Here is a 72,089-nt window from a genome sequence, read left to right as displayed (position 1 = left end):
CCTGTTTTTTCAGGGTAATTTTTAAGTAAACAGAGGGCTGATGAGGCATTATTAAAAGACACAGGTGAATCCGTTTTGTGAGTATTAATAAGAAAGTGCTTACGCTTTGACTGTGTGGATCACAATAAAATGTGGAAAATTCTTAAAGAGATGGGAATACCAGACCACCTAATCTGCCTCTTGAGAAATTTGTATGCAGGTCAGGAAGCAACAGTTAGAACTGGACATGGAACAACAGACTGGTTCTAAATAGGAAAAGGAGTTCGTCAAGGCTGTATATTGTCACCCTGTTTATTTAACTTATATGCAGAGTACATCATGAGAAACGCTGGACTGGAAGAAACACAAGCTGGAATCAAGATTGCTGGGAGAAATCTCAATCACCTCAGATATGCAGATGACACCACCCTTATGGCAGAAAGTGAAGAGGAACTAAAAGCCTCTTGATGAAGGTGAAAGTGGAGAGTGAAAAAGTTGGCTTAAAGCTCAACATTCAGAAAACTAAGATCATGTCATCCGGTCCCATCACTTCATGGGAAGTAGATGGGGATACAGGGAAACAGTGTCAAACTCTATTTTTCTGGGCTCCAAAATCACTACAGATGGTGACTGAAGCCATGAAATTAAAAGACGCTTACTCCTTGGAAGGAAAGTTATGACCAACCTAGATAGAATATTCAAAAGCAGAGACATTACTTTGCCAACAAAGGTTCGTCTAGTCAAGGCTATGGTTTTTCCTGTGGTCATGTATGGATGTGAGAGTTGGACTATGAAGAAGGCTGAGCGCCAAAGAATTGATGCTTTTGAACTGTAGTGTTGGAGAAGATTCTTTTTTTTTTTTAAGTTTTCTGTTTTGTTTTTGTTTTTTTTTTTTTAATTTTATTTTATTTTTAAACTTTACAATATTGTATTCCTTTTGCTTGGACTGCAAGGAGATCCAACCAGTCCATTCTGAAGGAGATCCGCCCTGGGATTTCTTTGGAAGGAATGATGCTAAAGCTGAAACTCCAGTACTTTGGCCACCTCATGCGAAGAGTTGACTCTTTGGAAAAGACTCTGATGTTGGGAGGGATTGAGGGCAAGAGAAGAAGGGGACAACAGAGGATGAGATGGCTGGATGGCATCAGCAACTAAGACAGTTCACCACAAAATCTGAGCCTATGCTCTAGAGCCCAGGAATTGCAATTACTGAGTCAACATGTTGCAAGTATTGAAGCCCTTACCACCTACAGCCCGTGCTCCACATGAAGAGAAGCCACTGAAATGAGAAGCTCATACACCATAGTAGAGAGTAGCCCCCACCTGTCTCATCTAGAAAAAGCATGTGCAGCCAAAAATAAATAAGTAAAATTATTTTTAAAAAGAAAGTGTCCAGTTTTTTAAGGAATCTCCACACTGTTCTCCATAGAGTGATGGTATGGGGAGGGAGGTGGGAAGGGAGTTCAGGATGGGGAACACATGTACACCCGTGGTGGATGCACGTTGAGGTATGACAAAACCAATACAATATTGTAAAGTAAAAAATAAAAAAAGAAAGTGTCAAAAACCAAAATGACTGAGCTAAATGAGGTAAATTCATAAAAAAACACATCATATTGAGGGTGCAAAAATTTGATTTAGATTTAGAAATTGAAAAAATCAACAAATCAGCCCCTCAACTTCACCTCTGAGAGGCAGTTGTTAAACATTTACTATTCTCTCATTTAGAACATCTGTCGTTCATGTGGTAGATACTCAATAAATATTTCTGAATGAATAAATATTTGAAAAATTTTTGGTGTATAATCAATCTCCAGTACTCAATAAAATCTTAAAAACTGATTGTTAAAGAATTTGAGAAACAAAATATGAAAAGAATCACTATTTGGTTAAAAAAACGTTAGTTACTCAGTCGTGTCCGACTCTTTGCGACCCCATGGACTGTAGACCATCAGGTTCCTCTGTCCATGGAATTCTCCAAGCAAAAATCCTGAAGTGGGTTGCAGTTCCCTTCAAATATAAAGGCAAAGTCTCTTACCGGGGCAGATTTCAAGAACCTGTGCACAATTGGGTCCCCTGATGTGGTCCAGACAGACTCCAGCACACCATTGCTGGGAGTGAACCAGTTCATCTACAAAGTGGACAATGATCCCTGCTTTCATGGGGTGAGGGATGGGAGAGAATGTAGACAATATGCATGAATGTAATAATAGTAAGTGTTTTGGAAAGGAAGAGAAAACTGAAATGCCTTGAAAGTGGGGAGCTGGTATAATTTTAAATAGTGTCAGTGGAGTAGATTTTATTGAGGTGATATTTGGACAGAGATCCGAAGGAGGGATGGGTGCTAACCATGTGATTATCTGGGAGAGGGATACTTTCCAGCTTAAGAAACATTTAGTGTAAATATAGTAATATACTAGAAGGAAAATCATGCTGATTGCAAAGAATTATTTTTGGTTTATTTTGTTTTCTCATTTCTGATATTTTTCAATTTTTGTTAAACTAGTTTCCTGGATAAAATCTCCAGCAGAGTATTGAATAAAGCAGTTATAGTGGTTCTTCACATCTTAAAATTGATTTTACCAAAAACACAGCTACTATTTAACATTAAAAATGATATGTGCTGTAAACTTTAAATTATGAATATTTTAAAGTATACACTAGGATAGAGAACTGGAGAAATAGTTTCAAGTACAGATCAAGCAGATTCAATAGATATAAAGGCTATTTTATATTGCTTTACCTGTTTTTTGAAAAGCTTTGAAACATTTTGTTGTATTTTATTTTTTTATATTTGTTGTCATTTGAAATAGCTAATTAATTTTAGTGTTTCTTTTTTATGATTAAAATTTTTTTAATTTATTTTATTTTTAAACTTTACAAATTTTATTAGTTTTGCCAAATATCAAAATGAATCCGTGACAGGTATACGTATGTTCCCCATCCTGAACCCTCCTCCCTCCTCCCTCCTCCCTCCCCATACCATCCCTCTGGATGCTTGGGACTAGTGCATTTTGTTGTATTTTAAACTAGATCTTATATAGCAAACTTTTTCTTACCTATATATTTTCAGTATGAATTCCTAAAAAAATATGTATATATTTTTGCTTAATCCTGATGCAGTTTCCAAGCTAGCTAAATTAGCAAAATGTCTTTGGTATCATTTATCACCTTGCATGCACTTGCACATGTTCATGCTTACTTGCTCGGGTGTGTCTGATTCTTTGTGACCCCACGGACTCTAGCCCACCAGGCTCCTCTGCTTATGGGATGTCCCAAGCAAGAACACAGGAGGAGGTTGCTATTTCCTCCTCTAGGAGATCTTCTGGACCCAGGGACTGAACCCATATCTCCTGAGTCTTCTGCCTTGGCAGGAGGATTCTTTGCTACTGAGTCACGGGGAACATACCCCTAATACCCAATTGTCTCAAAACATCATTTTTTGTTAACTTGTTCAAATTGGAGCCAGACAAGGAGCAGGTAGCATATCTAGTTGTGATGATCTAGTCAGGTTACTTATGCTACTGAAATAATGTTCTATTCTGTTTTACTAAGAGACTTTAAAAAGTCATGAATTGTCACTGCATTTTATCATCGCATATATGATTTTAATTTCAACTTTTGTTTTTCATTTTTAGTCTTTTGATGAGGCAAATTCCACAAGTAAATTCTCTAAAGATAATTTTCTTTGGGATAAGGCCACATGTAACGTGAAATTCTAGTTTTGATCATTTCTTTTAGTACATTATCTCCTTATTTATGAGTCAAATTGCTGGTGACTTTCTCACTTAATCTTTTGATATCAAAACCAATATAAATGTCCAAAAATGAGTTCGAAATGTTTGCCTCATCTTTTCTTCTATAAATATTTTATAGGTTGTCCTCATTCACCTTCTTAAAAAGGAATAAATGACATTTGCTCTTAAATTTGAAAATCATATCTTTTATTAAATTTTCAAATTTCAGTCAAATTAACTTATATTAAATAGGAAATAATATACTAGCCAAAGTTTATGGAAAAACTGTTGTCCATTTGTCATTTTGGCCCACCACATCTTTGTGTTAAAAGTTTATTCGGGCACACCTGAGCCCTTTCATTAACATATGATTTATAGCTCCATTTGTATGACAGAGGGGGAGAACTGAGTAATTTCATCAGGGACACTATAGTCTGCAAATTCTAAATTATTAATATAGTGCCCTTTAGGCAAAAACTGTGTTGACTTCCAATACTTATAATTAAAATGTTTACACTGATTGAAAACTTTATAATAACCACTAAAGAGTTTATGTAGAGTTAGACAGCCACATTATTTGATATCAACATAAACCCCTTCATAACTTTTGTAATAAAATTTACCATTTCTTTAATTCTTGGAACTATAATTTGCTAGTTTATGGTATATTTTTATTCAGGTATCAAGAACCCACATCATCAATCAATTCTAAATTTCACTATTTTAAAATATTTCCAATTAACTGTAGAAAGTATTAATTCAACAAGAAGGTAGGAGATAGTAGCTCCATGACTCTTTCCAAACTGGAAAACTCTTTAGTAATGTTTAATGTTGTTTTCTTTGTTTTTCAGCAATTATGGATCTAAACTTTCAACTGAGTACAGTGTATGCATATCAGGAATAATTTGGCTCAATGAATTAGGATTACAGTCATAATAGAAAATAGGTTAGAAAATGTAAGTTGAGTTATTTAAAATTTTGGCTTCATGGAAAAGCAAAAAAACAAAAACAAAAAACAACTTAGTGCCAGAGTTGCATGATCTTGTATAATCATCTTCTAAATTCTAATCATTATAATGCTTAAAGCAGAGTGAACATACAAATTTTTAACAAAAGAAAATTTCAAATTTATATACAGTAAAATTTTGCCAGTGTCAGCATCTTTATCCCTATTCATTAAGATTGTCATTTAATTAGGTAATTGAATGCATTATATTTGTATGATATTAACTCAAAATAACCACTAATATAAGAAAGTTATAAAAACTGTCAACAATTGATTAAATAAAAAAACAGCTTAATTTCAAACATTAAATACAAAACTGATTATAGCAAATGTAGTCATATATGGTTTCCAACAATTTTTAATTCTTCAGGCTTTTATTAGAAATTGTTATGTGTTACTTAAAGTGTTCCCCAAAAGAGGGACAATTTCACAGTTTTCTTGAAAGTATATATTCATAATTGCTCTCAAATTGATAACTTACATGGCAGAGAAGATTTTAAGTTGGGTAATAAAAGATTTTTACACAATGGAGTATTACTCAGCCATTCAAAAGAATACATTTGAATCAGTTCTAATGAGGTGGATGAAACTGGAGCCTATTATACAGAGTGAAGTAAGCCAGAAGGAAAAACATAAATACAGTATACTAACGCATATATATGGAATTTAGAAAGATAGTAACAATAACCCGGTGTACGAGACAGCAAAAGAGACACTGATGTATAGAACAGTCTTATGGACTCTGTGGGAGAGGGAGAGGGTGGGAAGATTTGGGAGAATGACATTGAAACATGTAAAATATCATGTAAGAAACGAGTTGCCAGTCCAGGTTCGATGCACGATACTGGATGCTTGGGGCTAGTGCACTGGGACGACCCAGAGGGATGGTATGGGGAGGGAGGAGGGTGGAGGGTTCAGAATGGGGAACACATGTATGCCTGTGGCGGATTCATTTTGATATTTGGCAAAACTAATACAATTATGTAAAGTTTAAAAATAAAATAAAATTTAAAAAAATATTTTTACAATAAAAAAAAGATTTTTGATTTCTCAAGAAACTACAATTCCATTAACTTTTTAGTTGTGCTGTTTTTCACATAATTTCAAAGTAGGCCATTGTAGGGAGAGATTAATATATGTAATACTCTAATAAGATGGTCAGATTATGTTCATGGTCTTCTATAGTAAACTAAAAATAGTGTTTAGCATGATTTACTGTTTCCTGAATTTGAGAAAGAAATCTCTCTTATGCATTCTTGCTCTACCTCTTTCTGACTGAATTCAATTTCCCAAAAAATATTGTGGAAGAAATGGAATTTTAAAAGTTTCAAAGAAGGAAATGGCAGTTTCATAGTTACAGAGTGGCACACATGTGTGCAGCTGCACAGTCATGCTAGGTCTTTGTGACAACATTGGCTGTCGCCCATCAGGATCCTCTGTTCATAGAATTTTCCAGGCAAGAATACTGGAGTGTGCTGCCATTTGCTACTCCAAAGTGTCTTCCCCACCCAGGGACCAAACCTGTGTGTCTTGAGTTTCCTGCATTGGCAGGCGGACTCTTTACCCCTGGCACCACCCAGGAAGCACAGAATGAAAAGCTGAGTCCAAAGGAAGGTAAGGGAATGAGAGATGGATGGGAATTTGAATTGAAAAAAAAAATGTATACATATATTTATGAAGCTGCTGTCAATGAAATTATGAGTAATGAAAAATAACTCTGGAGACAATATGAAAATCAATAGATTTTGAAAAGTTCTGAGTTTTATTTAATTGCATTTCATTATGCAGGTCAGGAAGCAACAGTTAGAACTGGACATGGAACAGCAGACTGGTTCCAAATAGGAAAAGGAGTTTGTCAAGGCTGTATATTGTCACCTTGTTTATTTAACTTATATGCAGAGTACATCATGAGAAACACTGGACTGGAAAAAAACACAAGCTGGAATCAAGATTGCCGGGAGAAATATCAATAACCTCAGATATGCAGATGACACCACCCTATGGCAGAAAGTGAAGAGGAAAGAAAAAGCCTCGTGATGAAAGTGAAAGTGGAGAGTGAAAAAGTTGGAAAAGACTCTGATACTGGGAGGGATTGAGGTCAAGAGGAGAAGGGGACGACAGAGGATGAGATGGCTGGATGGCATCACTGACTCGATGAACATGAATCTGAGTGAACTCCGGGAGTTAGTGATGGACAGGGAGGCATGGAGTGCTGCGATTCATGGGGTCACAAAGAGTTGGACACGAGTGAGCAACTGATCTGATATGATCTGATGCCTCTAATTTATGAAATAGGCCTTTTATTTTTTCATTTCCCTGAGAAAAGTACATTCTTCCTTGCCATATCCATGAAGGCTCTCTTGACTTGCTGATTCCTAGGGTATAGATGAATGGGTTTAGCATGTGGGCAACTGAGATATTTTGCACAGCTATTCCCTTGCTCAAAGAGACCCTGCTCTTTGCTGATGGATTCATGTACATGAAAATGCAGCTGCCATAAGAGATGGAGATGGCAATCATGTAGGAAGAACATGTGGAAAGGCCTCTGTCCTCTGAGTGGTAGAAGGGATTCTCAAAATTGTTCTGATGACATATGTATCAGTTCAGTTGCTCAGTCATGTCCAGCTCTTTGTGACCCCATGAACCGCAGCATGCCAGGTATCCCTGTCCATCACCAACTCCCGGAATTCACCCAAACCCATGTCTATCAAGTCAGTGATGCCATCCAACCATCTCATGCTCTGCCATCCCCTTCTCCTCCGGCCTCAATCTTTCCCAGCATCAGGGTCTTTTCAAATGAGTCAGCTCTTTGCATCAGGTTGCCAAAGTGTTGGAGTTTCAGCTTCGACATCATTCCTTCCAATGAACACCCAGGACTGATCTCCTTCAGAATGGACTGGTTGGATCTCCTTGCAGTCCAAGGGACTCTCAAGAGTCTTCTCCAACACCACAGTTCAAAAGCATCAATTCTTCTGTGCTCAGCTTTCTTTATAGTCCACAATCACATCCATACATGACCACTGGAAAAACCATAGCCTTGACTAGACGGACCTTTGTTGGCAAAGTAATGTCTCTGCCTTTGAATATGCTGTCTAGGTTGGTCATAACTGTCCTCCCAAGGAGTAAGCATCTTTTAATTCCATGGCTGAAATCACCATCTGCAGTGTTTTTGTGGCCCAGAAAAATAACGTCTCTCACTGCTTCCACTGTTTCCCCATCTATTCCCCATGAAGTGATGGGACCAGAGGCCATGATCTTAGTTTTCTGAATGTTGAGATTTAAACCAAATTTTTCACTCTCCTCTTTCACTTTCATCAAGAGGCTTTTTCATTCCTCTTCACTTTCTGCCATAAGGGTGGTGTCATCTGCATATCTGAGGTTATTGATATTTCTTCTGGCAATTTTGATTCCAGCTTGTGGCTCATTCAGCCCAGGGTTTCTCATGATGTACTCTGCATATAATTTAAATAACCAGGGTGACAGTATACAGGCTTGATGTACTCCTTTTCCTATTTGGAACCAGTCTGTTGTTCCATGTCCAGTTCTAACTGTTGCTTCCTGACCTACATATAGGTTTCTCAAGAGGCAGGTCAGGTGGTCTGGTATTCCCATCTCTTTCAGAATTTTCCACAGTTTGTTGTGATCCACACAATCAGAGGCTTTGGCATAGTCAATAAAGCAAAATAGATGTTTTTCTGGAACTCTCTTGTTTTTTCGATGATTCAGAGGATGTTGGCAATTTGTACTCTGGTTCCTCTGCCTTTTCTAAAACCAGCTTGAACATTAGGAAGTTCATGGTTTATGTATTGCTGGTGCCTGGCTTGGAGAATGTTGAGCATTACTTTAATAGCGTGTGAGATGAATGCAATTGTGTGGTAGTTTGAACATTCTTTGGTATTGCCTTTATTTAGGATTGGAATGAAAACTGACCTTTTTCAGTCCTGTGGCCACTGCTGAGTTTTCCAAATGTGCTGGCATATTGAGTGCAGCATTTTCACAGCATCATCTTTCAGGATTTGGAATAGCTCAACTGGAATTCCATCACCTCCACTAGATTTGCTTGTAGTGATGCTTTCTAGGGCCCACTAGACTTCACATTCCAGGATGCCTGGCTCTAGGTGAGTGACCACACCATCGTGATATTCTTGGTCGTGAAGATCTTTTTTATACAATTCTATGTATTCTTGCGACCTCTTCTTAATATCTTCTGCTTCTGTTAAGTCCATACCATTTCTGTCCTTTATCGAGTCCATCATTGCATGAAATGTTCCCTTGGTCTCTCTAATTTTCTTAATGAGACCTCTAGTCTTTACCATTCTATTGTTTTCCTCTATTTCTTTTCGTTGATCACTGAGGAAGGCTTTCTTATCTGTCCTTGCTATTCTTTGGAACTCTGCATTCAAATGGGGATATCTTTCCTTTTCTCCTTTGCTTTTCGCTTCTCTTCTTTTCACAGCTATTTGTAAGGCCTCCTCAGACATCCATTTTGTTTTTCGCATTTCTTTTCCATGATAGTCTGGATCCCTGCCTCCTGTACAATGTCATGAACTTCCATCCACAGTTCATCAGGCACTCTGTCTATCAGATCTAGTCCCTTAAATCTTTCTCTCACTTCCACTGTATAATCATAAGGGATTTGATATAGGTCAGACCTGAATGGTCGAGTGGTTTTCCCTACTTTCTTCAATTTAAGTCTGACTTTGGCACCTCCTTAGTTCATGGTCTGAGCCACAGTCCTCTCCCAGTCTTGTTTTTGCCTGGAGGAGCTACCCCACGCTTGAGGTCAGGGGCGGCAGCTGAGACGAGCTACCCCAAGTCCAAGGGGTGGCGGCTGCATGGCCGCAGGAGTGCCGAGAGGAGCTACTCCACGTTCAGCGTTAGGAGGGGTGACCTCGTCCAAGGTAAGGAGCAGCGGCTGCACTTTGCTGGAGCAGCCATGAAGAGATACCCCATGTCCAAGGTAAGAGAAACCCAAGTAAGATGGTAGGTATTGTGAGAGGGCATCAGAGGGCAGACACACTGAAACCTTAATCACAGAATACTAACCAATCTGACCACATGGACCACAGCCTTGTCTAATCAATGAAACTAAGCTGTGCCATGTGGGGTCACCCAAGACAGATGGGTCATGGTGAAGAGGTCTGAGAGAATGTGGTCCACTCGAGAAGGGAATGGCAAACCACTTCAGTATTTTTGCCTTGAGAACCCCACGAAAAGGAAAAATGAAAGGATACTGGAAGAGGATCTCCTCAGGTCGGTAGGTGCCCAATATGCTACTGGAGATCAGTGGAGAAATAACTCGAGAAAGAATGAAGGGATGGAGCCAAAACACAAATAATACCCAGTTGTGCATGTGACTGGAGATAGAAACAAGGTCCAATGCTATAAAGAGCAATATTGCATAGGAACCTGGAATATTAGGTCCATGAATCAAGGCAAATCAGAAGTGGTCAAACAAGAGATGGCAAGAGTGAACATCACCCTTCTAGGAATTAGCAAACTAAAAAGGACTGGAATGGGTGAATTTAACTCAGATGATCATTATATCTACTACTGTGGGCAGGAATCCCTTAGAAGAAATGGAGTAGCCATCATGGTCAACAAAAGAGTCTGAAATGCAGTACTTGGATGCAATTTCAAAAATGACAGAATTATCTCTGGAGCAATAGGCAAATTTGGCCTTGAAGTACAGATGAAGCAGGGCAAAGGCTAATAGAATTTTGCCAAGAGAAAGCACTGGTCATAGCAAACACCCTCTTCCAACAACACAAGGTTATATATTAGAGCCCCATAATTTTTCATCTCATACCTAGAGTTTTATCTCATCTGGAAAATATCTCATTTCACCACACATTAGTCACTGGCAGTTTTCAATGGGTATGTTTGATTCTGAATCTTCAAAATAAACTCCCCAGGTATCTATCCTCTGTACCCTATGCAGTAGGGTAAAGGAGTTGATTATAAAGTGAGAATATAGTGCTGTCTATAACAAATTTTTTTTTATTTTTTAATGATACATTAAAAACTGGAAAAATATATAGACATTTCTGTATGTCAGTAAGAAATTTAAATTTGTTTTGTACATACACTTGAATATTTTAGAAATGTGGTAGTGTTAATGATGAAGTCGATGATAGTAATAAAAATGAAGGTAAGTTTGTTGTCCTGGTAATGGAAGTCTTATATCACAAATTGTCTACATGGTCAGAGGAAAGTAATCTGAGATCAATAGGGTGATTTTTCTCAGAGATAAAATAAATCCATATATATGATAAAGTATTTATATAATAAAGATCAAGAGAAGCTATATTTATACATATAAAGATACAATGCAGGCCTTCAGAAAATGAAGTTTGTATAAGGATGAAGCTGATTAAAAAATTCTCAGAAAAATAGAATTTTATCTGGCTAAAATCTAATCTCTTTCGTCTGGTCCTCAAGTCCAATCTCTCTCTCTTTTTTTTTCTGTCTCACTCTCTGTTTCTGTGTCTCTTTTTCACCTTTTCTTTCTCTATGCTCTTTTACCCCAGGGGCATAATCATGACAATACAACAAAATTATTATTGGAGGGTCAATTTATTTTTTGTAAAGAAATGAGAGATTTATCTTAACTAAAAAGTGAAAATATTTATATTGAAATACAGTGGATTTACAATATTATATTACTCCATCATATTACTCTCTATCATATACAGAATGATAATTTAGTTTTTACAAATTATAGTTCTTTAAGAGATGTTACAAGATAGCTATAAAACCCTCTGCTGTACAAAATATCCTTGCTGCCTATGTATTTTATGCGTAGCAATTTGTATCTCTTAATATACATAACATAATCATATCTTGCCCCTACTCTTTTCCTGCCCCCTATTGATAACCAGTAGTTTGTTTTCTATATCTGTGTTTTTCTATGTACTTTGCATAATTTAATTTTTAGATTCCCCACATAAGTGATATCATACAAGTTTGTCTTTCTCTGACTTATTTCACTAAATATAATAATCTCTAGTCCATTCAATGTTGCTACAAATGATGTATTATGCAACAATGAAAAAAATAGTGATATTCTGCCATTTGCAGCAACATGGATGGATCTAGAGAATATGTGGAAAAACTCTATGTCTATTAAGATGAAAAATAGATTTTTATTCTTCAACTTCTAATGTGGTATATCTCACTTTAACGGTAATTTTAATTCTCTATTTCTTTGTTATTCTGTCTGAAAAGCTAAGTTTAATTCTCAAAACTTCTGTAACTGTAGAGTGATATGATCAGGTCAAAGCTATGATTGATCTGATATCTCACACTTCAACTTTTCCATGTGAAACATCCTCATAAGAGGTCTGCTGGAAAATGTAAAGTAAGGAGTCGACTTTAGGATGAAATGACAATGTAGTTCGCTGATATGATTTAACTAAGAAAGACTCTGGTTGGGTTATTGGGAAAGTGGGTGGAGGAAATTCTGGGGCGTGAGATATGAGAATGTCAACTTTCCCATGTTACATTCTCAACAGTGAAAGTTCTGTCTTTTGGAGAGAAACTTCCAATATCTGGGGATAAGACAGCTCTGATTCTCAGCACAATATTAAGAAGCAATAGAGTATAACAGTTATAATTTAGCTCCTGGTTAAAACCTATGACAGTACTCCCAAACAGATAAAATAAAATATTCTTTTCCTTGCTTTGGCTTTTTGAGAGGAAATTTACTGACAGGTCACACACACATACACACACACTAAAATAAGACCACATAAAACCATAACTTCTGAGTGGAGTAGTGGCTTGTTAGAAAGAGCAGTTGTGGGTGATGGAAAACATGGTAATATATCATTTCCCTACATTATAATTGGATAACTTAATTAACTATTAACAATATTTTTAACAATTAGACCAAAGGCAAACTCCATATCTACTTAGGGAGGGACATAGAAAATAGGAATTATTACAGTAAAACATCTAAAATATCTTTCAGTTAATTCATCTTCATTCAATTGGGAAATCTGATCCTTCATGGATAAATATGCCTTTTTTTCATAATTTCTGTGTGATTAACACTTATGAGATGATTATAAAATGCTTCCTTAAATTTATTCAATATATATTGTCTGAGTGTGGAAATGGGGAATGAACAAGGAGGATTTATATTCCCCCTGCACCATTACCCCTCAAATAATAAGTTTAATAAAATTTCTCATTGTTTTTTCCCTAAGTATCTCTGACTGTGTTGTAGAGCCACTGTCATATTTATATACTAAACTTCAAAACTTTTCTGGATTTAAGAAAAATATTTCCCTCACTTGCTCTTTTTACCTTAATATTAGTCATATACAACATCATTTTCAAGAGTAACTTCCCCAAAGTAAGAAATTTCAGTATTAAATTTTACATCTTATATGTAATTTCAATGATTCTTCTTTTTTTTTTTTATCAGTTAATGAAAAGCACCTCAAAATGTCTTGAATGTATATTATTTGAGGTTGTATGGATGGTTTCCTAGACATAATACCTTGGACTCACTAGGAATAAAACCTTGAAATTATATTATGAGACTATCTAAGTGATTCTTATATACAACCATTTTAAATTAATTGTTATATCAACTTTCAGTCCAGAAGACTATTCCAGCACACAAGACCCTTCATGTTGTTACTACTATTTTTTAAAACATACAAGTAATAGCTTAAACAGCTTTATTAAATTTATTTTTAATTGGAGGATGATTGCTTTACAATATTGTGTGTGTGTGTTTTTTTAATTGCTTAAGAAAAATCCTTTTCTTTTATTGAGTGCTAGGTATTTCTAATACTATATATTTACTAAACCATGAGATGTTGGTTACATTACTACTACCTTACATGTAGAGAATTAGAAGTATAAAAATACTCTGTGCAGTGTTCCATGTGGTGTATGTGCTGAAGCCTTTATTCAGCAGGGTGAATATCTCAAAATCCTGGTCTAAGCATTGCATGTACTAATTCTCCAAATGCATGTGGTTCTCTAACACTTCTTTGGTATTTTCATATACTTCTGTCTCAGTATACTGTCCTTCTATATATGTTTAGGGACAGCATAATTAGCATAATTTTCACTGTCTCCTGAACTCCCTTCCTGAACTCCAAGATTACTCAGAAGCCACCCAATATGTCCCTTAATACTTTTGTCAATATTTGTTGCAACACTAGTTATATACTGGATAGCAATACAGAGCCGTTTAGCCCCTCACAATATTAGGAATAAGATAGATACACTATAAATATATCTTTAATTAATAAATTACACACAGCAAGATACACTTAAACAGAAAAAAAATGGGCGGGGGGTAGTGTTAGTTGCTCAGTGGTGTCTGACTCTTTGTGACCCCAAGGACTATAGCCTGCCAGGCTCCTCTGTCCATGGGATTTCCCAGGCAAGAATACCTGAATGGGCAGCCATTCCTTCTGCAGGGGATCTTACCAACCCAGGGATCGAACCTGCATCTCCTGCATTGCAGGCAGGTTCTTTACAGTCTGAGCCACTCTCAGAGCCTCACACTTACACAAAGCATATTTTATTCAGTCATGATTTTTAGACACTGATAAGCCATAAGAAGATGATATTTAAAACTTGAATTACAGATGATACAGTAAATTATTAGAGTAGGATGGAATGTTTTCCTTAGAAAGAATAAAGTATAAGGGTGAAGCTGAGCTATAAGATTCTTGAAGAGAATGTCCTCTATGAAATAAGTATTGAAATAGGAAAACGTGACCAGAACAAACGCATGAAACATATTTTTGTTGTTGTTGTGATAATATTATGACTTGTGGCCTTTAAATAACTGTTCTTTTTGAGAAATGCAGGATCTTTTGTAAGTCCAGAGACTTCTTTCACCTATTGGTTCCTTAGGGTGTAAATGAAGGAATTTAGTAAAGGGGTAACTGAAGTGTACAACAAAGCTACACCTTTGGATACAGTTACCTGTTCTCTTGTAGATGATTTAGCATACATAAAGATACAGCTTTCATATGTCAGAGAGACAACAGTCATGTGGGAAGTACAGGTGGAAAAACCTTTGGCTCTTGGCTGTGCTGAGGGGAATTTCAGAATGGTCTTAATGATGTAAATGTAAAAAAGAATCACTGATACCAATGTGACCCCAAGTGTCTAAGCTAAAAGACATCAATTCCAGAACACTTGTATCTGTGCAGGATATCTGCAGGATAGGAGACATTTCACACATAAAGTGATCAATTACTTTGGAAGCACAGAAATCCAGCTCGAGTCCCATGATAAACGGAGGAAAGATAATTAGGAATCCAGTTACCCAAGATCTGAGTACAAGCTGATAACAAACTTTGCTGTTCATGATGACAGGGTAATGTAGTGGTTTGCAGATGGCAACATAGCAGTCATAGGACATGGTAGCCAGAAAGTAATAGTCTGTAACTCACAATAAAAGGAAGAAGAACAACTGAGCTGCACAATTATATGCAATGTTTTTTTCTTTAGTCACTATGATGACCACATATTTGGGAATACATACTGTTGTGAATATGATTTCTAAAAATGAGAAACTACAAAGAAAGAAATGCATTGGAGTTTTGAGGTGAATATCCAGCAGGGTGAGAAGGATAATGATTACATTCCCCATTAGGCTCAATGTGTAACTGAAAAAGAGAAACAGGAAAATCATAATTTGTAATTGTGGGTCAATCCCAAGAGAATGAATTCTATTTCCCTTGAATGGTTCCTCATAACTCTTCTGTGAAAAGTGGGAGTCGCTCAGTCGTGTCTTAGGTCATTCTTTGTAACCCCATGGACTATACAGTCCATGGAATTCTCCAGGCCAGAAATTTAGGGTTGGTAGCCTTTCCTTTCTCCAGGGAATCTTCCCAACCCAGCGATTGAAACCAGGTCTCCCATATTGCCAGCTAAGTCTTTACCAGCTGAGCCACCAGGGAAACCCTTAGTCTCTGTGAGCCTTGTCAAATCTACATATGAAACAAAAACAAAATAATTGAAATTAAAACATATGAATATAGCAATATAAATTAACTTACAGGTATTAACCATTGTATGTGTAAATATATATCTTTAATATTTATAAATTAGCCTAAATGTATATAAATTAACCTAAATGTATATGTATAAAATGAAAATATATTTTAACTAAATATGCATCAGCATATATATGCACATATATATTAACCTAAGGCAGAGAAAGGTATATATTCTCTAATCTATTCACAGGTTGTATCTTCAAAAATTGCCAATGACACATAATTACACGCTATAGTCAACTCTAAATTCTTTCTCATACATTAGTTCTCTTCATTCTAATATTCCTCACAATTTTACCCCTGGAACTTGAATTTTTTGTGTTAATATGCATATGTAGTCATCTTTCCCAAGTGGGCACTATTCTGGATGTATAATTTAATTAAAAGAATATCAGTTATTTTAAATGCTTTTTCCTTTCATATTCATTTAACCTGTGCAAATGAGTTTGTGTGTCTTTGTAGTATGAGTATTAGGATGATTTTTCAAAACCGGATTTTAGAGTTATGGTATGATTCCTGTGATGATCAATGACTATGGCAGTATTGATTTCTAGTACTTGAAGATCCTGCTTACAGTTTTTTTTGCATTTCTTTTGCACTGAAAGTATATCATTATTGCTATCAATTTTCTTGACTGGCTTTGCTATACTCAAAAGTTGTTATTAGTATATGTGGTAAATAAACAAATGAAAACATGACACAAACAAACATCTTAAGGAAAAATATTGTGTCACTTTACTTCAATTAATCTTTTCTTTTTTTGGCCACAACACAGCCCATGGGGTCTTAGTTTCCTGATAAGGAATGGAAAAGATTCCAGCGGAAGTGGAAGCCTGGAGTTCTAACTAGTGGACTACCAGGGAATTCCCTCAATCTTTTAAAATGTATTCTTACATATGTTTGTATAAGTTCAGACACAATGTTTTTTTACATCCTCCAATTTCTTTATAAAACTATTGATTCCTCCAGATTATATTATTCCTATCCTTTCTACATTTAAGAATTTTACTTACTTCCATGTTGTACTGATGCTTTTATGTTAATCATATCAGTCCTTCAATATATGCATTGCCTGTGGACTTGGTTTTCTTTCTTTCTTTCTTTCTTTTTTTTTCTGAGCATTTAAAAACAAATGCTTGTTGTTATTCTCTCTCTCTCTTTTTTCTTTTTGTATTGAAGTATAGCCAATTAACAATGTTGTGATAGATTCAGGTGAACAGTGGAGGGACTCAGTCAGACAGATACATGTATCAGTTCTCCCCAAACTCCCATCCCAGCTGCCACATAACATTGAATAGAGTTCCACGTAGACTTTTAAGAGAAATGAGTTACACGAGCATACTTTGCTGACTTTATTCTTTTGCATTTGTCTTGCTAATATTCCTATCTTTTCTGTTTATTACTTTTTTCCTGTTTGAAAAAATAAAATAAGATTTTAGTTCTTAAGGTGATTTTCCAAAGCAGATATTAGTAACGAGCCTTAATGTTTTTAATGGCAACAGAAGACTTGCAGTCTTCAACTACTCGGTGGTTGTAAGTTTTAATTACCAAAATATATTTTTGTCCTTGCTATGACACCTTTAGTTGCTCTACCTCTGATTTGAAAAACTATATTTTAGGATTTAGTCATAGGACTTCTCTTACCATGTGGGTCTGACTGTTGTAGAACTATACTTTCTCAAGTCTCAGAAAAAAATTTGCCATAATTTCTTCATATCACTTTATCTAGGCATTGTTTAATTCATAAAGAGAATAAAAGAGAGTGAAACTTGCATGTAACTGAATAAAATAGAATACATTAACTTTGAATATATAAAACATAAATATCTTTTTTTTTTTTTTAGTTTACAATATTGCATTAGTTTTGCCATACATCAACATGAATCCACCATGGGTGTACACGTGTTCCCAATCCTGAACCCCACTCCCACCTCCCTCCCCATACCATCCCTCTGGGTCATCCCACTGCACCAGCTCCAAGCTTCCTGTATCCTGCAACAAACCTGGACTGGCGATTCATTTCTTATATGATATTATACATGTTTAAATGCCATTCTTGCAAATCATCCCCCCTTCTCTCTCCCACAGAGTCCAAAAGACTGTTCTATACATCTGTGTCTCTTTTGCTGTCATGCATACAGGGTTATCATTACCATCTTTCTAAATCCCATATATATGCGTTCAGTTCAGTTCAGTTGAGTTGCTCAGTCGTGTCCTATTCTTTGTGACCCCATGAATCGCAGCACACCAGGCCTCCCTGTCCATCACCAACTCCCGGAGTTCACTCAGACTCATGTCCATCGAGTCAGTGATGCCATCCAGCCATCTCATCCTCTGTCTTCCCCTTCTCCTCCTGCCCCCAATCCCTCCCAGCATCAGAGTCTTTTCCAATGAGTCAATCTTTGCATGAGGTGGCCAAAGTACTGGAGTTTCAGCTTCAGCATCATTCCTTCCAAAGAAATCCCAGGGCTGATCTCCTTTAGAATGGACTGGTTGGATCTCCTTGCAGTGCAAGGGACTCTCCAGAGTCTTCTCCAACACCACAGTTCAAAAGCATCAATTTTTTGGCACTCAGCCTTCTTCACAGTCCAACTCTCACATCCATACATGACCACAGGAAAAACCATAGCCTTGACTAGATGGACCTTTGTTTGCAAAGTAATGTTTCTGCTTTTCAATATGCTATCTAGGTTGGTCATAACTTTCCTTCCAAAGAGTAAGTGTTTTTTAATTTCATGGCTGCAACCACCACCATCTGCAGTGATTTTGGAGCCCAAAAATCAGGAGGAGAAGGGGATGACATAGGATGAGATGGCTGGATGGCATCACTGACTCGATGGATGTGAGTTTAAGTGAATTCCGGGAGTTGGTGATGGACAGGGTGGCCTGGGGTCCTGTGATTCATGGGGTCACAATCAGTCGAACATGACTGAGCAACTGAATTGAACTGAAGATTACATAGATCCACACTATCCAATAATTATAGCCTAAATCAAATCCCTTATGATTATACAAGTGGAAGTGAGAAATAAAATTAAGGGACTAGATTTCATAGATAGAGTGCCCGATGAACTATGGATGGAGGTTTGTGCCATTTTACAGGAGACATGGATCAAGACCTTTCCCATGGAAATGAAATGCAAAAAAGCAAAATGGCTGTCTGATGAGGCCTTACAAAAGGCTGTGAAAAGAAGAGAAGCGAAAAGCAAAGGAGAAAAAGAAAGATATAAGCATCTGAATGCAGAGTTCCAAAGAATAGCAAGAAGAGATAAGAAAGCCTTCCTCAGCGATCAGTGGAAAGAAATAGAGGAAAACAACAGAATGAGAAAAACTAGAGATCTCTTCAAGAAAATTAGATATACCCAGGGAACATTTCATGCAAAGATGGGCTCGATAAAGGACAGAAATGGTATGGACCTAACTGAAGCAGAAGATATTAAGAAGACGTGGCAAGAATACACAGAACTGTATAAAAAAGACCTTCACGACTCAGATAATCATGACGGTGTGATCACTCACCTAGAGCCAGACATCCTGGAATGTGAAGTCAAGTGGGCCTTAGAAAGCATCACTACGAACAAAGCTAGTGGAGGTGATGGAATTCCAGTTGAGCTATTTCAAATCCTGATGATGATGCTGTGAAAGTGCTGCACTCAATATGTCAACACATTTGGAAAACTCAGCAGTGACCACAGGACTGGAAAAGGTCAGTTTTCATTTCAATCCCAAAGAAAGGCAATGCCAAAAAATGCTTAAACCAGCAAACAACTGAACTCACTCACAGGCCAGTAAAGTAATGCTCAGAATTCTCCAAGAAGGCTTCAGCAATACACAAACTGTGAACTTCCAGATGCTCAATCTGGTTTTAGAAAAGGTAGAGGAACCAGAGATCAAATTTCCAACATCACTGGATCATGGAAAAAGCAAGAGAGATCCAGAATAACATATATTTCTGCTTTCTTGACTATGCCAAATCCTTTGACTGTGTAGATCACAATAAACTGTGGAAAATTCTGAAAGAGATGGGAATACTGGACCACCTGACCTGCCTCTTGAGAAACGTATATACAGGTCAGGAAACAGTAGTTAGAAATGGATATGGAACAACAGACAGGTTCCAAATAGGAAAAGGAATATGTCAAGGCTGTATATTGTCACCCTGTTTATTTAACTTATATGCAGAGCACATCATGAGAAATGCTGGGCTGGAAGAAGCACAACCTGAAATCAAGATTACCGCTAGAAATATCAATAACCTCAGATATGCAGATGATACCACCCTTATGGCAGAAAGTGAAGAAGAACTAAAGAGCCCTTTGATGAAAGTGAAAGAGGAGAATGAAAAAGTTGGCCTAAAGCTCAACATTCAGAAAACTAAGATCATGGCATCTGGTCCCATCACTTCATGGCAAATGATGGGGAAACAGTACAAACAGTGTCAGACTTTATTTTGGGGGGCTCCAAAATCACTGAAGATGGTGATTGCAGCCATGAAATTAAAAGACGCTTACTCCTTGAAAGAAAAGTTATGACCAACCTAGATAGCATATTCAAAAGTAGAGACATTACTTTGCCAACAAAGGTCCATCTAGTCAAGGCTATGGTTCTTCCTGTGGTCATATATGGATGTGAGATTTTGACTGTGAAGAAAGCTGAGCACCAAAGAGTTGATGCTTTTGAACTGTAGTGTTGGAGAAGACTCTTGAGAGTCCCTTGGACTGCAAGGAGATCCAACCAGTTCATTGTGAAGGCGATCAGTCCTGGGATTTCTTTGGAAGGAATGCTTCTAAAGCTGAAACTCCAGTACTTTGGCAACCTCATGTGAAGTGTTGACTCATTGGAAAAAACTCTGATGCTGGGATGGATTGGGGCAGGAGGAGAAGGGGACGACAGAGGATGAGATGGCTGGGTGGCATCACCGACTCCATGGATATGAGTTTGAGTGAAGTCCGGGAGTTGGTGATGGACAGGGAGGTCTGGTGTGCTGCGATTCATGGGGTTGCAAAGAGTTGGACACGACTGAGTGACTGAACTGAACTGACTCCTTGGAAGGAAAGTTACGACCAACCTAGATAGCATATTGAAAAGCAGAGACATGACTTTTCCAACAAAGGTCCATCTCTTCAAGGTATGGTTTTTCCAATGGTCATGTATCGATGTGAGAGTTGGACTGTGAAGAAAGCTGAGTGCTGAAGAATTGATAGTTTTGAACTGTGGTGTTGAAGACTCTTGAAAGTCCCTTGAACTGCAAGGAGATCCAACCATACCGTTCTAAAGGAGATCAGTCCTGGGTGTTCATTGGAGGGATTGATGCTAAAGCTGCAACTCCAATACTTTGGCCACCTCATGCAAAGAGTTGACTCATTGGAAAAGACTCTGATGCTGGGAGGGATTGGGAACTGGAGGAGAAGGGGACGACAGAGGATGAGATGGCTGGGTGGCATCACCGACTCAATGGATATGAGTTAGAGTGAACTCCGGGAGTTGTTGATGGACAGGGAAGCCTGGTGTACTGCGATTCATGGCATTGCAAAGAATCGGGCACGACTGAGAAACTGCACTGAACTGAACTGATAGCTGTATATGGGTATATACATTTAAATTTAAAATAATTAACATATTAAATTCATAATGGTCACCTTTCAAGTACTTAAAACTGTAGGTGGCTAGTTGCTACCATATTGGACAACACTGAAATAAATAAATGATTAATATTTAGTTTTTATCTCTTCTAAAGCATACATTTGATTATGCCAGTTTTTCATAATGTGTATTTAACTAAAATTTGTGTATTTAACAAAATTTTGATATGATATATTTCCTTTCCAAGTAGTTCAAAGTTTTCTCTGTCCTTACTGATTCGTCTTGTGACCAACTGACTATGTAGAAGTGTATTACTTAATTTTCAAACATTTGGTAACTTTCTAGTCTTCTGTCTGTCACTGATTCTTACTTAAATCCATTATAATTAGAAATCATATTTCCAAGAATTTAATCCTGTGGAATGTTTTGGAATTTCCTTTAGGCTAAGCTGACATTCAATTCTGTAAATATTTCATGTACTTTTAACACAATTATATACTTTTGAACTTAGATGCAGTACTCCATATTTATCATTTACTTCCCAAGTGGCTCTAGTAGTGACGAACACACCTGCCAGTGCATGAGACATAAGAGACAGGTTCAATGCCTATGTTGGGAAGATTGCCTGGAGGAGGGTGTGGCAATACACTCCACTATTCTTGTCTGAAGAATCCCCATGGACAGAGGAGCCCGGCAAGCTACAGTCCATGGGGTTGTAAAGAGTTGGACATGACTGAAGCGACTTAGCACACACAAAAGAATAAAACAAGTTTTTCTTTTTTTTTTTTTTGTATTTCTATAAGAGTAATAGATTTGTTAACAGTTTAGCTATTGCAGTTTTCAGTTCTATAATTAGATCTGCCATTAAGCCTTTTTAGCCCAGTTTCTTTTGATTTCTTTTGAATGGACCATATGTTTCCTGTTTCTCTTACATTTTGTGTTTGAGGATCACTGGCCATTTGAATTCAATAATGTGCTAAATCTGGGATTCAGATTCTTCCTCTTGCCAAGGGCTGCCATTTTTTTGTTATTGTTTTCTAGTTTACTTTCGTGTTTTGATTATGGTAGGTGTCTTTGTGCCAAGTGTCAGCCTGAGTATAAACTTAAGGTCTCAGTTCTCTTCTGAGACTGTGCCTTTCCCTGACCATGCACACTTTCTAATCTTCACAGTAAATGCATTTACTTCTGAACATTCTAGATATTCAAAAAGAGGGAGAGAGGAAAAAAGAGCCAGCCCATTTACATCCATTATGAAATAGCATATCTGATAGGATGAGAAAGTCATCATCACTGCTGTGGCAGTCCAGCCAAAAGTCAATAAATTGAACATAATTACTGAAGAAGCTTCAGCCAAAATCAAGGGACATAATATATAATTACTGGAAAATAATTTCAGTCAACATTCCCATAAGTGAAGGAAAAATTAGAGAACTATTCCAAATACTAATAAAAGGAAAGTAAAATACTATGAGAATCAAATGAAACATGCCATATTAAACTGTATTCTTTTTTCTATACTGGGAAATTTTTAGACAATTGGTGATGTTTAAATAATATTGGAGAATTTGAGGTTAATAACATATCATTGCTTATATTCTAGTAATAATGGTTTTATCATGTTTACTCAGGAAAATATTCTTTTTTTTTTTTTTTTGTAAATCCACATAACCATATCGAGTAGCAAATGGAGAATCAGTAGCTTGGGAATAAAAGATCCTATTGTATATTTGTCATGTATTTTTCTTTATGTTTTATATTTTTAAAAAAGAAAGTAAATAGGAAATCATTTAAGTACTGTCCCCCAATTTGAGGGGATGAGGGTGAGTCACAATCAAGTTAATGAAATTCTAACATATTGCCTAACAAAAACAGGAGAGAAGTTCCTGTTTGAGGTAAACTTTCTCACCAGTAGAATTCGTCATATTGTCCTGTGGTAGTTGAGTATCTGAAATTCTTGTTGGCATTAAATATTTTAAGTTTAAATCATAATTCTCTTATGAGAAATGTCTCTTCATTTTTGTAGTTAAAGCAACTCACAGTGGTTTTCTTTCATTCTTCCTTTGTTTTCTATTTCTTCTCTTTTAACCTTTCCTTTTTCTTTTTTTAAATTTAATTGGTATGCCTATCCTTTCTGATAGCATTCTCCAAAAGGTGTTTCTTTTTGTTTCTCTTTTTATTTCAATGAATCCCCTTGTGCCTCTTATGAGTGAAATTATAAAACTGTGCCTTTTTTTAGTGTACAGTTTGAAGAAATAATTCTTTGCTGCAAATTTTAGGTTCCTTTCATTTGAGAGATTTCCTAAAACATCTTTTCAGTTAAAGTATAACACTTTTATTTAAAATTTTTATGGAGTACTTTTTCTATTTAAATATATTTTCTAAACAACAGGAAAATGAATTTTATCTGGCATGAAAGAGGATTCCAATTATCTGTAACATCTATATTCTCTGATTTTTATGTGTGTGACTGCTAGTGGAAAACATTAGAAGATGCATATAATTCCCAGATTGTATTTCTTTTTTGAATCCTTCATTAGAGAAGCACTGAAATTAAATTTACACTTGAAATAATTAAACATTTTATATTATAAGAAGGAGAATATTTACCGTTTATTTTTGACTCATTTTTATCATATTCCTGTATGGGGAATTATAATAATATAATCTGGATATGGTAAGTGATGTAAAATTTGGAATATATATCTAAGCCATAAATGAAAACCATTTTGCAAGTACTAGTCAGATAATTTTCACTGACTCTTGAACTGTCACATATTTTTTTCATTGTTATGTAGATATAATTTTCCATACTTTCTGATTAAATACAACTGATTATAAGAAGACTGGGACATTTGAAGTCCCTTCCCCCCAAAATTAAGTTAAATGATAGAAGAAAAAAAATAAGAAAACATCATATTGGGACAAAATAATTAATGGGTTTTGTTAGAATATCTCTATGATAGGGAAAATATTTAACTATTATATTTACTATATGTCCCATATCTTTAAAAATTCTTTTGATGAACTAAGAATTTAAAAAAAAAAATAAACATTGTGAATTGAAGCTGGTGTAATTGTCAACATGCTATAAGAAATTTGTTATTAATTTGTGAAACATATATAGAAAATTCATTTCGAGTAATAGTTATATGGGGCTTCCCTGGTGGCTCAGGGGGTAAAGCGTCTGCCTGCAATGTAGGATACCTGGGTTTGATCCCTGGGTTGGGGAGATCCCCTGGACATGGACAGAGAGGCCTGGTAGGCTACAGTCCATAGGGTCGCAAAGAGTTGGACACAACTGAGCGACTTCACTTTCACTTTTATGTCTTGGCACACTGGATCAAACTATTAAACTTATTTAATTTCTGAATATTTTTTCTATATTTGAAGGCTTTTAAAAAGTACTGTTACGTCTGCTTCTTTAAGAATTGTTTTCCTAAGGCTTTTCCAGTTCAGTTCAGTTCAGTCGCTCAGTCATGCTCAATCTTTGTGACCCCATGAATTGCCGCACGCCAGGCCTTCCTGTCCATCACCAACACCTGGAGTTCACTCAGACTCACGTCCATCGAGTCAGTGATGCCATCCAGCCATCTCATCCTCTATCGTCCCCTTCTCCTCTTGCCCCCCAGATCCCTCCCAGCATCAGAGTCTTTTCCAATGAGTCAACCCTTCGCATGAGGTAGCCAAAGGACTGGAGTTTCAGCTTTAGCATCATTCCTTCCAAAGAACACCCAGGACTGAGCTCCTTTAGAATGGACTGGTTGGAACTCCTTGCAGTGCAAGGGACTCTCAAGAGTCTTCTCCAATACCACAGTTCAAAAGCATCAATTCTTCAGCGTTCAGCTTTCTTCACAGTCCAACTCTCACATCCATACATGACCACTGGAAAAACCATAGCCTTGACTAGACGGACTTTGGTGGCAAAGTAATGTCTCTGCTTTGAATATGCTATCTAGGTTGGTCATAATTTAACTTCCAAAAGTAAGTGTCTTTTAATTTCATGCCTGCAATCACCATCTGCAGTGATTTTGAAGCCCCCAAAATAAAGTCTGACACTGTTTCCACTGTTTCCCCACCTATTTGCCATGATGTGATGGGACCAGATGCCATGATCTTAGATCTGAAATGAAGAACCAGTCAAGAGAGACAGAATTCATTCTCCTGGGACTGACTGATGAACCACAATTGCAAATTGTGATTTTTATGTTTCTCTTCCTAAACTACATGTTGAGTGTGATGGGAAACTTATCCATCATCCTTCTTATCTTGCTGGATCCCGGCTCGACTCCCAGGTAGTTTTTCCTCCAAACTTGGAAGTTTCATTAACAACAACCTGCATTCCCAGATTCCTGATAGCCATAGTGACTAAAAACAAAATCATTTCCTACAATGGTTGTGCACCTCAGCTATTCTTTTTTCTGTTATTAGGTCTTACAGAATTTTACCTACTGGCTGCCATGTCTTTTGATCATTATGTAGCAATCTGCAAATCCTTACATTACCTGATCATTATGAGCAAAAATGTGTGCTACCAACTTGGACTCAGTTCATGGGCAGTGGGCTTTCTGGTTACTTTTTCACCAGTGCTCTTGGCAATGAAACTGGAATTCTGTGTTTCCAGAGTAATTGATTATTTTGTATGTGACACTTCCCCTGTGCTGCAGATTCCTTGCACAGACAACTCATATCCTAGAATTGATTTCATTTGGCTCAGCTGTTGGAACACTCATGGTCACATTATTGTTAGTGATGCTTTCCTACACATATATAATCAAGACCATTCTAAGCATTCCATCTGCTCAGAAAAGAACAAAGGCTTTTCCCACATGTTCTTCCATATGATTGTAGTCTCCCTTACTTATGGTAGCTGTAACTTTACTTACATGAAGCCATCTGCAAAGGGAAGGGTGACTCTGTCCAAAGGTATAGCTATTATTTATACTTCAGTTGCCCTGTATTAAACCCTTTCATTTACACTCTAGGAACCAGCAAGTAGAACAAGCCCTCTAAAATATACTCCAAAATATTTACATGTTTTTCAATAAGTGAGGAAAATTTTAATCATGAAATATGGAGAAAAGCAAATTTTTTTAACATTTTACAGTTTAATTAACCTGTCCTTCAATTTCATTTAGACTTCTTAAAACATTTTAACCAAGGGTTTCAGCATAATGCACTTTTCTTTCTTATCACTGTTGATAATTGGCATTTTCCTGTGTTACAGTAAGTCCTTTCTTCACATTGTCAATACAAATATTGAATTTCATTTTCTCTACAAGACATGCATTGTTCTGACTTTAAAAACTATTATAATTATATATTAATCATATGAAAATTTTATTAATGGAAATATTTATAACATATCCTACTACCAGGGTTCTGGAGTTTCCCAGGTGGTGCTAGTGGTTAAGAATTTGCTTGCAAATGAAGGAGATGTAGGAGACATGGGTTTGATCCCTGGATCAGGAAGATCACCTGGAGAAGGACATGGCCAACTACTCCAGTATTCATGCCTGGAGAATCCCATGGACAGAGGAGCCTGATGGCCTACAGTCCATAGTGTCACAAAAAGTCAGACATGACTGAAGTGACTTAGCACTCACGCATCACTGGGCCTCTTGGAAGTATCAATACTTTAAGTGCAACTTGCTGATATCACAAGTCTGATAACTCAAAGTGTTATTCTTTTGGAGAGTCATTGAAGGCTTAAATTTAGACATCTGTATGAGCTTGATCAAGTTTCTCAAACCCTATGTTGCTGAGTTTCTCCAGTTATGAAATAGATATAATAACAATAATTTTATTTTAATGTTATTTTGAGGATGAAATGATACATTATATAAACTAATGCACCATCTGCATCTGGCTTACACTGAACTGTCGAGAAATGTTAGTTGCACTTGGGGGAAGATGTTGCCTCAGCTGAGATAATATTTAACAAGTCAAGGGGGAAAAAGACAGACTTCAAATCATAAGAAACTTTTATGTCCAAAAATGTACTTGTTCTGTATCTGGTAGTCCTAAATATTTGGAACAAACAAGAATCACCTACCTGGTTAGCTTATTTAAATTTAAAGTCCATGTTCTCATCCCTAAATATATATTTTCAGTTTAACTGGAGGATAAAAACATAGACTATAGGTGACTCGGAAGCTAGTGGTTCATATATAATCAGATTTTCATTTTAGAAGGATCACTCTGTTAACTGTATTGAAGACAGATGTCCAAATGTTGGAGTCCAGAAGACGAGGTAGAGCCCTAATATTTATGCTACATGAATTATTTGAGGATTAAAATACAATAGTGTCCACGAATTCAAATCTCAGTGAGATATCTCCAGAGATCTTTAGAAAAAAGTGAGATAAACTGTTAAGAATTTGAATATCTGAGAAAAATTAAAGGATGTTTTAAAAATGAATTGAATCTTCTTGGAACTTTCTCTTTGCTCACTCCTATTCCCCCTGTAGCTCAGCGGTAAAGAATCCACCTGCAATGCAGGAGCTGCGGGTTGGATCCCTGGGTCAGGAAGATACCTTGGAGAAGGAAATGGCAACCCACTCCATATTATTGCCTGGAGAATCTCATGGACAGAGGAGCCTAGTGGGTTATAGTAATGTTCAACTCTTTGCAACCAAATGCATTTGTATAAACTTTGACCCTGTACATGACTCAGTGACTAACAGTTTCACTTTCCTGTACATACTCACTTAAATATATCAATATAATGAGTTTTAAGAAAGGATTATGGTTATATACTGTCAGATTCTTTAAATAAAAATCTACAAAAGCTCCTTAAAACGTATAGATTTCCATTCTGGATATAATATTCTATCAGAGAAAAACATATGAAAAAATCACAAAGGTTCATATTTAATGGTAAGACTATTATCTATGTGTACCTGAAGAAATAATTTTAACTGAGTTGTTTTCTGGTTCATTTTACCATTTTAAGCCATCACTATTATAGGGGACTGGAATGCAAAAGTAGGAAGTCAAGAAACACCTGGAGTAACAGGCAAATTTGGCCTTGGAATACGGAATGAAGCAGGGCAAAGACTAATAGAGTTTTGCCAAGAAAATGCACTGGTCATAACAAACGCCCTCTTCCAACAACACAAGAGAAGACTCTATACATGGACATCACCAGATGGTCAACACCGAAATCAGATTGATTATATTCTTTGCAGCCAAAGATGGAGAAGCTCTATAGAGTCAGCAAAAACAAGACCAGGAGCTAACTGTGGCTCAGACCATGAACTCCTTATTGTCAAATCCAGACTTAAATTGAAGAAAGTAGGGAAAACCACTAGACCATTCAGGTATGACCTAAATCAAATCCCTTATGATTATACAGTGGAAGTGAGAAATAGATTTAAGGGCCTAGATCTGATAGAGTGCCTGATGAACTATGGAATGAGGTTCGTGACATTGTACAGGAGACAGGGATCAAGACCATCCCCATGGAAAAGAAATATAAAAAAGCAAAATGTCTGTCTGAGGAGGCCTTACAAATAGCTGTGAAAAGAAGAGAAGTGAAAAGCAAAGGAGAAAAGGAAAGATATAAGTATCTGAATGCAGAGTTCCAAAGACTAGAAAGAAGAGATAAGAAAGCCTTCTTCAGCAATCAATGCAAAGAAATAGAGGAAAACAACAGAATGGGAAAAGACTAGAGATCCCTTCAAGAAAATCAGAGATACCAAGGGAACATTTCATGCAAAGATGGGATTGATAAGGGACAGAAATGGTATGGACCTAACAGAAGCAGAAGATATTAAGAAGAGATGGCAAGAATACACAGAAGAAATGTACAAAAAAGATCTTCACGAACCACATAATCACGATGGTGTGATCACTCACCTAGAGCCAGACATCCTGGAATATGAAGTCAAGTGGGCCTTAGAAAGCATCACTACGAATAAAGCTAGTGGAGGTGATAGAATTCCATTTGAGCTATTCCAAATTCTGAAAGCTGATGCTGTGAAAGTGCTGTACTCAATATGCCAGCAAATTTGGAAAACTCAGCAGTGGCCACAGGACTGGAAAAGGTCATTTTTCATTCCAATCCCAAAGAAAGGCAATGCCAAAGAATGCTCAAACTACCACAAGATTGCACTCATCTCACATGCTAGTAAAGTAATGCTCAAAATTCTCCAAGCCAGGCTTCAGCAATACGTGAACCGTGAACTTCCTGATGTTCAAGCTGGTTTTGAAAAGGCAGAGGAACCAGAGATCAAATTGCCAATATCCGCTGGATCATGGAAAATGCAGAGAGTTCCAGAAAAACATCTATTTCTGCTTTATTGATTATGACAAAGCCTTTGACTGTGTGAATCACAATAAACTGTGGAAAATTCTGAAAGAGATGGGAATACCAGACCACCTGATCTGCCTCTTGAGAAATTTGTATGCAGGTCAGGAAGCAACAATTAGAACTGGACATGGAACAACACACTGGATCCAAATAGGAAAGGGAGTAGGTCAAGGCTGCATATTGTCACCTTGTTTATTTAACTTATATTCAGAGTACATCATGAGAAACACTGAACTGGAAGAAACACAAGCTGGAATCAAGATTGCCGGGAGAAATATCAATAACCTCAGATATGCAGATGACACCACCCTTATGGCAGAAAGTGAAGAGGAACTCAAAAGCCTCTTGATGAAGGTCAAAGTGGAGAGTGAAAAAGTTGGCTTAAAGCTCAACATTCAGAAAACAAAGATCATGGCATCCGGTCCAATCATTTCATGGGAAATAGATGTGGAAACAGTGGAAACAGTGTCAGACTTTATTTTTTTGGACTCCAAAATCACTGCAGATGGTGACTGCACCCATGAAATTAAAAGACTCTTACTCCTTGGAAGGAAAGTTATGACCAACCTAGATAGCATATTAAAAAGCAGAGACATTACTTTGCCAACAAAGGTTCGTCTAGTCAAGGCTATGGTTTTTCCTGTGGTCATGTATGGATATGAGAGTTGGACTGTGAAGAAGGCTGAGTGTCAAATAATTGATGCTTTTGAACTGTGGTGTTGGAGAAGATTCTTTTTTTTTTTTTCTACTTTTATTTTATTTTGAAACTTTACATAATTGTATTAGTTTTGCCAAATATCAAAATGAATCCGCCACAGGTATACATGTGTTCCCCATCCCGAACCCTCCTCCCTCCTCCCTCCCCATACCATCCCTCTGGGCTGTCCCAGTGCACCAGCCCCAAGCATCCAGCATCGTGCATCGAACCTGGACTGGCAACTCGTTTCCTACATGATATTTTACATGTTTCATTGCCATTCTCCCAAATCTTCCCACCCTCTCCCTCTCCCACAGAGTCCATAAGACTGTTCTATACATCAGTGTCTCTCCACTCTTGAGAGACCCTTGCACTGCAAGGAGATCCAACCATTCCATTCTAAAGGAGATCAGCTCTGGGATTTCTTTGGAAGGAATGATGCTAAAGCTGAAACTCCAGTACTTTGGCCACCTTATGCGAAGAGTTGACTCACTGGAAAAGACTCTGATGCTGGGAGGAATTGGGCGCAGGAGGAGAAGGGGACGATAGAGGATGAGATGGCTAGATGGCATCACTGACTCGAAGGACATGAGTCTGAGTGAACTCCGGGAGTTGGTGATGGACAGGAAGGCCTGGCGTGCTGCGATTCATGGGGTCACAGAGACTCGGACATGATAAGTGACTGATCTGATCTGATTATCCATCTGCTCTTCTATGGAAAAATAGGGGAGTAAGTACTTATTGTTTTCAAGGCCCTAAAAACCTCCCTCGACAGAGAGTTTGCATTCAATAAGTCTTTAAAAAAAAAAAAAAAAAAAACAGGTTTGAACTCAGGTCTCTTGCATTGCAGGCACATTCTTTACCATCTGAGCCACCAAGAAGACCCTTTAAAAAATCACCAAAACCTTATTATATGCATGATTTGTGAATTTTCTTTTCCTTCTTTGGGTTGTATTTTCAGTTTTTTCACAGTGCCCTTTGATTACTAAAGTTTCAATTCTGATGAAATTCTTAGGTAGTTAGAATAGGAAACAGGAATCCAGAATGGTGGTGGCTAAAAGACAAGGAAGGGAAAAGCCTGAGAAAATGTAACAAAGGAAAATCTGAGGACCTGAGTGAGGACCTCAGGTAGAACAAACACTCCTGGCTAGCCCACTTTACATAGGGCAGGCCTAGGGGGAGAAAAAACATATAAAAAGAGGAGCCAAAGGGCTGGGGGGTCTCTCTCTCCCCCGCACGGTGGGGCGCTCTTCTCTTCCCGGAGTTGGGTAGACATGTCTTTGGGTAGACATGCCCTCACACCTCGAGGATGGGTTTTCCTGTTATTATCTAAATAAAACAGAGATGTAACACGGAGCTGTAACACTGATTTGTCTAAGAGCTATAACACGGCCTATTCGAGACCTGAGAGCTATAACACGGTCTGTTCAAGACCCGAGAGCTGTGACATGCTGGAGGCTTTAATGTCCATCACTCCAAATCTTTGTTGTGATGAAACAGAACCAAGGAGAATACACTTGACTGACAAAGCCATGTTAATTTTTTTCTTTTGCTGTTTGTGTTTTTGGTGTCATATTTAAGAAATCATTGCCTAATTCAAAGTTACAAGGAGTTATATGTATGGTTTCTTCTAAGAAATGTATACTTTTAGTGCCCATAATAATCTTCTTTTTCTTTTAAATTTATATATGGTCTTTTCTAAAAAAAGGTTGTTTTTTTTTTTTTATTTACTTATTTATTTATTTTGGTCTGTAGTGCAGCTTTGTTGCTGCATACAGTCTTTATCTAGTTGAGTGAGTGGGGGCTACTCTTCATTGGAGTGCTCAGGCTTCTCATTGTGGTGGCTTCTGTTGTTGTGGAGCACAGGCTCTAGATACATGGGCTTTAGTGTTTACAGCTCTTGGGCTCAGTAGTTGTGGCCTGCTGGCTCTAAAGCACAGCCTCAGTAGTTGTGGTACATGGGCTTAGTTGCCCCTCAGCACATGAAATCCTCCTGGACCAGGGATGGAACCTGTGTCCCCTGCATTGCAAGCCAGACTTTTAACCAGTGGACCACCAGGGAAGCCCTATATATAGCCTTTATATATGGGGTGAGAGAGAGATAAAGTTTTCTTTTGCATGTACATATCTAGCTTCCCAACATGGCTTCTTAAAAAACTGTTACTTCTTTGAATAATCTTGTCACTCTTGTTAAAAATCAATGACCATAAATGTGGGGTTCTACCCTAGAGTTCTTTGTTATGCCAGTATCATACTCTCTTGATGACTATTGCTTTATGAAAAGTTTTCAAATTGGATTTCTTTCTTTTTTTTAAAATCTAACTTGGTGCATGGTCTTCCTGGTGGATCAGTGGTAAAGAAACCACCTGCCAAGCAGGATACACAGGTTCAATCCCTGGGTCTGGAAAATTCCCTAGAGAAGGAAATGGCAACCCACTCTAGTATTTTGCCTGGGAAATCCCATTGGACATGGAGCCTGGAGAGCTATAGTGCATGGGGTTGCAAATGAGTTGAACACAACTTAGCAACTAAATAACAACAGCAATAAAGAATATCTCAGGGCACACATAAAATGAAGAAACTGTATAACACAAATGCAGTCTGCAATCTTCTTAACACATTGTGAGTTGTTACTGTGAAAAAATTTAACAGGAGTTTGAGGATAAATTTTATATGACTGTTCTCAATTTCTTCTCTGTGATGATATTATTCCTTACAAAAAAACTGTATAGAATACCTTTGGTAGCTTGATAGGGATTGCATTGAATCTATAAATTGCTTTGGGTAGTATACTCATTTTCACTGTATTGATTCTTCCAATCCATGAAGATGCTATATTTCTCCATCTATTAATGTACTCTTTGATTTCTTTCACCAGTGTTTTATAGTTTTCTATATATAGGTCTTTAGTTTCTTTAGGTAGATATATTCCTAAGTATTTTATTCTTTCCGTTGCAATGGTGAATGGAATTGTTTCCTTAATTTCTCTTTCTGTTTTCTCATTATTAGTGTATAGGAATGCAAGGGATTTCTGTGTGTTGATTTTATATCCTGCAACTTTACTATAGTCATTGATTAGTTCTAGTAATTTTCTGGTGGAGTCTTTAGGGTTTTCTATGTAGAGGATCAGGTCATCTGCAAACAGTGAGAGTCTTACTTCTTCTTTTCCAATTTGGATTCCTTTTATTTCTTTTTCTGCTCTGATTGCTGTGGCCAAAACTTCCAAAACTATGTTGAATAGTAATGGTGAAAGTGGGCACCCTTGTCTTGTTCCTGACTTTAGAGGAAATGCTTTCAATTTTTCACCATTGAGGATAATGTTTGCTGTGGGTTTGTGGTTTGACATATATAGCTTTTATTATGTTGAGGTATGTTCCTTCTATTCCTGATTTCTGGAGAGTTTTTATCATAAATGGATGTTGAATTTTGTCAAAGGCTTTCTCTGCATCTATTGAGATAATCATATAGTTTTTATTTTTCAATTTGTTAATGTGGTGTATTCATTGATTGATTTGCTGATATTGAAGAATCCTTGCATCCCTGGGAAAAAGCGCACTTGGTCATGGTGTATGATCTTTAATGTGCTGTTGGATTCTGATTGCTAGAATTTTGTTAAGGATTTTTGCATCTATGTTCATCAGTGATATTGGCCTGTAGTTTTCTTTTTTTGTGGGATTTTTGTCAGGTTTTGGTATTAGGGTGATTATGGCCTAATAGAATGAGTTTGGAAGTTTACCTTCCTCTGCAATTTTCTGGAAGAGTTTGAGTAGGATAAGTGCTAGCTCTTCTCTAAATTTTTGGTAGAATTCAGCTGTGAAGCCATCTGGACCTGGGCTTTTGTTTGCTGGAAGATTTTTGATTACAGGTTTAATTTCCGTGCTTATGATGGGCCTGTTAAGATTTTCTATTTCTTCCTGGTCCAGTTTTGGAAAGTTGTACTTTTCTAAGAATTTGTCCATTTCTTCCACGTTGTCCATTTTATTGGCATACAATTGTTGATAGTAGTCTCATGATCCTTTGTATTTCTGTGTTGTCTGTTGTGACATCTCAATTTTCCTTTCTAATTTTATTGATTTGATTTTTGTCCCTTTGTTTCTTGATGAGTCTAATGGTTTGTCAATTTTATTTATCCTTTCAAAGAACCAACTTTTGGCTTTGTTGATTTTTGCTATGGTCTCTTTTGTTTCTTTTGCATTTATTTCTGCCCTAATTTTTAAGATTTCTTTCCTTCTACTAACCCTGTGTTTCTTCATTTCTTCCTTTTCTAGTTGCTTTAGGTGTAGAGTTAGGTTATTTATTTGACTTTTTATTGTTTATTGAGGAATACCTGTATTGCTATGAACTTTCCCCTTAGGTCTGCTTTTACAGTGTCACACAGGTTTTGGGTTGTTCTTTTTTCATTTTCATTCATTTCTATGCAAATCAAGCTATGAACGGTATTCTTCACAGAGCTAGAACAAAAAATTTCACAATTTGTATGGAAATACAAAAAACCTCGAATAGCCAAAGCAATTTTGAGAAAGGAGAATGGAACTGGAGGAATCAACCTGCCTGACTTCAGGCTTTACTACAAAGCCACAGTCATCAAGACAGTATGGTACTGGCACAAAGACAGAAATATAGATCAATGGAACAAAATAGAAAGCCCAGAGATAAATCCACACACATATGGACATCTTATCTTTGACAAAGGAGGCAAGAATATACAATGATTAAAGACAATCTCTTTAACAAGTGGTGCTGGGAAATCTGGTCAACCACTTGTAAAAGAATGAAACTAGAACACTTTCTAACACCATACACAAAAATAAACTCAAAATGGATTAAAGATCTAAACGTAAGACCAGAAACTATAAAACTCCTAGAGGAGAACATAGGCAAAACACTCTCCGACATACATCACAGCAGGATCCTCTATGACCCACCTCCCAGAACATTGGAAATAAAAGCAAAAATAAACAAATGGGACCTAATTAAAATTAAAAGCTTCTGCACAACAAAGGAAACTATTAGCAAGGTGAAAAGACAGCCTTCAGAATGGGAGAAAATAATAGCAAATGAAGCAACTGACAAAGGATTAATCTCAAAAATATACAAGCAACTCCTATAGCTCAACTCCAGAAAAATAAATGACCCAATCAAAAAATGGGCCAAAGAACTAAATAGACATTTCTCCAAAGAAGAAATACAGATGGCTAACAAACACATGAAAAGATGCTCAACATCACTCATTATCAGAGAAATGCAAATCAAAACCACTATGAGGTACCATTTCACACCACTCAGAATGGCTGCAATCCAAAAATCTACAAGCAATAAATGCTGGAGAGGGTGTGGAGAAAAGGGAACCCTCTTACACCGTTGGTGGGAATGCAAACTAGTACAGCCACTATGGAGAACAGTGTGGAGATTCCTTAAAAAACTGGAAATAGAACTGCCTTATGACCCAGCAATCCCACTGCTGGGCATACACACCGAGGAAAGCAGAAGGGAAAGAGACACGTGTACCCCAATGTTCATCGCAGCACTGTTTATAATAGCCAGGACATGGAAGCAACCTAGATGTCCATCAGCAGATGAATGGATAAGAAAGTCGTGGTACATATACACAATGGAGTATTACTCAGCCATTAAAAAGAATACATTGGAATCAGTTCTAATGAGGTGGATGAAACTGGACCCTATTATACAGAGTGAAGTAAGCCAGAAAGAAAAACACCAATTCAGTATACTAATGCATATATATGGAATTTAGAAAGATGGTAACAATAACCCTGTATACGAGACAGCAAAAGAGACACTGATATATAGAACAGTCTTTTGGACTCTGTGGGAGAGGGATACGGTGGGATGATTTTGGAGAATGGCATTGAAACATGTATAATATTATGTATGAAACAAGTTCCCAGTCCAGGTTTGATGCACAATACTGGATGCTTGGGGCTGGTGCACTGGGACAACCCAGAGGGATGGTATGGGGAGGGAGGAGGGAGGAAGGTTCAGAATGCGGAACACATGTATACCTGTGGTGGATGCATTTCAATATTCGGCAAAACCAATACAAAATAAAATTTTTAAAAAACTGTATGTATGAAAACACTAAGTTGTAGGCTTTTTGCTGAAAAAAATATTCAAAAGTGATTATTTTATCAGGAACAAAATCTTCTATGTAATCACTCTGGTAGTTTTTCCTATTATCAGCCGGTATAACACCCTCAGGCAGAGGATAAATCCTTCCCCTGGGCCTAAGGAATGTATACATCTATATATGAAACTTAAATTCTAAATATTTATTTATACTGCTACTAAACTAAGTAATGTATAAAATCATTGAAGTTATAGATTATACCTCTTTCCTTCATTTACCCCAGCGTACAGTCTGGCATCATAGGATACAGACAGAAAATCAAGGAAACAGAATGGAGAGCACAGAAATAAACCCATGTTTACATGGTCATTTAATTTACAAAGGAGGCAAGATTATATAATGGGGAAAAGACAGCCTCTGCAATGAATGGGTGTTGTGAAAACTGGATGGCCACATGCAAACTGGACTACTTTACCACACTTTTTGCGAAAATAAAGTCAAAATGAACTGAGGACTTGAATGTAAGACCCCAAACCCTAATACTACTAGAAGAAAACTTAGGCAGTACAGTCTTTGACATAGGTCTTAGGAATAATTTTTAGGATATGTCTTCTCAGGCAAGGGCAACAAAAACAAAAATAAACAAATGGGACCACATCAAACTAAAACGTTTTGAACAGTGAAGGAAACTATCAACAAAAAGAAGAAAATGCCTACGGAATGGAAAAAGCTATTTGCAAACAATAATCTCATAAAAGATTAATATCCAAAAGTATACAAGACTCTTACATCTCAACATAAAAAGAAACAAACAATTAATGTGGACATAGGACCTGAGTAGACATTTTCCAAGAAGGTCAATAGCATGTGAAAATGTGCTGTGTATCATTAATCATGAGGGAAATGCAAATCACAACTACAATTAGATATCTTCTACACCTGTCAAGATCGTTAAGAAGATAAGAAAAATAAGTGTTGGTGAGGATAAGGAGAAAAGGGAATTCTTTACACTGTTGCTGGGAATGTAAATTGGTGCAGCCGCTATGGAAAACATTTTGGAGCTTCTTAAAAGGATTAAAAATAAATCTTGCATAGGATCCAGCAATTTTACTTCTTATATTTTTTCCTAAAGAAACAAAACACCCTGTTTACGAGACAGCAAAAGAGACACTGATGTATAGAAGAGTCTTATGGACTCTATGGGAGAGGGAGAGGGTGGGAAGATTTGGGAGAATGGCATTGAAACATGTAAAATGTCATGTATGAAATGAGATGCCGGTCCAGGATCGATGCACGATACTGGATGCTTGGGGCTAGAGCACTGGGACGACCCAGAGGGACGGTATGGGGAGGGAGGAGGGAGGAGGGTTCAGGATGGGGAACACATGTATACCTGTGGCGGATTCATTTTGATATTTGGCAAAACTAATACAATTATGTAAAGTTTAAAAATAAAATAAAACAAAGCAAAACAGTATTTTGAAAAGATGCATGTACCCCTATTTTCATTGCAACTATACTCATGATAGTCAAAATGTGGAAGCAATCCAAATTCCTATCAATAGATGAATAGATTAAAATATAAATACAATATTACTCATCCATAAAAAAGAATGACATCTTGCCATTTGGGATAATGTGAATGGACCCAGACAGTGTTATATGTGAAATATATGTGACACTGAAAAATAAGTAACATATGATTTGAATTACATGTGACATATAGAAAAAAACTACAAATGAACAAATATAACACAACAGAAATAAGTGTCATAGATAAAGAGAAAAAAGATGGAATGGGTTATGGGATGGGTGAAACAGGTGAAGAGGTACAAAATTCCACTACAGAATAAATGAGTCATGAAGATGAAATGTACATGGTTGGAATACAAGCCATAATAATGCATTATCTTTGTATGATGACCAAGATGATCAAAGGTACAAACTTCCAATTATAAGTCTAAATGACTACTAATGGTGTAATGTATAGCATGTTTGCTATATTTAGCACTGCTGTATATTTCATATTAATGTTATTTAGATAGTAAATCCTAAGAATGTTTACCATTAAGAAAAATAATTTTTCTTCAATCTAGAATTGATATGAAATGATGGATTTTCATTAAACTTATTGTGCTAATCTTTTCATGTATGTAAGTCAAATTGGACCATAAAGAAGGCTGAACACTGAAGAACTGATGCTTATGAACTGTGGTATTGTAGAAGAATCTTGAGAATCCCTTGGGCTGCAGGGAGATCAAGCCAGCCAATCCTAAAGGAAATCAGTCTTGAATATTCATTGGAAGGACTGATGATGAAGCTGAAACTCAAATACTTTGGCCACCTCATGTGAAGAACCAACTCATTAGAAAAGACCGTGATGCTGGGAAAGATTGAACGTAGGAGGAGAAGGGCACAACAGAGGATGAGATGGTTGGACGGCATCACCAACTCAATGGACATGAGTTTGAGCTAACTCTGGGTATTGGTGAAGGACAGGGAAGCCTGGCATGCTGCAGTCCATGGGGTTGCAAAAAGTCAGACATGACTGAGTGACTGAACACCACCACCACCACTTTAAATTCATATAATGTTGTATATGTTGATTATACCAATATCTAGTAGATGAAGAAAAATTTAAAAACAACAAAATCTCAACAAATTGAATACAGAAAGAACATACTTCAAAAAGGAAAAAAAAAAAAGAATGTATCTCAACATAAAAAGGCCATTTATGACAGTTACATAACATCATACACAGTGAGGAGGTTTGAAAGCTTTTCCTTGAAGATTAGCAACAAGACAATGGTGTTCCTGTTCACCACTCCTATTCACCACAACACTGGTAGTCCTGGCCAGAACAATCAAGAAAGAAAAAGAAATAAAAGGCATCAAAATCAAAGAAGAATTAAAAATGTTTCTGCTTGCAGATGATATGATATTATATATAGAAAACCCAAGAAAACTGTTAAAGAGTTAATCAACAAATTCAGCAAAATTGCAAGATAAAAAATATACATACAAAAATCAGTTGTGCTTATATATGATAACAACATACTATCTGAAAAAGAGGTAACATTTAAATTCCACTTATAACAACACAGAAACAATAAAATACTTGAGAATAAATTTAACCAAGAAGGTGAAAGATCTATAGACCTAAAATTATATGACATTGTAAAAATATTGAAGAAGCCACAAATATGTGGATAAGTATACTGTTCATGGATTATAAGAGTTAGTATTTTAAGTGTCCATACTACCTGAAGCCACGTATAGATTAAATAAAGTCTCTATTAAGATCCTGATGGTATTTTTTCAGAAATAGAATTCATATTGATATACAAAAGACCCTAAATATCCACAACAATCCAGAGAATAAACAAAGCTGGAGACATTACATTTCTGAATGTCAAACTATTTTACAAAGCTATAGGAATCAAAGCAGTATGCTACAGGTATAAAAACATGCACGTAGATTAATGTAATGGAACTGAGTGCTTCAAAATAAACCAGTGCCTCTGTGGTCAAATAATATTATATAAGGAAGTCAAGGATACTCAACGTGTATAAATATACCCTCAATAAATGTAATTTTGAGAACTGAATATTTAAAAGAATGAAAGTGGACCCATATCTTACAATACTCAACAAAAATTAACTCAAAATTGATTGAAAGCCTAAATGTAAGACCTGGAACTATGAAACCCTGAGACAACATAGGAGAAAGTTCCTTGATATTGTTCTTGGCAATGATTTTTTTTTGGATATGACACTAATAGCACCAGCAACAGAAGTAATTTTTTTTGAAACATTAATTCAATCAATTAGTATCTACCAAGGCTAACCAAGGAAAAAGAAAAGACACAAACTACTAATATCAATAATGAAGTAAAAGGTATATTCATGATCCCACAGACATTAAAAGGAAATAAGGAATAATTACAAATAATATTATGATCATAAATATGATAACATGAAATGAACCTATTCTTGAAAGACACAAACTTAAAAAACTCACTGAAGAAGGCATGATTAGCCCTACATCTATTCAAGTGTGTGAAGGTGGTGTTAAAAATCTTCCCCACATAAAAAAAATTACCAACTTTTTATTAGCATTATCCTAATCTGAAACCAGAAAAATACATTGTAAGGAGAGGAAACTACAGCTCAGTAACTATCTTAAACATTGATGAAAGATTTCTTAACAAAATTTGATTAGTAGTTAAAACACAGTAATATATATAATATATATTACTGTACTGTATATAAAACAATACAGTAATACATAATAATACATACATTTTTATATATATATATATATATTCCTTTCTGTAGAGGAAATTACAGCTCAATATCTGTATTAAACATTGATGAAAGAGTTCTTAACAAAATTTGATTAGTAGCCACATGTATACCTGTGGTGGATGCATGTTGATATATGGCAAAACCAATACAATATTGTAAAGTTAAAAAATAAAATTAAATTAAAAAGAAAAAAATTGATTAGTAGCCAAAATACAGTAATATATATAACTACTAATTTGATTAGTAGTTAAAATACAGTAATATATATACTGTAATATATATTATATACACAGTAATATGTAGATTATATATATAAATATATATATATATGGATAATCCAAACTTTTATATACATTAACTTTTTTATTTATAAAAATCAAGTTTGGTTGCATTTCTTTTCTTGGCTTAAGATGTATAAAGATGAATTAAACAAAGGCCATTTACTCCACATTATGTAGCATTATAATGCCAAAAGATATATGTATGAGTAATTGCAACAGAATAAGATAAGTGTGCAAGTTTTAGGAAAGCAAAGAACAGAGGGCACCTAATCCTGGCTTTGCAAACCAGGGAAGATTTCAAGGAATATATGACATTTAGATAAAACCTTAAAGAAAAATACGTGCATGTATGTGTGTATGTCTGTGTGTGTGTGAGAGAGAGAGAGAGAGAGAGAGGGAGGGAGAGGGAGAGAGAGAGAGAAAGAAAAAGAATGCCTAACAATTATAAGAAATGATGAACAATTTGATAAGGTCAGAGCAGAGGTCACACAGGGCCTTGGTTCCAGAAAGATGCCATGCACTTAAGCAATATTTCAAGAGTAACAGAAAGAGAAATAACTGTCCAATACAACTATCTGCATTAATGGGAATGCTCTGTAATCTTTTCCGTTTCAATATATTAGCCATTAGCCACATTTGGCTTTGGAGTACTTGAAATGAAATTAATGTAACTGAGGATTTGAGTTTGTATTTTTAACTAATTCATATTTTCATTTAAATAGCCGCACATGTGACTTAACATTTATACTGTGAAACTTACAGTCTAGTGAGAATGAGACCATGTTAGCAATTAAAATATAATCACTACTGCAAAGATGAAGTACAAAGCATTATGGAAACATGTAAGAGTTTGGGAAAATCAAAGATTCAGGGAATACTGCCATAAATAATAAAGTAGATTTATCGGATGACTAGAAGAGAATTGAAGTTCCAAAGAAACCACTTCAAGAGGCAGATTATCAGACTGTTAAAACAAATAAACAAAAATCACAAGTATGCTCCAGTGAAAAAGTGAAGGTGGATGTAAGGCAGTAGGTCTGAATGGAAAGATGGGATCCAATCTTACAGGACTTTGACTCTGTTAAAATTAGACTCTTTATACTGAAGTCAAAGAAACCTCCTTTTTTTGGAATATGAGAATTATGAGTTGCTCAAGGCAAGGCAATATTTCAGTTGAGTCAGTTATTTTCTCAGCTGAAAGATGACATACAGATATTGTTAATGAGAACAATGAGACAGACAGAATCTGCTAATGGGATAACAGGACATTGATGCTCTTAGCAGCTCACTGTCCAAACTCTCATATTGTCTCTAGCTTATTGATGTCAGGGAAATTAGTTATTCATTTAAAGAGCAAAAAAAAAAAATCCATATCTGATATAATAATAAATTCTGGATGGACCAAAGACAAAAATGTAAAAAGCAAAGTCATAGAAGTGTTGAATATAAGCAGATATTTATAGAATTTTGAAATACGTGAAAGGATGTACCGCAAATAGGTCACCAAGAATTCATGACAGACTGTACAACTTTCATAGTTGAACCACTCCATTAAAAGTTAAAAAGGAAGGATCGTCTCTGAAAACATCCTGCCACAGATATGAATGGGGGTTACTATTCATAACAGATATATCCTACTAATAAATAAAAAGACAACAAAGCCAAGGAAAAGTGAACACAAGTTAAAATAGACCATTCATGGATGAGAAACAGAAATTAAAATGTTCAATCTATTAATTGCAGAATATGAAATTTTAAGTAATATTAATATTTATACACCACTAGAGCTTCTCTGGTGGGGAAGGCAATGACACCCACTCCAGTACTCTTGCCTGGAAAATCCCATGGACGGAGGAGCCTGGTGGGCTGCAGTCCATGGGGTCACTAAGAGTCCGACACGACTGAGCAACTTCGCTTTCACTTTTCACTTTCATGCATTGGAGAAGGAAATGGCAACCCACTCCAGTGTTCTTGCCTGGAGAATCCCAGGGACAGGGGAGCTTGGTGGGCTGCCATCTATGGGGTCACACAGAGTCGGACACGACTAAAGCGGCTTAGCAGCAGCAGCAGCAGCAGCAGAGCTTCCCTGGTAGCTCAGTTGGTAAAGAATCTGCCTGCAATGCAGAAAAACCCGGTTTGATTCTTGGGTCAGAAAGATCTGCTGGATAATGGATAGGCTACCCTATCCTATCCATTGAATACCACTGGAGGCTACCACTCCAGTATTCTTGGGCTTCCCTGATGACTCAGCTGGTAAAGAATCTCTCTGCAATGTGGGAGACCTGGGTTTGATCCCTGAGTTGGGACTATACTGCTAATTTATACATTATCACTTTAATCTTTGCATTATACTATGAATGAGGACTGTTAGGATTCTCATTTTATGGGTAGAGCAACCTCAGAAAGGTTAAATCAAGTTGGAAAGTTTACAAAGGGCTTGGCTCTCTTTAACCTCAAAACCTAGGCACCAGGATGCGATCTTTATGATATTTTTATTAAATTAATTTTGGCATCATTTTCATCCTTATATAAAATTTGTGACTGCATCTAGCACTGATTAGGATGCACTGAAAGAGTTCATTCCTGTCTGTAGGAGAGAAATTTTGAAGTTTCTATCAAAATTTAGTATATATGTTACATCAATACTTCTATGTATGCAAAAAAGTGCATAAAAATAGACAGCAATATAACCAATGATGTGAAATTGTTAGCAGACTAATTCCCTAAATCTCAATCAACAATGAAATTACCAATGAAATTATGTCTCCTCTGTTGTTCTATGCAATTATATATAATGAGTTCTATCTAGATAATTTGACAATGAATAATATCCATTACCTATTATTAACTGAAAATAAAGGAACATTGCCAAATATTTTCTGTAATAAATTTGCATTAAGAAGGAAAAAATGTATCTCTGAGAGTGTGAATGTGGCCATGTTTATAGCTGAATATCTAGAAATATATGTAGCAGAACACAATACAAAAATATAACACTATATAATTTTGAGCTTTGAGGGCAAACAAAAATTCATTTGGAAACATAAGGGTCATTCCATACGTCACAATGTGCTGATTTGATACCAGTTCTCTCATACTTGATTCTCCTAACATTAAGCATATGTAACTATTAGAATGAAAAATACTAAAGTTTCAAGTACTCTTCTTATTTTTAAAGATATTAAAATGCTTTATTTATTCATTCATTCTACTTTTTGCTGGTGGAGATGTGAAAATGAATGAAACTTAGGTACTACCCTTAGTGAAGGGTCCACTGTGGTGTAGCTCAGCCCTGTATTCAATCCACCCCAAAGGAACTGAGGATAAATTATCTCCCAAGTGTGGACTGAGTGCCATGTGCTTATTAGAGAAATTTAAGTCCAACCAAAGGAAAACCAACTGGTTGGCACACTTTTGCTTTTATCCTGCTCTATTCATTAGCTTCTGGAAAAGTGTATATCATGACATCACTACATCTCTTGAATTATCTCTTCTTACACCCTTTCTGTCATCCTTCTGGTTTCAGAGATTTAAGCAGTAACCAAAGAAGGTAAAATCATTTAATCTTTTGGTAATAGTCAATCTTCATCTTATCCAGGGAGCTTTGAAATGTTTTACCTTCCAGTCATTAAGCAGTGTTTCTTGAACTTTTCCTTCAAGAACTCTCAGGATTACAAGAGTGATTTCTTAAAGTTTCAGCCAGGACAATGTTTACCTTTATATGGCAAGATGAAAGAAATGAAACACAAATATTTTATAGAGTTTATAGAAAATATCCATGAAATCAAGCCTGTGTTTTCTCTATGTAAGATACTTTTATATAATGGAGACAAGGATGAGATAATGACCAAAAAATCTCCTAAGGTATAATATGAATGCATTACATCTCATATTTTAAGTACATAAAGAAAATCTGGGATTATATTTCTAACTGGAATCATTAGATGTATCATAAAGTAAGAGCGTTCCCAATTTTTAAATGTGTATTTCACCTTTTTTCCATCCAAAAGTTTGTCAGAATAAATCGCTTTAACATATTTACTATTACTTGTTTTATATTTTAATATTTCAATCATTGTTCAAAACATAGCAGTAGTTTCTGCCTTTTAATCTGCCAATTTTGCTAATATGTATAACAAAATATGTTTATTCTTAAAGGAAGAAAATGCTGATTGTTAGGAAGGACTTGAGAAAAAAGAAAGCACTATACAAGCTTTGATACTTACCACCTGTTGACTGTTCTGCTCGGGCTGCTGCTGCTAAGTCAGTTCAGTCATGTCCGATTCTGTGTGACCCCATAGACGGGCAACCTACCAGGCCCCGCCATCCCTGGGATTCTCCAGGCAAGAACACTGGAGTGGGTTGCCATTTCCTCCTCCAATGCATGAAAATGAAAAGTGAAAGCGAAATCCCTCAGTCGTGTCCGACTCTTAGCGACCCCATGGACTGCAGCCTAACAGGCTCCTCCGTCCATGGGATTTTCCAGGCAAGAGTACTGGAGTGGGTTGCCATTGCTTTCTCCATTGACTGTTCTTATTCATGCTATAAAATAAAATAAATATTAATAAAAGCTTACACAGAAATACAATTCTGGTTGCTAAGAATAAAGAGTGATCAAGATAAATAAAAATTATATAGATTACTTTTGAACAATTTTGGTTACTAGACAGTAAATCTTAAACAGAAATGTATTTATTCTAATGACTTAGCCTCCTAGAAAGAAGTTAATGGGATATTTTGGCATCAGAAGGCTCCCTCTTGTGTTCTGTCCTGTCCTCAGACACATAAGTGTAAAAGGAGTAAATACAGCAAAATTTTAAAAATGAGATGACTGTAAATGTAAAGAGATGTAAAAATGATATAAAAGGATCAGTATGTCATAGAAATGCAATATTGATATAGCTCTATGTGGTATTAGTCAATATTGCTAATTTCTTATTTCTTTCTTTTAAATTAGAAATTTGTTCTTATTTATAAGCAAGGCAATTCTATTTCCATGTATATGTGATTGTAAACACATTTATTTATTTTGGGCATATTGAAGAAATATATACTAAGAAAGAAAAATGATAGCTATTATTAAGCTCAGGAATTGTCATTGGGTCATCAGTTGCCACTGAAACCTCCTAAGCCCATAAAGTTTGTACATAGTATCAGAACCATAACACAAAATTAGATATTTCAATCCTATAAGCACAGCATCCTGGAAACTAGAAACTAATGTCTTAATATTTAAACTACAGATTTGGCTAGTAAATATGGTTGTAGAAAATGTAATTAAAAGATATTTGCTCACATAGAAAATTTAGTCCAATGTAGAGGTTTTATGTCAAATCACTAAAGTGGGGACTTTTAACATAGACCTGTAAATACATTTTTTTTCTCTTTAATAGACAATGGTAAAGTATTTTGCTTTAGTAGGAGTGAGTGGATATTGCAAAAATTCTTACAGGGAAAAAGGTCCAGTGCTTCCTTTAATGAGAGCTAATAATTTCAATATATAAATCTTCAATTCCTTTACTATTCACTTACTCTTTGTTTTGTCTTATACCAACAGATTTGGCTTAAAGACAATAAAATCAGTATGAGAAACCACACAATGCTTACAGAATTCGTCCTCTTGGGCATATCAGACAACCCAGAGCTTCAGGTTGTCATTTTTATCTTTTTATTTCTGGCTTATGTATTGAGTGTTGTTGGAAACCTAACCATCATCATCCTCACTTTAACAGACTGTCATCTAAAGACGCCGATGTATTATTTCCTCCGGAATTTCTCCTTCTTAGAGATTACATTCACCAGTGTTTCTATCCCCAGGTTTTTGGGGGCAATCATTACTAAAGTCAAGACTATTTCCTACAACAATTGCTTGGCTCAGTTATTTTTCTTCATCTTCATGGGTGTATCTGAGTTTTTCCTTCTCACTGCCATGTCTTATGATCGATATGTTGCCATCTGCAAGCCTCTCCATTACACCACCATCATGAACAAGAAAATCTGCACTTTGCTGGTCTTTAGTTCATGGCTCGGGGGGTTTCTTACCATTTTTCCACCACTCATGCTTATCCTTCAGCTAGATTTCTGTGCTTCCAACATAATTGATCACTTCTCCTGTGATTACTTCCCCATTTTGCAACTCTCATGCTCAGATACGTGGCTTTTAGAGATGATTGGCTTTTACTTTGCTTTTGTGACTCTGCTCTTCACATTGGCATTAGTGATTCTATCCTACATGTGCATTATTACCACCATTTTGAGAATACCATCGGCTACTCAGAGGAAAAAGGCTTTCTCCACATGTTCCTCTCACATGATTGTCATTTCCATTTCTTATGGAAGCTGTATATTCATGTATGTCAAGCCTTCAGCAAAAGAAAGAGCTTCATTGACCAAAGGAGTAGCTATTCTCAACACTTCAATTGCCCCCATGTTAAATCCTTTTATTTATACCTTGAGGAATGAGCAAGTAAAACAAGCTTTGAAAAACTTGGTTCATAAAGTGATACTTTCTAGAAATAAATGAAAGTGTGTATTAACATGAATGAATGCAATTTAACTTCTACAGTGTCCACCTAGCTCCATCTCACAGGTATCATCTGCACTGCTGAGCTCATTAGCTCAAACTTCCTTTAATGAAATTGACTATGCTGTGTCTTCCTTTCAAACTATCTATAGCTTCCATATAATCATGGACTTACAATTCCAGATAGAAAACCAGTAGCTTTAGAACATAAATTATTTTATCCATTATTCTGAATAATAAAAAATCTCATATTGAATAAAAATATTTAATATGGTAATTTCTAAAGGAGTAAACATTGTTTTAATCAACTTACTCTTAAATTTTATCTTTTGGTACTAATATAGCAATTTCTTAAAGTTGTGGAATATGAAATAAATAATCAACAGCCATATTTTTTGCACAGTCTGCAGTATCTGTCCAGTTCTTTCCACTCATCTGATGTACTTGGATATTTATTTTCCTACTTTCAGATAACTAGAAGTTCATAAGATCTCATAATTCTTAGTTATGCTGAAGGCATGTGTTATGTTTATTTTATATACTCTCCTTATGTATCTACATTATTTTTATAAATACTTAAAAAGGAATAGTTAGCTACCATGACTCTAATGCCACCTGAAAATTTAACAGGAATTTCTTGAATAATATTCCTTCTATAGAGAGCATTTATTTCATTACGTATGTTGAATTAAGGATGTTCTGTTTCATATCTTATGTAATCTTACAGGTAAATGGCAAATTGCACGTTTGCTCAGTGTCTGACTTTTTGCAACCCATGGACTGTAGCCCACCAGGCTCCTCTGTCCCTGGGATTTCCCAGGCAAGAATACAGGAGTGGGTTGCCATTTCCTCCTCCAGGGGACCTTCCTGACCCAGGGATTGAACTCAAGTCTCCTGCATCTCCTTACTGGCAGACGGATTCTTTACCATTGAGCCTTTGGACATGCTGTATGACAAATTAGTCATGATTATCTCATATACACGGAGAAGACAATGGCACCCCACTCCAGTACTCTTACCTGGAAAATCCCGTGGATGGAGGAGCCTGTTAGGCTGCAGTCCATGGGGTCGCTAAGAGTCGGACACGACTGGGCGGCTTCACTTTCACTTTTCACTTTCGTGCATTGGACACGACTGAAGCGACTTAGCAGCAGCAGCATCTCATACACAAATGTGTAAATAGATGCTCAGAAAATTTGAGTGATTTGGCTGAGTGATTTGCCTAATTAATCAATGCTGCTGCAGCTGTTTAGTCATGTCTGACTCTGTGTGACCCCATAGACTATAGCCTCCCTAGGCTCCTCTGTCGATGCGGTTTCCCAGGCAAGAATACTGGAGTGAGTTGCCCTCGCCTTCTCCAATATAACCAGTATGATAGCTCAATTTAAAACAGCAAACAAAAAGTGTTTATATGTGTGATTATATACTTATTTGAAACTCTGTAAGGATCTATAAATTTCGCACAATATTTACTAAGGACCTGAATGATTCTATTGCCTTTCACCCCCATCATATTATGTGTGTGTTTGCTGCTGCGTGGCTTCAGTCCTGTCCGACTCTGTGCGACCCCATAGACGGCAGCCCACCAGGCTTCCCGTTCCTGGGATTCTCCAGGCAAGAACACTGGAGTGGGTTGCCATTTCCTTCTCCAGTGCCTGAAACTGAAAAGTGAAAGTGAAGTCGCTCAGGTGTGTCCGACTCTAGCGACCCCATGGACTGCAGCCTACCAGGCTCCTCCGTCCATGGGATTTTCTAGGCAAAGGTACTGGAGTGGGGTGCCATTGCCTTCTCTGACTGAATGTTTACATTAATATAATTATAGTCTACTTATCCAAGATACTAACTCCTATAGTTATGCTTGGCATACAGATTAAAGCTTTAATCAGAACAAGATACTCTTCAATCTCTGTTGTGCTGAGCAAGAGAAGGAGTAGGAAAAAAGTATGAACTATTATACTTTTAATGTATAGCAGTATAATGGTGACAAAAGTTTTTACTGGAAGACAGATTAAAAATAATGGAGTCAATGAATGTAGTTAGTTAAATGTGGTAGATTACCACTTAAAAAAAAAGACATGGAATATTTTGTAGAAATCTGTACTAGGAATTACGATAATTGGTTGCTAATATCTGTCTAAAAATGATGTCAAGGGAAAAGGCTTCACACTTAGTGTTGTTTTTTTGTTTGTTTGGGTCTCATTGGATACTGTTCTCAAGCTTTCTTTTCTAACCCCAATACTAATGTGTTTTATGTTTTGTATTCCTTCGTGTTTTGTGCACATTTCTGTTCTGGCAATTTTGATTAGCAGAATTAGTTCCCTTTAGCCTGTATGAGAGAGAAGAGATAAAACATTAAGTAGCTTGTGCTACTTAAAATCTATGCAGAAACGATTCCAGAGGGTTTTTAAACACCTTATATTTTTTTTATCTTGCATATATTTACTTTTTCTCATTCTCTATTGTCAAATAAACATATCCTCTCTGAATAAAAGAGAAATTTAAGACAAAAACATTGACAATAGAAAGCAAATTTGTGCAATGAGAAGAAATGTTTTTTGAAGAAATGGATTACAACCATGGTAGTTGCTAATATGTTTATATTGCAGCCACTCGAATGTTAGCGAACTTGTACAAAAATCAGAGGTAAGTCTGGCAAATAGATAGCAGTGAAAGTCTCTCAAATTTTATCAGTGATTTATTACTTATCGCCTGAACAAATTAAATAGGATAAGAGCTTGCTATGCAGAGCAGGCGACTGTACTCAATCCTCTGTAATACCTGTATGGAAAAAGAATCTAAAAAAGAGTGGATGTATGCATATGTATAACTGATTCACTGTGCTGTGGAAGTGGTAGTGTTAGTCACTCAGTTATGTCCAACTCTTTGTGACCCTAAGGACTATATAGCCCACTCCTCTGTCCATAGAATTCCCAGGCAAGAATACTGGAGTGGGTTTCCATTTCCTTCTGCAGGGGATCTTCCTGACCCAGGGATCGAACCAGTGTCTCTTGAATTGGCAGGCAGATATTTTACCACTGAGCCACCAGGGAAGCCCTCGCTATTAAATAAAGGCAGGTAATTATTATTTCTGTTGTTTGTTTCTAACTGAATATAGGCTTTGCAGTAATTTGTTTAAGAGAGTAGACTTTAATTTCTGGTATATTCTTTACTAGCTGTATAAAACATCGAAGGACAGAACCTAACTTAGCCTAGTTATTTATTTGGCAATAAAGATTAAAGATTCATAGGTATGTTATAAGAGTTAAGTGAAGTAAAAATACAAAAGTTATTATTTCACTGAAAAAAGTGATACTTTTTCTAAAACATAATTGCTATGATTATCCCTCCCAGAGTTGAGAATTAATTACAATCAAAAGAAAATTAAAGTAAATAAAAATAAAGAAAATTAGTCTTCTTAACATATATTAAGTGCCACATGATTTTAGAATAATTTCATTTATGTTATTGCAATTATTTCTAAGAAATACTTTTGAAACTTCAACTCCATTTTAAACACAGAAAACTGAAGCTTAAAATATTAAACAGCTCATCCAGAGTCATACATCCATAAATGGCCCATTTGTATTTTTAATTCATGTTTTTCTTACTGCAATGTCCCTATATTTTGTGTGATAGTAATTTACCCTAGAATGCTATAACTAAGGAATTAATAGCATGTTAATAATTTTAACATAATAATTATAATAATAATAATTTTTAAATTTACTTTCCCTTCATTGTTTAAATTATAGATCACTAACAAATGAACTGAAAGTGTGAGGTTATGAATTGATATCCACCACAAACCTTCAAAGATATAAATGTTACTATTTCTGGACTTTTTATTAAATGTAAATATTATCTCTTTTTCCCCTTGTGTTGTCTCTGTGAACACTGGTAAGTATGCTGAGAATTGAGCCTGCCTATCCCTATTGAAATAAAGAAATGTAAATTAATCAGATTTCTTCAAGGAAGTAGTCCTCTAAATAATTGTGAAAAAAAAAAATATATCTAATGAAACACTCCTTCCAACCCTTGACTGGTTCTCCTGAGGAGTCTTTGCATCATTCAAGATGTGACAATTCTTAAAGGATCCTAGTGTCATGGCCCAAAGTTCAGAATGATTGAGCAGTGTCCAAGATAATATGAAGCCAAACTAAATGTTACATATGACATTTAATTAAACAACTTCCCTTTTCTTACTGCATTAACCTAAACCCTAAAACACCCTTTAAACTCACAAAGTACAAAGAAATAATGATGCAATGAATGAAGTACATTGCTTTTCTGGTATGATTTGTCAACGTTTTCTAATGACCTGCAATGAAGTTTACCTGAAGAAGAGAGAATTAGTAGATACAGTAAAAGTTGTACAAACTATACCTTCAAAGTCATTGCATTACTAAGAGATTTTTCCTCCCAGTGTACAAAAACATTTTTAAAAACAACCACAGCAAAACACACCAGAAATAAAATGGAACCAATCAAAGATGCCTATCTCAGTCTCTCAAAGGAATATATTTTATTCCTTTAAAAAGAATGTATTCATTAATATGGGGGTCTCTTTTTCAACTTGGGTATCAAAGAAATCATAAATTTATCTACAGTTTCATTGTCAATGTTAACATGATAATAGGGGTTTAGGAAGGGCAGGACATAGGAATGTTTTCAGAATGACATTTTGAAGATGATTTGCAGTCATCTTATTAACAAATTAGAAATAATATTGCTGATTTTAATTTTGAATAGCTCAAAGAATCTGTCTCAAGGATTCTCAGAAAACAAGTAAGAATTGATTTTTATGAAATGAGTGGAAAGAAATACAAAACTTAGTAACCTAAACTGCATTCTTCCAGAGGGAAATATGGACTTGCATTCAGAAATAAAAGCCGAAAACATGAGTTAAATGCTTGGAGATATTCTTCATATTCTGCGTGAATACATCCTTGGGGTGGTTTAAATCTCTTGGAATCATATATACCCTGTTAAACACTGAAATGTGTTTCTTTCAAAAGGCTGATGAGTGAAGGAATGAATGCTGATAATTTTTTATCATGCTTACTTGATGTTAGATGAATAAAATCCATTGAATTTTCATAATTTTTTTACATACAAAGTTTCATATGCCACTCCCAATTTTCTGATATTAAATCGTCTCTTCCTAGAGTTTGCTTCAGCCTGTTTTCTCTGGCCCTAGAAGACTGGCTATGTTAGTGTCCATTACCAGTAATGTTCATATGAAATCTTCTAATGTCTATTAATATCTTTCTTCACAGCTCTTCTTACATTCTGTCACGAATTTAGTCAGCAGCAAAAAGTGTAAATCCTGATATTATAATTCATCAAATAATTAAAATTATGAGGAAACTGAAGAGGAAAATGAATACGTAATGAAATTGAAATAGGCTTAAAAATACAGTGCAATGACACATAGTTCATCATATAACAGTAATAATATAATTAAAAGGAAACCTGACTCTCCAATGCCTGTAGGTTATTGCAGAAATTTCAATCTTGAGATTGAAACCAAAATTTGTCAGTTTATGAGAATGTATTTTGTGAATTCAAAGTGTTATGAAAAACTAGTGCTTTCAATGAAAGGCAAATCCGATGAAGGAAGAGTGATGTTACTGAGCAGGAGTAGAGTTCATTAAAAGAATGAATTGTAAAGAAATTAAGGACATTGATTTTGAAATGATAGTTTACAATTTTTTAAATTATATATCAAAAATTTAGCTTCCTTTACATATTCTTTGTTATAAATTTACTCAATAAAGGATATTTAAGCAGATAATGCATCCTGAAAAGTAGGTAAAGTAGGAAAATATACCTTATAAATAAAGATAGAACTGACATGAAATATAGTCTAGAATTTTGCTTAAAAGAGCATTGCACTTACTGGCAGTATGAAATTCAACAAAAAATTCAGAATTAATTACTTACATAGGTAAGTGTTTATCTTAAATCTACTCTCACTATACTAGGCACTGGATCATGTTGCCATAGCTTTGAAGGTAAGACTTTGAGCTACACAGACTAGAGAGGAGTTCACAGGAGATTCTGTACTATGTGAGGTGAGTTTTAGAGGATGAATATAAATTCCCACAGAGCTCATACCATGAGTATTACATCTGTTCAGGAATAAGGAAGAAGGTGATTTGAAAATGATTCAAATATTCTATCCTCTATGCTAGTCATATATATATATATATTTTATTTAATACAAGCTTCACAGTCTTTCTCAGAAAGGTTACTAATATTAATGAGGAGCAGAGAAATAAAGTGGCTATTGGTAGCAATGTTGATGTCTTGGCAAATATCTAACATGCCTCAAATGTGGTGATCAAATCCTAGCTGAAGATGAGACAGTGGATTGTTTGTGGAAAGTAGGGGAGCAATGATGGGTAGAGAAGGCAGATACACTGTGTTGGGAGAAGTGATCATGTACCCAAAGTGGAAGAATGAGGATAAGATTCACTTTCCTAGAATGCCTGTTGGGTACTTTACAGTCACACGGTTCTACTCTATTTTCATTGCTGTTGTTGCTATTGTTCTTATGTGGCTCTCTTGGTGCTAAATCTATGCACTACTACTTATCTTAGATGTAAGTTTTTACATAACACAAAATCTAAATTCCGAATGTTTTCAGCTCAGTGGTTAGGGAATGTTTTCTCTATTGAACAAAGCCTTATAGGGGTTTTATTAAATGATAAGCATTTTTCAAAATGCTTCACATGTATTTGCTCATTTAATGATCAAAATAGTGTGTATTTATAGATGGGCATGAAGGGTCTGAGTGGCTTTCAGACCTAGTAAGTGAATTGGATTAAAACCTACATATCCTCACTCTTCTGTAATATTATTTAAATTTTACCCCCCAAAAAAGAAAAATTAAAACTCAATATTTCCAAAACATATACAAGTAAACATATTATTAACATTTACTTTCTTGAAGGGCAATTGTCTTACTTATTAATCATCATCATAATAATAACATAAAAGTAATATTTCAAATATAAGGGGAAATAGGTTGTATGAGAATAAAGTCCATAATGATGACACATAGTAATATTTCAAATATAAAGGGAAATAGGTTGTATGAGAATAAAGTCCATAATGATGACACATAGTTATGCTGTAATATTATAAATTGTTGCGAGAGATTAAGATGATATCAACCTTAAGCTTACATGATTGACTATCTCATTTTCCCCTCTATCTCTAAAACCTGCAGTTGCCAGTGGCAGTGGCTTTAGCATTTCTGACTTCCAGTGAGATAGTAAGAGTTGAAAAACCTGAAAGACTTCTTTGGTGGTCCAGTGGTTAAGACTTTGCCTTCCAATGAAGAGGGTGCTGTTTGGATTCCTGATGAGGAATCTCGGATCCCACATGCATCATGGCCAAAAAAAACCTCAACAGAAAAAAAAAAATTCTAACAAATTCAAAGATTTTAAAATCTTTTAAAACAAATATTTTAAAAATGGTTCACATATAAAAGTCTTAAAAAAACAAAAAAACTCGGTGTTAACAAAACTTGATTTGCTGTTCTGTTGTTGTTTAGTCACTAAGTTGTGTTAAACCCCTTTGCAACCCTGTGGACTGAGCATTCCAGGCTCCTCTGTTCATTCCCAGGCAAGAATCCTGGAGTGGATTGCCATTTTCTTCTCCAGGGATCTTTCCAACCCAGGGATCAAACTGCAGGTTTGATCATCGCAGGCAGATACTTTACCTCTGAGCCACCAGAGAAGCCAAGGACAAAACAGTCATTTGTTATTTAAAAATTGCAACATCTTTTCCATTTTATTTCATTTTAATTTTTTATTTAATATTATTTTCACTTTACAATATTGTATTGGTTTTGCCATACATCAACATGCATCCGCCATGGGTGTACATGTGTTCCCCATCCTGGACCCCCCTCCCACCTCCCTCCCCATACCATCCCTCTGCGTCATTCCAGTGCACCAGCCCCAAGCTTCCTGTATCCTACATCAAACCTGGACTGGCGATTCATTTCTTATATAATATTATACATGTTTTAATGCCATTCTCCCAAATCATCCCCCCTCCTTCTCCCACAGAGTTCAAAAGACTGTTCTATACATCTGTATTTCTTTTGCTGTCTCGCATATCGGGTTGTCATTACCATCTTTCTAAATTCCATATATATGCGTTGCTGCTGCTACTGCTGCTAAGTTGCTTCAGTCATGTCTGACTCAGTGCAACCCCACAGACAGCAGCCCACTAGGCTCCTCTGTCCCTGGAATTCTCCAGGCAAGGATACTGAAGTGTGTTGCCATTTCCTTCTCCAGTGCATGAAAGTGAAAAGTGAAAGTGAAGTCGCTCAGTTGTGTCTGATTCTTAGTGACCCTATGGACTGGAGCCTACCAGGCTCCTCCGTCCATGGGATTTTCCAGGCAAGAGTACTGGAGTGGGGTGCCATTGCCTTCTTCGTATATATGCGTTAGTATACTGTATTGGTGTTTTTCTTTCTGGCTTACTTCACTCTGTATAATAGGCTCCAGTTTCATCCACCTCATTAGAACTGATTCAAATGTATTCTTTTTAATGGCTAAGTAATACTCCGTTGAGTATATGTACCACAGCTTTCTTATCCATTCATCTGCCAATGGACATCTAAATTGCTTCCATGTCCTGGCTATTATAAACAGTGTTGTGATGAACATTGGGGTACATGTGTCTCTTTCCCTTCTGGTTTCCTCAGTGTGTATGCCCAGCAGTGGGATTGCTGGGTCATAAGGCAGTTCTATTTACAGTTTTTTAAGGAATCTCCACACTGTTTTCCATAGTGGCTGTACTAGTTTGCATTCCCACCAACGGTGTAAGAGGGTTCCCTTTTCTCCACACCCTCTCCAGCATTTATTGCTTGTAGACTTTTGGATCACAGCCATTCTGACTGGTGTGAAATGGTACCTCACTGTGGTTTTGATTTGCATTTCTCTGATAATGAGTGATGTTGAGCATCTTTTCATGTATTTGTTAGCCATCTGTATATCTTCTTTGGAGAAATGTCTATTTAGTTCTTTGGCCCATTTTTTGATTGGGTCATTTATTTTTCTGGAATTGAGCTGTTGAAATTGCTTGTATATTTTTGAGATTAGTTGTTTGTCAGTTGCTTCATTGGCTGTTATTTTCTCCCATTCTGAAGGCTGTCTTTTCACCTTGCTTATAGTTTCCTTTGTTGTGCAGAAGATTTTAATTTTAATTAGATCCTATTTATCTTTTCCATTTTAAAGATTCTTAATATAATTAAGCTTTTAAGTTACACAGGAGGAAAACTGTGTAGGCATTGGAATATTAGCACAAAGATAATTCTCATGAAACCTGATGGGTATGTTTCTGAAAGTCCATAGGTAGTATTTGGTGTCAGAAAAGTGTAGGAACAAATTCTTATAACAAATGCCCTATAAGCTTTGTGATATTTACAGTTTTAAACTTCCTTTAATCAAAGAGTGTTTTACTTATTAAACAGAGGAAACTTAAGGATCAATGTCATTATCAATTTGCTTTAAATTTCCCCTGAAGGTGAAATGACATACTAATTTCATCAAATCCGATGTCTACACTAAGATATTTGGTAATCCTCTCTTCTAGTGTTTTCCTTGTGCTTTCTCTTATAGGTCTCCTGGAAGGAGAAAAACAAACAAGCAGCTGAAGAATGAGAAACCATACAGAAACAATAGAGTTTATCCTCCTAGGACTGTCAGATAACCCACAACTTCAGGTTGTGAGCATTGTCTTTCTGGTCATCACCTACATGTTCAGCATCACTGGGAACCTGACCATTATCACCCTGACCCTGCTGGATACCCACCTCCAAACCCCCATGTATTTCTTCCTCAGAAATTTCTCCATCTTAGAAGTGTCATTATACCCAAGTCTCATTATACCCAAGTTCCTGGCCATCATTGTTACAGGAGATAAAACCATTTCTTTTAATGATTGCATTGCTCAGTTATTTTTTCTCATTCTCTTGGGAGTCACTGAGTTTTACCTTCTGTCTGCCATGTCCTACGACCGTTACATTGCCATCTGCAAACCCCTGCATTACATGACCATCATGAATCACAGAGTCTGCACACTGCTTGTCTTCTCTTCCTGGCTAGTTTCATTCTTAATCATATCCCCTGCACTCATGTTGCTCTTAAACCTTGATTACTGTAGGTCTAATATTATTGACCATTTTACCTGTGATTATTTTCCTTTGCTTCAACTGTCTTGTTCAGAGACAAACTTTCTCGAAAAGATGGGGTTTTCCTGTGCCATATTTACTCTAATGTTCACTTTGGCATTGATAATTCTGTCCTATACATACATCATCAGAACAATTTTAAGAATTTCTTCTACTAGTCAGAGGACAAAGGCCTTTTTCCACATGTTCTTCCCACATGATTGTCATCTCCATCTCTATGGCAGCTGCTTTTTTATGTACATTAAACCCTCAGCACAGGACAGGGTGTCTTTGAGCAAGGGAGTGGCTCTGCTAAACACCTCAGTAGCCCCCATGCTGAACCCCTTCATTTACAGCCTACGGAATCAGCAAGTCAAACAAGCCTTCAAGGACATGGCAAGAAAGACTATTTTTCAGAAGCAAATGAAATGATGTGCTATAATAAATTAGAGACATTTTGCAGAGCAACATTAAAAAATATATAATCAATAATTTTAATAACTTATTCAAAACACAATGGCTTTCCTGTCAACCGTGTTTATTCTTTTTATTCCTAGAAGTTTAAAATCATATTTGTTTATATATTTTTCATTCAATTTAAACAACTTTTCTTATATCTTTCTGACTCCCATTCTTATGAACATTTTGTTAGTTGCAACTTCTTAAATTAAAAATTGTTTAATATAAATTACTGTTTTGAGTTTGGATGTAATATTTAGTTTATTAAACACAGGAAATAAATCTTATGAATTTCATTTACAGTATATTTGACAGAAACTCTTTTTACCATTTTATAGTTTTTAAAGAATTTATCTGTTTATTATTTATTTTTTGACTGCACTGAATCTTCATTGCTACTCGTGGGCTTTCTCTTGTTGAGGCAAGATGGAGCTACTCTTTGTTGCAGTGCAGGGTTTCTTATTGCAGTGGCTTCATTGTTGTGGAGCAAGGGCTCTGGGCATGCAGACTTCCATAACTGTGGTGCATGGCATCAGTAGTTGTAGCTGGTAGGCTCTAGAGTAATGGCTCATTAGTTGTGGCAGAGGGACGTAGCTGCTCCATGGTATGTGGGATCTTCCTGTCCCAGGGATTGTACTTGTGTCTCCTGATTGGTGGATGGATTCTTAGCCACTAGAGCCTCAGGGAAGTCCCTTCACTATTTATCTTGGGAAATGTTTTTAAATGCTGTATAGTTTATTGAAAAATGTGAATATTTTCATTTAAAGACAGATTATTTATGGCACACGTTAATAAGGTATGTCCTAATGATATCTTTACCACCCTTACGGTAGAAAGTGAAGAAGAACTAAAGAGCCTCTTGATAAAAGTGAAAGAGAAGAGTGAAAAAGTTGGCTTAAATCTCAACATTCAGAAAACAAAGATCATGGCATCTGGTCCCATCACTTCATGGGAAATAGATGGAGAAACAGTGGAAACAGTGCCTGACTTTATTTTTGGGGGCTCCAAAATCACTGCAGATAATGACTGCAGCCATGAAATTAAAAGACGCTTACTCCTTGGAAGGAAAGTTATGACCAACCTAGATGGCATATGAAAAAGCAGAGACATTACTTTGCCAAAAAAGGTCCGTCTAGTCAAAGTTATGGTTTTTCCAGTAGTCATGTATGGATGTGAGAGTTGGACCAAAAAGAAAGCTAAGGCCTGAAGAATTGATGCTTTTGGGTTTTTTTTTTTGTTTGTTTGTTTTTTGTTGTTGTTGTTTGTAGACTTTTTTTTTTCTAATTTTATTTTATTTTTAATCTTTACATAATTGTATTAGTTTTGCCAAATATCAAAATGAATCCGCCACAGGTATACATGTGTTCCCCATCCCGAACCCTCCTCCCTCCTCCCTCCCCATACCAACAAATTGATGCTTTTGAACTGTGGTGTTGGAGAAGACTCTTGAGAGTTCCTTGGACTGCAAAGAGATCCAGCTAGTCCATCCTAAAAGAAATCAGTCTTGAATGTTCATTGAAAGGACTGATGCTGAAACTGAAACTCCAATACTTTGGCCACCTGATGCGAAGAGCTGACTCATTTTAAAATCCCTGATGCTGGGAAAGATTGAAGGTGAAAGGAGAAGGGGATGACAGGATGAAATGGTTGGATGGCATCACCGACTCAATGGACATGAGTTTGAGTAATCTCCGGGAGTTGGTGGTGGACCAGGCCTGGCATGCTGCAGTCCATGGGGTCACAAATAGTCCGACACAACTGAGTGACTGAACTGAACTGAAGAGAATAATTTCTTCATTAATTAAAACCATAGACTTTTAACATTATTTACTTTTGTAACTATAGTGCTAGATAACTATTTATTCCAAATCCCATAGTAACTCAATAGACATCAGTAGACACATATATATGTAGTAGAATATGGTGAAGAAATAACCATTTTAGATATGTAGGATTAACTTCACTTTCTCCAATTTCACATAAAGTAAGCTCCATTTTCTGATCTAGCTGAAATATATACAGAGCTCCTTCCCAAGTTCAGGACTAGTTTGAAACAGGGCATATATCTAAATTATTTAATCCCTAAAATATCTATTTGTTTATTTATACCTTAAACTATTTTTATAACAAAATCACTTGTTTTGTAGAAGCTAAAATCTTGATAACAAAGCAAAGTATCCCCTTTTTATAGAAAATTAGGATTTCATGTACTAAAATACTCTCCACTTATTGAGGCTTTAATAGGTGCCTAAAGTCTTTGGAAAGGTGGGTGTATGTGTGTAGGTGAAGTGATTACAGATACCAAAAAAAGCCCCTCATTTACATAAACCACATTTTAGTAATCATATCAGATCAAATCAGTCACTCAGTCCTGTCCGACTCTTTGCGACCCTTTGCCATGAATCGCAGCACGCCAGGCCTCCCTGTCCATCACCAACTCCCGGAGTTCACTCAGACTCATGTCCATCCAGTCAGTGATGCCATCAGGCCATCTCATCCTCTGTCGTCCCCTTCTCCTCCTTCCCCCAATCCCTCCCAGCATCAGAGTCTTTCCAATGAGTCAACTCTTTGCATGAGGTGGCCAAAGCACTGGAGTTTCAGCTTTAGCATCATTCCTTCCAAAGAAATCCCAGGGCTGATTTCTTTCAGAATGGACTGTTTGGATCTCCTTGCAGTCCAAGGGACTCTCAAGAGTCTTCTCCAACACCACAGTTCAAAAGCATCAATTCTTCAGCGCTCAGCCTTCTTCACAGTCCAACTCTCATATCCATACATGACCACAGGAAAAACCATAGCCTTGACTAAACAAACCTTTGTTGGCAAAGTAATGTCTCTGCTTTTCAATATGCTGTCTAGGTTGGTCATAACTTTCCTTCCAAGGAGTAAGAGTCTTTTAATTTCATGGCTGCAGCCACCATCTGCAGTGATTTTGGAGCCCCCAAAAATAAAGTCTGACACTGTTTCCACTGTTTCCCCATCTATTTCCCATGAACTGATGGGACCAGATGCCATGATCTTCGTTTTCTGAATGTTGAGCTTTAAGCCAACTTTTTCACTCTCCTCTTTCACTTTCATCAAGAGGCTTTTTAGTTCCTCTTCACTTTCTGCCATAAGGGTGGTGTCATCTGCGTATCTGAGATTACTGATATTTCTCCTGGCAATCTTGATTCTAGCTTGTGTTTCTCCCAGCCCAGCATTTCTCATGATGTACTCTGCATATAAGTTAAATATACAGGGTGACAATATACAGCCTTGACGTAATCCTTTTCCTATTTGGAACCAGTCTGTTGTCCGATGTCCAGTTCTAACTGTTGCTTCCTGACCTGTATACAAATTTCTCAAGAGGCAGGTCAGGTGGTCTGGTATTCCCATCTCTTTCAGAATTTTCCACAGTTTATTGTGATCCACACAGTCAAAGGCTTTGGCATAGTCAAGAAAGCAGAAATAGATGTTTTTCTGGAACTCTCTTGCTTTTTCCATGGTCCAGAGGATGTTGGCAATTTGATCTCTGGTTCCTCTGCCTTTTCTAAAACCAGCTTGAACATCAGGAAGTTCACGGTTCACATATTGCTGAAGCCTGGCTTGGAGAATTTTGAGCATTACTTTACTAGCATGTGAGATGAGTGCAATTGTGTGGTATTTTGAGCATTCTTTGGCATTTCCTTTCTTTGGGATTGAAATGAAAACTGACTTTTTCCAGTTTTCATGAAATAAGGTTCGTGAGATTGTACAGGAGACAGGGATCAAGACCATCTTCATGGAAAAGAAAAAAAAAAAAAAAAAAACCCAAAATGGCAGTCTGGGGAGGCCTTACAAATAGTTGTGAAAAGAAGAGAAGCAAAACGCAAAGGAGAAAAGGAAAGATATAAACATCTGAATGCAGAGTTCCAAAGAATAGCAAGAAGAGACAAGAAAGCATTCTTCAGCGATCAACGCAAAGAAATAGAGGAAAACAACAGAATGGGAAAGACTGGAGATCTCTTCAAGAAAATCAGAGATACCAAAGGAACATTTCATGCAAAGATGGGCTCAATAAAGGTCAGAAATGGTATGGACCTAATAGAAGCAGAAGATATTAAGAAAAGATGGCAAGAATACACAGGAAAACTGTACAAAAAAGATTTTCACGACCCAGATAATCATGATGGTGTATCACTGACCTAGAGCCAGACATCCTGGAATGTGAAATCAAGTGGGCCTTAGAAAGCACCACTACGAACAAAGCTAGTGGAGGTGATGGATTCCAGTTGAGCTATTCCAAATCCTGAAAGATGATGCTGTGAAAGTGCTGCACTCGGTATGCCAGCAAATTTGGAAAACTCAGCATTTTAGTAATAGAAAATACAAACCTAATTAGTGGTGCAACATTCTTAATAATCATTAGAGATACTCACACTTGAGAGATATACCACAAGTTCTCTTTTTTTTAAAAAGGGAGGGGTGAGGATGGGAGTGATGGAAAATTGAAGGGGATTCAAATATTAAAGGGAATTTAAGAGTGGGTTCTCCATTTCTTTCTATCCTATCTCCAATACAATTTGTATATTAAATAAGGTGAATATATGACAAACTTAAGGTTTCTATAACCTCTAAGCATATATTTCCCCATCAGTAAGTCAGGTGTAAGTTCAGGGGAGCCAGATATATATAACTTACTATAGAAATGCAGCCATGAAATTAAAAGACCTTACTCCTTGGTAGAAAAGTTATGACCAACCTAGATAGCATATTCAAAAGCAGAGGCATTACTTTGACAACAAAGGTCCATCTAGTGAAGACTATGGTTTTTCCAGTGGTCATGTATGGATGTGAGAGTTGGACTGTGAAGAAAGCTGAGTGCCAAAGAATTGATGCTTTTGAAATGTGGTGCTGGAGAACTCTTGAGAGTCCATTGGACTGCAAGGAGATCCAACTAGTCCACTCTGAACGAAATCAGCCCTGGGATTTCTTTGGAAGGAATGATGCTAAAGCTGAAACTCCGGTACTTTGGCCACCTCATGCGAAGAGTTGACTCATTGGAAAAGACTCTGATGCAGTGAGGGATTGGGGGCAGAAGGAGAAGGGGACGACAGAGGATGAGATGGCTGAATGCCATCACTGACTCTATGGACGTGAGTCTGAGTGAACTCCAGGAGTTGGTGATGGACAGGGAGGCCTGCCGTGCTGCTATTCATGGGGTCCCAAAGAGTCGGACACGACTGAGCGAGTTAACTGAACTTAACTGATAGGAATGAAAATGAATTTGTAAAGCATGTAACATAATTAGCTATCAATAAATTATTATAATGTTTATTAACATTATCCTGCATATCTAACCACTACAGATATATACAGATTATACTTTTGAGGTGATAAGAACTCTTAATATGAGATTTATCCACTTAAAAATTTAAGGACACAATACAGTGTTGTTAACTCTAACAAACTTTATGTCAATTGATTAGCAATATCCACATTTCCCTCTCCCTCTACCCACTAGTAACCACCATTCCACTATCTGAATCTATGAGTTTGAGAATTTTAGGTTTATCACCTAAGTGAATTCGTTTAGTTTTTAACATTTATGACTGGCTTATTATACTTAGCATAAGGCCCTCACACTTCATCCATGCTGTTCTATATATTGAGATATTGTTACCTTTTTAAGATTGAATAATAGTCCAATACTATCCCACTAAATGCATCACTGTATTTTCTGTATCCATTCATCCTTCCCTAGACCTTTGGGTTTGTTTCCATATCTTAACAATTGTGAATACTGCAGCAGGGAACATGACAATGCTATCACTTAGATACCCTGATTTCAATTATTTCAGATGCATATCTGGAAATGGGGTTGCTAGATAACATAGTTCTATTTTTAATTTTTGAAGGAAATGTCTACTGTTTCTCATAGAGGCTGCACAACGTGCATTCCCACTGACAATCTATCAGGATTCTACATTCTTCACACGGTCATCAACACTTGTCTTTTATCAACTTGATAACAGCCATCCTGACAGGTGTGAGGTGAGTTAACATTGTCCTTTTGATCTTCCTTTCTCTTAACATTAGTGACATGAAACATCTAGCATATATCTGTTGGCCATTTATCTCCTTATACCTGTATATCTTCTTTGGGAAAATGTATACTTGAGTCTTCAGTCCTTTTATTAAGTTATTAGGTTTTGGGGGTTTGTCCTGGTTTTGTTCTACTGAGTTGTAAGACTTTCGTACATATTTTAAACATTAATCCCTTGTCGGATACAGTGTTTGTAATATTCCCTTCTATTCTATAGGTTGTCTCTTCACTCTGCTGTTTGTCAACTCTTTCTTTGGTGGTGAAAGTGCTTTTTATTTTGATGTAATCCCACTGTTCCATCTACTTTTGTTGCTTATGCTCCTGGGGTCATATCCATTAAATCATTGCCCAGTCCAATATCATGCAGCTTTTCCATTACAATTTCTTATAAAGAGTTTTAAAACTTTATGTCTGATGTTTAAGCTGTAATCTGTTTTGAGTTGATTTTATGTACAGTGTAAAGTAAGAGTAGAATTTCCTTCTTTTGCATGTAGATGCCCAGTTTTTCCATAATTATTCTTTGAAAAGACTATCTTTTCCCCTCTATGGGTTTTTGGTGCCCTTTTCAAAGATCATTTGACTGTATGTACCTGAGTATTTTCTGGGATCCCCATGCTGTGTAATGATTAAGATGGCTATTGTTATGCTAGTACTCCATCAATTTAATTATCATAGCTTTCAATATATTTTGAAATTTGGAAGCCAGCTTTAGCTTTTATTCTCAAGATTTATTTGGCTATTCATGGTCTTTTGTGATTCCTTATAAATTTTAGAATTTTTTTTTCTGTTTCTGTAAAAAAATATTGCCATTGGTATTTGACAGGACTGCACTGAATCTGTCGATTTTGTTGGGGAGCAGGACATATACATAAGTTTCCTCATCCATGAGTACTGAATGTTTTCCCATGTGTTTATGTCTTTAGTTTCATTAAAGTTTTGCATTTTTCAGTGTATATATTTCCAACCTATTTAGTTTAGTTTATTCCTAAGTGTCTTATTCCTTTCAGTACTACTGCAATTTTCATTTTTTACTTAATTTCTTTTTCAGAAAGCTTATTAACAGTATAAAAATGCAACTTACATTCTTTTTTTTTTTTGCAATCCCATGGACCGAAGCCCATAAGGCTCCTTTGTCCACGGGATTTCCCAGGCAAGAATACTGGAGTGGGTTGCCTTAATGTTGATTCTATGTTCTGCAACTTTAAAACTTTTTTACAAAGTGTGTAGAGTTTTCTATTATAAATCATGTCACCTGCAAATAGAGATGACTGGTTTATTGATTGATCAATTTTGTCCAATTATTCTGACTAGTACTTTCTGTACTATATTGAGTATAAGGCCCCCCTTGCTTGTTTCTAATTTTAGAAAAAAAAAAAAACTTTTCATTTTTTTTAATTTGAGTATAATGTTTCATCTTTTTGATGAGGGTGAAAAAGGAGAGTGAAAAAGCTGGTATAAAACTCAACATTCCAAAAGCTAACAGCATGGCATCCAGTACCATCACTTCATGGCAAATAGATGGGGAAAAAAGTAGAAACAGTGACAGATTTTATTTTCTTGGGCTCCAAATTATTTTTGGAAAAAAAAAATATTTTTGGCTGTGTATGGTGACTGCAGCCATGAAAATAAAAGACACCTGTTCCTTGGAAGAAAAGCTATGACAAACTCAGTGTATTAAAAAGCAGAGACATCATTTTGCCAACTAAGTTCTGTATAGTCGAAGCTATGGTCTTCCCAGTAGTCACGTATGGATGTGAGAGTTAGACCATAAAGACTGATCACCAGAAAATTGGTGCTTTTGAAATGTGATGCTGGAGAAGATTCTTAAAAGTCCCTTGTACTACAGGGAGATCAAACCAGTCAATCCTAAAGAAAATGAACCCTCAATATTCACTGGAAGTACTGATGCTGAAGCTGAAGCTCCAATACTTTGGCCACCTAATACTAAGAGATGACTCATTGGAAAAGACCCTGATGCTGGGAAAGCTTGAAGTCCAAAGTAGAAGGAGGCAGCAAAGGAATGAGATAGTCAGATAGCATCACCAGCTCAATGGACATAAATTAGAGTGAACTCTGGAAGATGGTGAAGGACAGGATCCTGGAATGCTACATTCCATGGGGTCACATAGAGTTGGACACAACTTAGCAACTGAATAACAACAACAAATAATATTAGCTGTGGGCTTTTCATATATGCTCTTTATTGTGTAAACATAACTTCTATTACTAATTTGTTGAGAGCTTTTATCTTGAAAGGTTTTTTAATTTTGTGAAATGCTTTTTCTACGTATATTGAGATACTCGTGTGATTTTTATCCTTTGTTCTGTTAAAGTAGTGTCTCACATTGATTGATTTTCATATATTGAGCAATTCTTCATTCCAGGGATAAATTGACATACCTAGTTGAGCATATGAACTAAAACTATAAATGCTCTCTACAAAAAATATATATTATTTATAGTATTCCTATAAAACTCCAGGTAGTATGAGTAATGGTGATTGTCTAAATATTTGTTTTCACAAATTTAAAAAAATAATTATTTAAACTTCAAAACTAATTAGCAGATGAGACATTATTTTCTTATTTTTACAAGTATGTAAATTGATGCTCAGAAAAGCTGTGTAACTTGCATGAGGTTGTGAGCTATAATAGCCAATATAAGAGACTGATTTGAAAAAGACACAACAAACCAAAAACTTGTGTTTGCTTAATTTTATAGTGTTAAAATTAATCAATAAAGACAGATAACTTCAAACTATCATCACTGACTGCCAAGAAACAGAAAGAATGTATAAAGTATTAGCAATATTATGGCACAAAATTCTTATTGGAATGCAGATTAAAAATAATAGAGCCATTTTGTACCACAAAAAATAAGGACTCCAGCCACTGATCAACAATGGATACTAAGGATGGAAAAAAAAAAAAAAATCAATTCAGCATATTTCTGGAGTATCACTGCAAAAGAAAAAAAAAAATCCCCAGATCTAAACCTAGATTAAGCCTTTATCACGAGGATGAGTGTTTAATCTAATGAAGCACTACCGTGCATGTGTCCTTCATGAATAATATAGAGTTCCTTGTTGCTTGTTAATAGGGCTCTTAGGGTAAACACATTCATCATATTGTTATCGCCACAAAGCTGATATCAGAATACTGTTATACAACTGAAAATTCCTGAGAGTAATCTTAAATGCTGTCACCACCAAAAAAGTAAATAGGAACTATGTGAGTGATAGATATGTTTACTAACCCACTGTGATAATCATTTCACAATATATACATGTATAAAATCAACATGTGCATTTTAAACTTACACAATGTTATATGTCAATAGTGTTGAAAAAAAGATGAAGTGGACAAAGGTATCAATCCTTGTGATATAGACAGACATCTGCCAAAATGCTCCTTTACTGAGTTAAATAAAAACAGTACATGTCCTGGCACAGATACGAGTTATGCTGCCATTTTCTTCTATTTTTCTTTGTACTCTTTCCTAATGCCTCTCTTCCAGTAAATAATTCTCATGCAGACTTCCCCCAGCAGTGATCTAGTTCTGCATTAGTGACTCTATTATTATATTATTATATGAATTCATTATTGTATTCTTTATGTTAAATAAAATTATTTCATTGAAATATATAAATGTATTTAATATAAAGTAGCTATTATATGATATGTGTTATTTATATATTAATAATTATATAATAATGCATGGCATATTATTAGCTGATTACATATAATTTTCACTATCAAAGTATTGGGGAAAAATAAAAACAACAACAAAGTGCCAGAGTCCAGCTCCGGCAGCCAGGGAATCAGCCTGAATGGGTGAGCGGTGCCTGTGAACGATGATGTAGTCTCTTACTCATAGTATGGAACTACATGTTTATTTCAAGATTCAGGTTCTCTTTTATACTTTGACAAAAGCATTAGGTCAGAGGTTTGACATTTTCAGTTTTCCCCACCCAGATTTACTGTCTCCAGAAATCATTGTTGTCCTTCAAACAGAGTTCCTGCTTCAGGGATTCTCTCAGAATCCCCTCCACTATCTATTATCTACTTTCTCTTATGTGTCCTATATTTAATTTGTGATTACATTGTAACTCATGCACATTTCTCAGTTTATTTCTTATCTTTCTAAATCCTGTTTGCCCCTAGCATCTTAAGATCACTATCTTCTAAAAAGGCTTCTCAGTTCAGTTGCTCAGTCGCTCTTTGCGACCCCATGAATTGCAGGACACCAGGCCTCCCTGTCCATCACCAACTCCTGGAGTTCACTCAGACTCACGTCCATAGAGTCAGTGATGCCATCCAGCCATCTCATCCTCTGTCGTCCCCTTCTCCTCCTGCCCCCAATCCCTCACAGCATCAGAGTCTTCCAATGACTCAATGCTTCACATGAGGTGGCCAAAGTACCTGAGTTTCAGCTTCAGCATCATTCCTTCCAAAGAAATCCCAGGGCTGATCTCCTTCAGAATGGACTGATTCGATCTCCTTGCAGTGCAAGGGACTCTCAAGAGTCTTCTCCAACACCACAATTCAAAAGCATCAATTCTTCGGTGCTCAGCTTTCTTCACAGTCCAACTTTCACATCCATCCATGACTACTGGAAAAACCATAGCATTGACTAGACAGACCTTGTTGGCAAAGTAATGTCTCTGCTTTTGAATATGCTATCTAGGTTGGTCATAACTTTTCTTCCAAGGAATAAGCGTCTTTTAATTTATGGCTGCAGTCACCATCTGCAGTGATTTTGGAGCCCCAAAAAATAAAGTCTGACACTGTTTCCACTGTTCCCCATCTATTTCCCATGAAGTGATGGGACCAGATGCCATGATCTTTGTTTTCTGTAGAAAAAGAATAAAAGGCTTCTAGCTATTCTTAATTATTCCTAAAGCCTAAACTCAGCAAACTTCTTTTGCCATAAATATTTCCCTCACAAACAGGTCTCAGAAAACAGTCTTTTCCATGACCTCAAGGTGCGGCCTACGTGCTCATCCTGGGACATCCTTTGTAAAGATCCTCGAACAAATGTCAATGGTTATTTTATAGATTATTTTCTGGGCACAACTGCAGAAGGCTTTGTGCTTTCTCATGCTTCTCTCAAGCACCTTACCATTCTTTCCAGCCAAGTCAACCGAAGAAAGTAAAGAACAAGTCAGAATCACAAGGCCTAATTCCTTCATCCCACGTCTGTGCCTGCCGGACAAGGAGAGGGATTGGGAGCCATGCCTCCCTTTTGTCAGTAATACCTAATGCAGCTCCCGACAACAAAGGAAATAAGGAACAATAATTCACTGACTAGAACCTGAAAGAAACAAAAGATTGTATTTTGTGATATTTCTCATTAGTATGTCATAGACATGATAAAGACATGCAAAGGCCAAGATGAACAATAATATGGAAAAAGTTGACACTGCAATTAAATATTGCTATCAATAGTGAGGACTCAGTTAATCCATGTAACAGCAATTTTAAAAACTGTGAGGACATTATGTGCATTGTAATAGTTATTATACAACCTAGAAATGTGAAATAATCTTGTTTTGTGAAGTTCCAAAAATAATAAAGTCAAAGGATAAGCAAAAAAATGTATATGTAGAACATTTTCTTATATCAAGATTAAAAATAAAGTAGATTAAGAGTGTTATTTTGTAAGATTTTACATCTATTTTATTACTCATGAAATTAATAATTGTGATTAATGAAAGTGATTGTGTTGTAGATGTTATCATTGAGGTCTTCTGTGGGATGAACCTAACCATTCTCAAGGGAGATTGCTATAGAGGAGAGTTAGGAGGTTACTGAGAACACCAAGTGTGTCTTCCAGAAATCCCCCATGGTCCACAGCATAACACAGATGTAGCCTGGACTTTGCTTTGTTCCTAGGAGATCAACACATGTCTTTCTTCATAGGTCAAAACAACTAGATTTGAGTATTTGGCTTTCAGTGCAACCAGAGGGACCCCAGATCCTAGTCCTAGAGACATCAGAATCTATACTTGTAAAACTAAATGTTGCCATATCCCTTGCAATTCTTTCTGTAAATATTTCTCCCTTAAACTACTAGACCTATGTTACTGAAGAGGATAGTATATTTCTACATCTTCTTAAGGTTTCTGAACATTTTTATTCTCATGAATCATCATAAAACAGAGAAAAAATCCAATTTGATTAGTGTGACATTTGACAGTGTCTAGCAGAGAAGCAATGATTTGGCATTCTATTATTCATAGCAGAAGTATGAATATATGAAATAAGGAGAAGGGAGTTTTCACAATTTTTAGCAAACGAAATACAGAGAAAGATATATGCAGCAGAGCTGGGAAGTAACTGAAGACAAGTGAATGCATGGGAGAGGCTTTGCTATACATATCTGGAATATCCCTTTGAATCAGTCATCTCATGCACATGAAAAATGTGGAGCAGAACTACAAGGGAGTAAAATCTTTTTTCATAAAGCTTAATAGCTAAGAGACAATGATATTCAACCAGAAAATGCACTGGGCTGCAGTATGGGTAACAGAGCTGCTAAGATCTGAGGCAGGGAGTTACTTTTCAATTTGTGCTTCACTGCAAAATGAAAAGTATGTAAATACTGCATATCATTTTGAGCTAAAACATAAAACTGTTTCCATATGTACCTTCCTAGCAAATCATAGTAGATGCCAAATATTAATGACTTCAATGGAATTATAAGACAAATCATTGAATAAGTGAATATGTCCCCTATTAATAAAATAATTAGGGTTTTTATTCTATTTATTGTAAATACATAAGTAACATATATACAATGTTCTCATATTATCTTGATAATTACATTCATAAATACTAATAAAATAAAATTAGTAATTAAATTATTTCATCATAAAACATTTATTTTATTTGCTAAGTAAATCATTAATTTCTTATATCATAAAAGTATTGGGTTGTTGCTTTAGCTTTTTATGTTTCATTTTGATCTTATGAAGGAAGTGAGATCATCCATTTCTGTTTTAGGTGGTAGTATCTTCTAATGAATACATGACAGAAAAAAAGAAAAACGTATATTTTATAGGATTATTCCAACAAAACTACAATGATTTAATTGGACAAAGCAAAAAAGCATTGATTTATTTCACTTATTGTCTCTCTATAATGCAACTTATTGCATGAAGATTTCCTATCATCTGCCAGATTTAAAATCAGAGAATTAGTATGTAAAGCAGATTCACAAATATATCTTAAGTAATAATGCAAATAAGATAATCAAAATAAAATACCATTGAGATGAACTATAGAGAAAGTTTTAGAACTGTATTAATGATGATGATTTTGGTCACAATGAATTATACCTTTCATCTATTCACTTTAATGTACTTTCCACCTAAGTATATTTAAAAAAAAAAAAAAACAGAAAAAAAGAGAGAAAAATGAACCATACACAGAGTTTGTCTTCCTAGGCCTTTCTGATGATCCTGACTTTCAGATTGTGATTTTCTTTTTTTATTTATCACATATGTATTAAGTGTCACTGGAAACCTGACTACACCACCCTAACCTGGGTGGACTCCCATCTCCAGATGCCCATGTATTTCTTCCTCCGAAATTTCTTTCTCAGAAATCTCCTTTACTACTGTGTACAACCCTAGATTTCCGGGGGCAAGACTATTTCTTACAATTGTGCAACCCAACTATTTTTCTTTATTTTCATGGCGGGGGCGGGGGGTGACTGAATTTTACATTCTAACTGCCATTGTCATATGTTGCAAGCCCCTGCATTATAGAACCATCATGAGCAAGAAACTCTGCCGCCTGCTGGTGTTCTGTGCATGGCTGGG

The 72,089-nt window shown here is 36.2% G+C and overlaps 1 protein-coding gene and 4 pseudogenes across 1 annotated transcript; 4 read left to right on the top strand and 1 right to left on the bottom strand.

The window, feature by feature from the left end:
- Window positions 1-9,178: 9,178 nt before the first annotated feature.
- LOC147372165 (olfactory receptor 6C6-like) lies at window positions 9,179-15,456 on the bottom strand (annotated as a pseudogene).
- Window positions 15,457-25,469: 10,013 nt separating this feature from the next.
- Window positions 25,470-26,354, top strand: LOC147372164 (olfactory receptor 6C6-like; annotated as a pseudogene).
- A 20,181-nt stretch (window positions 26,355-46,535) lies between these two features.
- On the top strand, window positions 46,536-47,552 carry LOC147372163 (olfactory receptor 6C3-like). The gene has a single exon (XM_086403615.1). It carries the CDS (start codon window positions 46,614-46,616, stop codon window positions 47,550-47,552), a length of 939 nt encoding a protein of 312 aa, XP_086259741.1. The 5' UTR covers window positions 46,536-46,613.
- A 9,679-nt stretch (window positions 47,553-57,231) lies between these two features.
- LOC147372162 (olfactory receptor 6C1-like) lies at window positions 57,232-58,176 on the top strand (annotated as a pseudogene).
- A 12,573-nt stretch (window positions 58,177-70,749) lies between these two features.
- LOC147372161 (olfactory receptor 6C3-like) overlaps window positions 70,750-72,089 on the top strand; it is a 1,865-nt pseudogene continuing 525 nt past the window's right edge.

The sequence above is a fragment of the Bos grunniens genome, chromosome 5, assembly GCF_055505025.1.
Source record: "Bos grunniens cultivar Pamir isolate PY7600 chromosome 5, Bosgru_T2T1.0, whole genome shotgun sequence".
In the NCBI taxonomy this organism is placed as follows: domain Eukaryota; kingdom Metazoa; phylum Chordata; class Mammalia; order Artiodactyla; family Bovidae; genus Bos; species Bos grunniens.
The sequence above is the reverse complement of the archived record's forward strand: the minus strand, read 5'-3'. Positions and strand labels throughout refer to the sequence as shown.

What these genes read in the sequence shown, in the direction of transcription:
- LOC147372163 (XM_086403615.1), top strand. Translation starts at nt 46,614, where the DNA reads ATGAGAAACCACACAATGCTTACAGAATTCGTCCTCTTGGGCATATCA.